General features: G+C 42.8%; 1 protein-coding gene across 1 annotated transcript; it reads left to right on the plus strand.

Annotated features, from left to right (window-relative positions):
* Nucleotides 1–32,103: 32,103 nt before the first annotated feature.
* Nucleotides 32,104–46,771, plus strand: IRX6 (iroquois homeobox 6). The gene is made up of 7 exons (XM_079987848.1): nt 32,104–32,191; nt 34,154–34,411; nt 36,038–36,153; nt 38,989–39,296; nt 40,614–41,240; nt 44,701–44,818; nt 46,036–46,771. The coding sequence occupies exons 1-6, from the start codon at nt 32,147–32,149 to the stop codon at nt 44,811–44,813; spliced, it is 1,467 nt and encodes a 488-aa protein (XP_079843974.1). The 5' UTR covers nt 32,104–32,146; the 3' UTR covers nt 44,814–44,818; nt 46,036–46,771.
* The last annotated feature ends 25,318 nt before the right edge of the window (nt 46,772–72,089 follow it).

Genomic DNA, 72,089 nt, shown 5'->3' on the forward strand with positions numbered 1-72,089 from the left:
TTATTTGTACCCCGCCCATCTGGCTGGGTTTCCCCAGCCACTCTGGGCGGCTTCCATAAAAACCAAAAATGCACTAAAATATCACAGATTAAAAACTTCCCTGAACAGGGCTGCCTTAAGATGTCTTCTGAATGTCAGGTAGTTATTTATCGCTTTGACATCTGATGGGAGGGCGTTCCACAGGGCAGGCGGCACAACCGAGAAGGCCCTCTGCCTGGTTCCCTGTAGCTTTGCTTCTCGCAATGAAGGAACCGCCAGAAGGCCCTCGGCGCTGGACCTCAGCGTCCAGGCAGAACGATGGGGGTGGAGACGCTCCTTCAGGTATACTGGGCTGAGGCCGTTTAGGGCTTTAAAGGTCAACACCAGCACTTTGAATTGTGCTCGGAAACGTACTGGGAGCCAATGTAGGTCTTTCAAGACCGGTGTTATGTGGTCTCGGTGGCCGCCCCCAGTCACCAGTCTAGCTGCCGCATTCTGGATTAGTTGTAGTTTCCGAGTCACCTTCAAAGGTAGCCCCACGTAGAGCGCATTGCAGTAGTCCAAGCGGGAGATAACTAGAGCATGCACCACTCTGGCGAGACAGTCCGCGGGCAGGTAGGGTCTCAGCCTGCGTACCAGGTGGAGTTGGTAGACAGCTGCCCTGGATACAGAATTGACCTGCGCCTCCATGGACAGCTGTGAGTCCAAAATGACTCCCAGGCTGCGCACCTGGTCCTTCAGGGGCACAGTTACCCTATTCAGGACTAGGGAGTCCTCCACACCAGCCCGCCCCCTGTCCCCCAAAAACAGTACTTCTGTCTTGTCAGGATTCAATCTCAATCCATTAGCCGCCATCCATCCTCCAACCGCCTCCAGGCACTCACACAGGACCTTCACCGCCTTCACTGGTTCTGATTTGAAAGAGAGGTAGAACTGGGTATCATCTGCATATTGATGGACACCCAGTCCAAACCCCCTGATGATCTCTCCCAGCGGCTTCATATAGATGTTAAAAAGCATAGGGGAGAGGACAGAACCCTGAGGCACCCCACAAGTGAGGGCCCAGGGGTCTGAACACTCATCCCCCACCACCACTTTCTGAACATGGCCCAGGAGGAAGGAGCGAAACCACTGTATAACAGTGCCCCCAGCTCCCAGCCCCTCTAGACGGTCCAGAAGGATGTTATGGTCGATTGTATCAAAGGCCGCTGAGAGATCCAGCAGAACTAGGAAACAACTCTCACCTTTGTCCCTAGCTCGCCAGAGATCATCAACCAGCGCGACCAAGGATCCAGGAGACAGGTGGTTGGTTTCACGTGTCCAAGCAGCCTGTCCACATCCTCGGGGGTAACGGATTGAAATTGATTCCATGCAACTTGACCAGACGGAGCTCTAGCACTCTCCCGCCCCGGCACTGCTCCCACGGTGGTGTCTAGCTCCTGCCGAATATGAGTGATTTTATGTGCAAAAAACTTTGCAAAATCGTTGCAGGAGATCTTGGGGTCTTTACAAGGCCCCGGTGGTAAAGGTGGTTCCGTTAAATTACGAACCACCTGAAAGAGTCTCCTGCTACTATTTTCTGCAGATGCAATAGAGGCGGTGAAGAAAGTCTTCTTCGCCGTCGCTATCGCCACTTGGTAGGCTCAACGTTGAGCTCTAACCTGTGTCCGGTCAGATTCGGAGTGAGTTTTTTGCCACCGACACTCTAGCCGTCTCAGCGATTGTTTCATCGCCCTCAGCTCCGAAGAAAACCACGGAGCTGTCCGGGCTCCATGCAATCGGAGAGGGCGCTTCGGATCCAGACAGTCAATAGCCCTGTTAACTCCGCATTCCAGCGGGCCACCAGGGAATCAGCTGAAAGGCCATCAACATGGGATAAAGAATCCCCTACCACTCTCTGGAAACCATTTGGATCCATTAAGTGGCAGGGGCGGACCATCCGAATAGGTCCCACCTCCCTGCAGAGGGGAAGGGTCGCGGAGAAGTCCAGTTGCACCAGGAAGTGATCTGACCATGGCACTTCTTTTGTTTCACTTTTACTTAGTGTCAGATCACCCATGTCACTAGAGGTGAACACCAGGTCTAAGGCATGTCCATGACTATGAGTTGGGCCAAACTTATTCAGGGACAGCCCCATGGAGGCCATGCTTTCCACGAAGTCCCGAGCAGCCCCTTGTAAGGTCGTGTCGTCATGGATGTTAAAATCTCCTAGGACAACCAAACTAGGTGTCTCCAGGAGAAAATCCGCCACGACCTGAAGCAGCTCAGACAGGGAATCCTTGGTGCAGCGGGGAGGTCGGTACACCAAAAGGAATCCTGTACTGCCACTATTGCCCAACTTCCAGAACATGCACTCAGAAAACTGGATCTTCCCAGTAGGACGCCTGGTGCAAGCTAGTGACTTCCTAAAAATCACTGCAACCCCCCCTCCCCGCCCACATGACCTGGGTTGCTGTGCGTAAGAGAAACCTGGTGGGCAAGCAGCGGCAAGGACAGGCCCATCTGCTTCCTCCAACCAGGTCTCTGTCACACATGCCAGGTCTAATCCTCCATCCACAATCAGGTCGTGGACGGCAGTGGTTTTATTCATCATTGACCTGGCATTGCACAGCAACACCTTCAGGTCATGTAGGTTTCCCCTGTTGATTCCAGTATCCATCTGGTCAAGGCCAGACCCGGGGGCAGGGATAGTCTTCAAACCACGACTAAACCTGCCTCCTTGGTAATGACATGGTCTGGTCTTAGCGTAACTCCGCCTCCTGCCCATGATCACCGAGATCGGATGTCCCAGTGCTTCCCCCCCTGTGGAACTTGTCCTAGCCATCGTGTTGGCTGGGGCCCCACTCCCAGGCAGCCCTGATCCCGCCCCTTAAAAACAAAACACAAACTATACAGAACCAGTAAAACAACAACAACAACAAAAACGATATTTAATAACGATATTGGAAAGCTGTTACATTCATATACAAGGAAACTCAGAAGGGAGGGACTAGAGGAAGTCAATTAATATGAACATAAGGTTGGATCTTTAAAGAATTAAACTTGTTTTTATTGTTTATTCGTTATGGTAGTGGGTAGGATGGTTTTCGTATTTTTTCTTTCTTTGATGTATCTTTTTGTCTTTGTCTTTGTTTGTTGTTTTGTTATGTGATATTTGTTATAACTGTGGAAAACCTATATATATATATATATATATATATATGTTTATATATATATATATATTAAACTAAGTGGCAGTGGCTCTCCAGTGTTTCAGGCAAGAGATCCTCTCAACTTTACTAGAGACACCAGGAATGGAAGGTGGGACCTTTTGCATGCAAGGCAGATGATCTGCCACTGAGCTACAACGCTTCCTTGATTTTTTTAAATCAAATAATAATAATAATAATGTTTATTTATTTATTTTGCAAAAATGATGCACCACTTGATTATTATTTTCATTTTAAAAAGCCTCAAAGGGGTACACAGGAAGAATAAAACAATGAAACTTTTTTTTTTTTAAAAAAATGAACCTGTATTTAAAGCAGTTTAAAAAAATAAATAGAATCAATAATAAGCTTTAAAAAGCAGGTAAAAATGCATGCTGATTTGGATAGGTTTGCCTAAGCAAATATGTTTTTAAGGTAAAGGTAAAGGGACCCCTGACCATTAGGTCCAGTTGTGACCGACTCTGGGCTTGCGGCACTCATCTCGCTTTACTGGCCGAGGGAGCCGGCGTACAGCTTCTGGGTCATGTGGCCAGCATGACTAAGCCGCTCCTGGCCAACCAGAGCAATGCACGGAAACGCCGTTTACCTTCCTGCCGGAGGGGTACCTATTTATCTACTTGCACTTTGACGTGCTTTCAAACTGCTAGGTTGGCAGGAGCGGGGACCGAGCAACAGGAGCTCACCCGTTGTGGGGATTCGAACCGCCGTCCTTCTGATCGGCAAGTCCTAGGCTCTGTGGTTTAGCCCACAGTGCCGCCCATGTCCCTAAAATATGTTTTTAGCAGGCACCAAAAAGTACAGTCAAGGCTGATATCAATAGGCAGGGAGTTCCAAAGTCTGGATGCTGAAACAGTACAAGATTGATTAATTGCCATTCTAACAGTTTCAAAATAAAATTGGTCCTGAAAAGTTGTTTTGTTTTTGTTTTTTAAAAAAGAAGAAGCAAGAAATACTGTACCCCCCAGAGGCATTCAAAAATGCAAACTGAAAGCTTCCCATGTGTGAGGCTATTACTTATTTCCTTGAAAAAAAGAGGAGGGGTTGCTTCCTTCAGTAATGCTCCAGTTTAGCGAGTCAAGGTGCTATTTTCTTTCCATGCTCTCATTAACCTTCACAAGTTAACTGTTCCAATTTCCTACTCTCTGTGTTTTTCTTTCCACTACTTTACATTTTACGTCCTTAGCTTTTTCAAACAAAAAAACGCCGCCCCGTTTCCCCCAGAGCTCACCTAGGGAGGCTCGGTGCTGTCAAGTGCAGTCACCTGGGAAGAGGAGAGGCTATTTGCAATCACAGTAGCCTCAGTGTTGAAAAGTGCAATTTCGATTCGGAGAAATTAACGCCAGCTCTTCAAAAGCTCCCTTTGTGGCCAGAAATTAATGGCTGGCTAAATATTTCTCTCTCTGCTTTAACCCCCTCACCCCCACCGCCAAGAATATACTATCCAATAAATGTTTACATTAGATTGAAAAAGGTACTTATTCTGTGCTGCAAATTAAAACACCAGCATGTTAGGCAAACCTGTTTTGACATTTAACAGCTCTATTAAAAAGGCCAAGAGGGCCAGGGTGGTCAGAACAAAAACTGCAAGGAATCCGCAAGGCTTGATTAACTGTTTGGCTGAGTATGTCACAGAGTAGGTCTTCTGCTGTAATACAGAGCCATGATACAGACTTAAGTTGCAAGCCTGTGCTCCTTGGGAGGGCAACCCAGGGGCCCTGGAAATCTCATATCCTTCTTCCACCACAGAGCAGGGCTGAAGCCTCTGACATCATGGCCCAACTGATGTCAGAGCTCTGATATCATCATGACTCAAACTGTTGGGAGCAGTTCAGGAGCATACTGAGTTTCTTGGGGAGGGGGGGGTCTAGAAAGGATCCTGCTTACCTGGTTTGCCCACAAGCAGGGAGAAATTTGGACATGCTAAGAAAGGTGTCTAAAATGTGTGTGTAGCACACACTATACAAAAGTATGTAAGCCTCCCCACCCCACCACTCCTCTCCCCACCTCTTCTTCCCCAACCTTACACTGTACTCAACACCAAGGTCTCACAACAAATGTAATGGATCTGTAAGAAAGACTGTACAACCTGAAAAAGGAGACAAGTCATGTACTTTTGTAAAACCAAGAAAATCTTTAATAAAAATAAATTTTAAAAAATAAAATAAAATGTGTGTGTAGGTAAACAGACAGAGAAACAGATTATCAATAATATCACTTTCTCATTTTACCAATCTTAAATTCAGTTCCCCAGATTCCCACATCAGCTTGTGATTTTATTAGTAGTATTAAAAAAAAAAAAAAATCACCAGCGTTTTAGTCCAAATTTCTCCTAATAGAATTATTGCATTGTAGAATCACCTAGTCCAACCCCCTGCAATGCAAAAATCACTATGAAATGCAGGTGGCCATCCAACCTCTGCTTGAAAACCTCTAATGAAGGAGACTCCACCACCTTCTGAGGTAGCCCATTCCACTGTCAAACTGCTCAGTAAGTTCTTCCTCCATGTTTAGTGAGAATCTCACATACAGATCTGTATGCAATTTTGCCTGATGTATATTTTTGAAATACTTTTGGGGGGGGGGGAATTGTATTAAAGATTTTCATGAACTACAGGAGAACATGCAAAGTATCCTTTGTTGTTGTTGTTGTTCCTCAGATTATAAAGTCTTTTGGTTACATTCAGTGTAAGACAATATGGTATTCAGAGGTCGGGGGAGAGGGTGGGTGGAAGAGGGTGGGTGATAAACTTATACACTATTTTTTTTGTTTTTCCAATTTGGTATACATGTGAGGTTTTTATGTCAGTGTCATTTGGGTAGGTTCTCTTTCCATACATTTGTTGGTTTACGTGGGCAGTGATATATACATTTTTGCAAAGCACACACACACACACATGTGCATTTTTGTGCATATATGCATTTTTTAATGCATTTCTTGGCTGGGGAAAATTCATTGCAAAATTGACTGAAGCGTGAATTTTGAGGAATGGATGTGTCTTGCTTTGTATATTGTTTCCCAATGTGCAAATCAGGTAGCTCTGCCTTTAAACATAAACTAAATCACATTTCTCTCCCTCGCCCAAAGGCATATCTAGGTGAACGTGACCTGTTCAGTTGCACCAGGTGCAGAGTTTCTGGGGTGCAGCAGCAGGCTCTGCAACTATGAAGTCCAACAGAAGGTGAGAGGCACCAGATTTTTGCATCACACATGGTCCACTGAAATTTGAGGTGCCAAGATCTGCCACTGGCCCACCCCACTGTGGGATCACAGCCTTGTGAGATTTTATTTGGCAGAGGAATAGCTCCGCTTCACACCTATCCACACCAGAGTCAATTACTTGTAAGTATTGAAGTCACCTTTTATTATAGCAGTTGAATGGTGCAAATTCAGCACCTAGGAAAGAGCAGGTGGTCTTACAGGACAGAGGAAAAGCAACAATAAGCATGCATTCTGACATGGGAAATATTCTGTCAGTTTTCCTGATTATAATGCTAGCACTTCTGTTTTATTTTCTAATGAAATGTGGTGTGACACAGCAACAAACTATATTGGACAACATTGCTGCTCCCCCTGCCCCATTTCTTCACCGGAGTGCTTCTGTTCCCATGATTTTCAATGTTTATGGGGTTGCAAACAGTTTTCTCCCTGCCTCCCAGACACAATCAACATGGAAATGAGAAGTCAGCTTCCACTACATTCCACCATAATTCTAGATGTTTATTGTACATCATGTGAAAGTTCAAATATAACATGGAAATTAACGGGGAAAGGCTGGGAGGAAATGAAATCAACTGCTGTGTGCATACAACCAAGGAAGCCAAGACTGCATTGGAGCTACGATGATGTTCCAACAGATTTCCCTTCCCCACTGCCAAGCAGAGGTAAAGAAGACACAGCTACTTGTGTGATTCTGAGAGGTATTGTCAGAGACCAGGATGAGGAGTACAGCTCCGATGAGGAATGGTAGGAGCCTCCCCCTCCCCCTGCTCCCGACCAGGATCCTGAAACTGCCCACCAGCCGTGCAGCAGTACAGATTTGGAACAGTGGTTTGCAGAGGGGCATGGTTCTGAAGACAAAAGTTGGGACAAACTGGGAGGTGAACAGCAAAGTGAAGAAGAACTGGAAGAGAGAGAGCTAACAGACTCTCTCTCACTGGAAAGTGTCCAGCCTATCAGTCCAAGGTCATGTAGAGCAGATAAGGTGGCTACACAAAGAGCATGATGATTGCAAGATCAGGTTGCAAGACATGGAAGTGACATGGGGGAGAGTGGGTGGAAACCTTAATTGGGAGCACCTTCATTCCAAGAATGGCGGCTTTGTTCTTTTGCTGTGATCATTAAAGACTGTTTAAATGGTAAGCGACTCTTTTCTCTTTGTCCTGCTTAACTACAACCGGGCGTGCGGGGGAGGAAGTCAAGTCCCCGAACCCTGACAGGAATGTCTCCTCTTGATGTGCTGTCTCTCCCTGGGTGAGATCATTGGACATGCCTCTTCCTCAGAACGTATCAACTCTATCACAGCAGGCTGTGCCCCAGAGACCTCTCCTATCCTCTACTGGCTGTCAGGTCTGGGGGTTCCCATCATGTTTGGGGGCTCTGGGGATCTTCATCAAGAAGGGTCTGTTGCATAGTCTCTTTCCTCCCTTTCCAAGCCCTCATCCTCAGCTGCCTCCCACTCCTCATCAGAATTTGAGGGCTCAAACTGACAACGCCCCAGGAGTGACCTTTGGTGAAGTGTGAATTAATGTGACTTTCACAAGACAATGTGAACCGAACCAAATTCTTCCTCCACACTCAGTCTGCCTTTTCCTAAAGGGGAAAAATATTGCCAAAAAATTAGTCTCAGCTAAGGCACTGAGAGTGGAAATGGACATACTAATAAATACATTTGCAAGTCTGCTTGTTTCAGAGGAACACATATTATCTGGCCAATGACATCATTGCAGAGGAAGCCTCGCTGTCTGCTGAGTAGTTGGGGAGGGGGAGACATTTCCTCTGTGGGAGGAGGGAAAAGCCTTTGGGGTTGTCCTTTTCCACTAATAACCATTGACAATGGACCATTATCCCGCTGTCCAGTGTGGCTTGTTGTGTCTTTCATGTGTATACTTAATAAGATTAGTTAGAAGAGTCTGGTGCGGTAGATCTTTAATGAGGCAAGATCATTAATTTTGAAGGTCTCATTTTATCTTTCAGCACTGAAATAGCATCGCCCACTGCTTTGGCACAGCACACACAGAGTGTAAAACAATGGGGTCAGTGTGCTGAGATTTTATTCGGTACCATTTTTCACGGAGTCCCCTCCCTTCCCACAAATATTGTGGATATTCTTTGCTCAATGAAAAAAAAAACTGGCCATAAGGCTGCACAGAGCAGGAGGACCAAGGCTTTTTTTTCAGCCGGCACTCACCAGAACTCAGTTCCAGCACCTCTCAGGTGGACACCATTGCCATTATAAGAGAACAAGGGAGGTGTTCATGGTGAGTTCCAGCACCTCTTTTTCTAGCAATATATAATGGTATGGAATGCTCTCTATCACACTGCTGCCACTGAGATTCTTTCAAACAAATTGTCCCCAAAATGACATAAAATATCTCAGTGTTTAGAGAAAAAGAGATGAGAACACACACACACACACTCTTGTTCAGAGGAACATCCCCTATGAAAATATCTCAATTTGCTTGACTTCATTAAAAAAAAAAAACAATGCACCTTTAATCACACATTTGTATGGTAAATATTAATCATATTGCTACCTGCAGGGTGTGTGGGATTTTTTTGTAATGCAATTTCCTTCCATCAAGTCTTTGCTGATATCTTAACTACAGGCATTATTTGCAATTCTATTACAATAAGTTACAATTTGAGCAACTGATCTCCCATAATAATTGAGGAATGGGTCTGGTTTCATATTGCTGAATCCTACCAAACTAATGAGATTGTTCCTTTCATAACTTTGGTTCCATCTTTTATTATTTCATATAAAAAAAAAACCTCTGGAAAGTCCTTATCCATTTTATGAAGAAGAATAAGAAGAAGAAGAAAACCACAGCAAACCTTTGCGAAATTCATTAAATAAGCATAAAAAATTCATTAAACAAGCGAATTGCATTCATGACAGCTGGGGATGCAAATGCCCTTTCAGCAATGTAAAACTCCATATTGGTTTAACCTTTCATGTTCTGTTATTTCCATGTGGAGATATATATATAAATACATATCTTTATTCAAGGAATGAAAATTAAGTTCTGATCCCTTTATCTCCAACCCAGGTGAGGTAGATTGGCCAATATAAACAGAAGCTGAGCCCCAAACATTCTTATGAGGTCTACATCCTACTAACAGTGGATGAGGTGATCAAGTTGTGTTAGGGCTGGGCCACATCAGATCACCGGTCAAGGTTCATGTGATTTTACGCACCTTCAAACCACTACCACACATACAGCCCTGCACATAGAAACATGGGTATCTTTTTAAAAATAACTTTGTGTATATGTATATATTTCTATGTGCAGTTTAACATTAGAGGTGTTCTACTGGATCAGGGCCCTGAGTGGCCCACCAAGTCCTGCGTCCTGTTCTGACAGTGGCCGGTGATGATGGTTAAATTTATTATCTGTCCTTCTGGTCCCAGAGTGGGTTATGATGATTTAGAATTCAAAACAAAAATAACAGTTTAAACAGATTACAGTCACAAGAATAGAGTGCACTCTGAAAACACACATTTCAGGTGTCAGAGGCTGGGGTAAAGACATAAAGAGGGCAAGCTTGCCTGTGGGGAACCTGAAAGCAGGACTTGAACATAACAGCAATTCTCCCGTCCTGCAGTTTCCAGCAACAGATATTCTGAAACATTACTGCCTCCACCTGTGTAGGTGAAGTTAGTAGCCACTGATAGTGGCTAGTTTACATAAGACAGTGTGAAACATTTATCAAAAAACACCAGTAAAATCATCAAGAATATAAATAAAATCAGCTTGCTTGCTTGCTTGCTTGCTTATTGACTGATTGATTAAAAAACAAGTCTGTGCAACAAAATTGCATGTGCAGATACTTACCAAAAGAAAGGAATTTATTTTTTTGTTATCATTTTTTTGTTATTCTTATTTATTAAATGTGCAGTCAGCTTTTCCATATAAATATGTTTACAGTTGCTCACAAGCAAATAACAAAAATGCAGATCAATATATTGTTGCAATATTAGTCAACAGCTAAATCATTTCATAACGTAACACAACAATCAAACAATAAGTTCAGTCATTATGAAACAAGTTATACAGCATTAAAATGGACCAATTAATGGCAAATATTTCAGTAGGCATTTTAAACTGTTCAGCAAAGGTGTCCAACTGATGCCCAGGGCAAGCCAAACTTCCGCAGGCAGAGAATCTCTTGGTGCAGAGGAACAGAGTAGCCACTTCATTTGCAGTAAGAGAAAACTTTAAAAAGTAAAACAGCTATCTAATGTAGCCCATTCAAAACCCTGTAGTAGTTGGAGGTCTGAACTTTTGAGAGGTTTTAAGAAAGTTGGGAAGGAAACCGATCCCTGTTGGACCAATCCCGTACCGTGTTTTTGCCATGTGGCAAAAACCTTTGTGGTTAGGCAGACTTTTTCAGATTAATAATATAATAATATGGTTTAGCTGTATGGGAAGGGTTTTAAGAGCATGCAGAACATCCCAGGATCAATTCCCAGCATCTCTGGCTAAAACCATCAGGCTACAGGAAAAAAACTCTGTCTCAGACACAGGAGAGTGATGACCATCTAGAATATGCTTGGCTTGATGGACTTGTGGTCTGACCTGATAATGTTGTGCTCTGTTTAACCAGTGGAGGATTCTAAAAGGCAAGTTTGCTTCAGTTACAGCAGGGATGGGGAACCTCAGGCCTGAAGGCCAAATGTGGCCCACTAGGACTCTCGACTTGGCCCTTGGAATGCTACCTTAGCTGCACCTCCTCTTCTTCCCAGACTGTGTCCTTCCCCAAGCCTGCTTGGCAACCTCCATGAGTGCTTTTGCATGGCTGGCCTATGTCTATGAACACTGAAGATGCTACCTGCTTGCCTGGTTGGAGGACAGAGAGGGGTGAGTGAATGTACATGGAAACTAGCCTATTGTGCAAAAGTAAAATTGATTGCCTTGCTCCACCCACTTTTGCCTCTGGCCACACCCACCACTGCAGCCCCCAGAAGGTTACCCAGAAAGGAATGTGGCCATTGGCCTGAAAAACTCAGGAGGTCTCAAAACACAACAGCAAACATGTGAGTTAACAAGACTTCCATCCACGCATATCACCAAGTAGCTTATTTCTGAAAGATATCTCCGTTGAAGTGCCTCTCTGATTGAGCAAGCCTGAAATGGTACTCGAAGGCATTTATCTTAACCATTATTAGATTTTGATTTAGGTCTCCCTAGACACTGCAGCCTGGCGATACGGCCCTGGGGCTCCTCCGAGAGCTTAAATATAGTTCATCTTTGGAGAATACCTTTTAACCCAAGGCAAGATTTTAAAAGCGGCTTTGTGTGTGTATGTGTGCATATATATATATATATATATATATATATATATAGCTTTCTACATTCCCTCCCACCACTACCAATTACTAATTTAACAGACAGAAATACAGCTATGATTTATTGATGGTTCCAATCCAATGGTAAATTTGCCTTAAGTATACACTGCAAGCATATACAGGAATCAAATGTGTAAGAACGCCCAATACTGTACCTAATGCCGCAAGCTTAAATGCACTTGCTAGGGCGTGAGCCTCACTGAGCACACTGGGACTTGCTTCTGAGTAAATATGATAGGATTGTGCTGCAAGGCTCTCAAGGGGGTGAGATTATTTATTTATTTATTTGAAACATTTTTAACCCGCCCTTCATCGCAAAGCGATACCAGGGTGCGGTAGGAAATAAATGAAAAGCACAAAATCTCAGTTCCAAGTCCAGAAAGAAATAAAAGCAGATATTAAAGCCAGAGTGATAACCAATACTAAAGCCCAGAAAAGCATTAATGTCTCATGATGTGCTAAAATATGTGGGTTTTCAACTGGGACGGATCATGTAGTATTCCAAATGGATTGTTGGATATTACCACAGTACTTTAATTGATTTAAGCTGTATATTTTTATAGTCATCATTTTAATTATGACAGCTATAGCATATGTGATCTTTCTTGTCTATTTTGTTGTTCCTAATATGGCTTGTAAACTGCCTTGTCCATAGTACTGCAGAAAGGCAGGATAGAAATTAAAAGTGAAATTACACTGACGCAGATTCACAAATTTAAAAATAATGGTGGGTGACAGTCATTGCTGGACATTATCCAGGAGGTGCAAATTAAGAAACAAATAGCTAGTCTCAAAACAAAAACAAAAAACTGTAGTCAGCACCCTTAACTACAGCTCCCAGAATTCTTTGTGGGAAACCAAGATCATTTAAAGTGATATCATGAGGCTTTAAATGTATGGGGTGGGCGTGGCCTGAAACTTTTTTAACATCTTGTTTTAAATTGTAGCAACCCACCTCACAACATTAGCATGAAGGGCAGGATAATAAACAACAACAACAACAACAACAACAACAACAATAATACTGTCAAGGTAATCAATGCTAGTATCAGGCAATAGACTCTGCATTTCTGTCCCGCAATACTGGCTGCTATAGGCTACAGTGGTACCTCAGGTTACGTACGCTTCAGGTTACATATGCTTCAGGTTACAGACTCTGCTAACCTAGAAATAGTGCTCCAGGTTAAGAACTTTGCTTCAGGATGAGAACAGAAATCGTGCTCTGGTGGCACGGCAGTAGCAGGAGGCCCCATTAGCTAAAGTGGTGCTTCAGGTTAAGAACAGTTTCAGGTTAAGAACAGACCTCCGGAATGAATTAAGCACTTAACCCGAGGTACCACTGTACTGCTTTTGTGTGATGTGGAGCCCACAGCTTCCTTCAGGAGCAAATAGACTGACCACAATTATTGGCAAGATGAGCCACTGGTGAATGACTTGCTCCTGTTTATATGAGCTCAGGATGTGGTCTGTGCCATTTGAGATGCAGGTTTCCAATTAGGGTAACATCAGCCAACTGCAAAAATGAAAGAGATGTGGATCGCTGTAAAACACACTAAGAATGCAGAATTGTGGGTAAGGTTTCTCCTGCTAGCTCCACACATCAGGGCCATCCCATTCTCTCACAAACCAGCTCATCCCACAAACCATACTGATCTGATCTCTCGTCAATGCGAAATCCAAAGCAGCTGCAAAGTATATGACGTGCCAACGCACATTCTTTCACTATCTCATTCCCCTTCCCCTCCCAAACATGGTTGCATTTAGTTCAACTCCACTTGGGAAGAACTAGCAGCGCAATCTTCAACACAGGCTTTACACAGATGGAAGTGAGGGTCACGGAGTTCAATGAGACTTGTACCCCAAATAAGGTGCATAGGATTGCAGTCTGAATTAGTCTGTGTTGTGCTTTGCCAGGAGTTGGGGGACAGGGTGGAGTTGTTAAAATTTTATACATGTGATCAACATCTTCAGGAGAGAGAGGTGGAGTTATGTATCCTCTGTATCACCGCATCCAACAGATGCCTTTATGTGAAGTGCAGCTACCGTGAAGGAAGCTGTTGCAACCAGAGGCATCACTGCAATGGTACAACTTTACCAGCTATCCTTCATAGGGAGCTGGGAAGGTGAGGGGGAACACACATGGGTATGGATCCCTGGGGTGTGCAGAACATCTCTCCACAGAGACATATAGGAATCCCCTGTGGAATCCTTGTCTCCTTGTCAACAGAATCTCAGCGTTCCCGCGAGCATACAGTGATACCTCTGGTTATGTACTTAATTCGTTCCAGAGGTCCGTTCTTAACCTGAAACTGCTCTTAACCTGAAGCACCACTTTAACTAATGGGGCCTTCTGCTGCCGCCGCGCTGCCGCAGCACAATTTCTGTTCTCATCTTGAAGCAAAGTTCTAAACCCGAGGTACTATTTCTGGGTTAGTGGAGTCTGTAACCTGAAGCGTATGTAACCTGGGGTACCACTGTACTAGCATCTCCCTCTTATTTCTCAGTGGCTTCTTTCTGGCTCCATTTCTGTCGGCGCTGACCAGATGAGTTTGCAATTAGAAAGAACGATAGTAAAGATTTTAACAGGGATCGGCACCAGAAAATTGGGACAATTCGTGGAAGATAAGGACAACTACAGCATATGTATTTAGATGTAAAAAGAAGACATTAGCTTCAGACCAACAGAGTAATCCATTGTCAGGTACCAAACTACAACTGCCTGATGAATTAAATCAAACACTTCAAAGTCATGGTGTTTTTTTTAAAAGATGTCACCAACTAGTAAGATCATATCATATGGTTTTAGAAAACCTCATAACCATCTTATTCCACATAACTGGTAAATGTGGGAAGCTAAAATGTCCTTTCTCAATAGATGACCCTCGGATACCTCAGTGGGAGTTTTGCCTTGGTTTCATTCTATTTCTTCTTCTTCTGTACACCACACACTACAAGGAAAGAAAAATACCACACAAAATTAAAGCGAACTCTTGCATAGAGTTAACATAAACACAAAAATATTGCCAGTGGGTATAAAGTTCTTGGCCACGCAAATACATTCCAATTATCCCAACGGGCCAATTAAGGAATGAGCTATTTAAAGCACACAATTCCTTCATTTCATTTCTCTCCTTGTTTGTTTCTTGATGCGCCAGATGTTGTTGCTGGTGCTGTGAAAATATCATAATAAGATCATAATTATAAGGTTTGCTGAATTGTAGAGCAAAGGCTCCACTTATTTACATGTAAATGTGTACACTGGTAATTGAAGCATTGCAAAGCTTCTTTCTGTCTTCCTGACTCCAGGAAAATGTGTATCTCACCAGCAGTTGGAAGTCAGTCTCTCTCTCTCTCTCTCTCTCTCTCTCTCTCTCACACACACACACACACACACACACACACACACGGTTCGATTCAGAAAGGAAAGCTGTGATTTCTTCAAGTCACTGCCCCTTCTATACTTCCACTCTCAGTCCAGCCCTGCTTGTACTTTTCAAGCTATGCTTTATGAAATATTAGAAGGGAAAAGATAAACACTTTTTTTCCTTCTAATTTGCTACTCACACTTCACCACTGTGGGAATGTTGAGGGTGGCAGGAGAGGATATGTTGTTTATTAATATCCTTCCTAACATGCACTAGCAAGTTTCTTCACTTAGCAGAGTGTATTATGCAGCAGAAAGCTGGTTGCAAACTCATGTGAGTTTCTTAAAACAACAAGCAATTCAATCTGACTTGTCCAGATTAAGATATGCTCTGCTATTCCTGTTAAGACCCCTTTGAATCCCTCCTAAAAGAATAAAGACGCCGCAGTCTTTTTCATAAGTAACAAAAAGTAGTTTTACTCATGATCAGGCAGAGCACAGTGTGATCCTTGAAGGCAGGCTTTGGGTTTAAAGTTGCAAACATGTACAAACAGGTTTACCCCATATGAGAGATGACCTGGGGAACTGCTTTGGCAGCCAGTAGTCCAGTCCAGGTGATGCAGGAAGCAGGCAGGACAAACAGGAAGGTCAAAAAGAGAAAGGTAGCTACGTGACTGGACCTTTTGTTAGGTCAGGTAAGGTCACGCCCACCTTTTAGTCACACGCAAGGAAGGATGCTCCAGGCCAGGAGGAACAGGAAGTTTTGACTGGCTGGACTAAATATTCCCTTGCATGTCCACTCTAGCAAAACAAGGTATGTTGTACTTGACTGCTCCCAGTGGATTACATCCCACAACCACAAGATCCCATGGCAAGGTACATGTGTTCAATAGAACACTTTCAATAGCATGAAAGCACCACTTAAAACTACCTACCTTATTTATGTTATTGTAAGTTGTTTTAAACTGTCTTTAACATTGTGTTTTAATTGTTGTGACCCACTCTGGGACCTTAGGGTGAAGGACAGGTAAATAATAGTAAAACAGTGGTACCTCGGGTTAAGTACTTAATTCGTTCCGGAGGTCCGTTCCTAACCTAAAACTGTTCTTAACCTGAAGCACTACTTTAGCTAATGGGGCCTCCTGCTGCCGCCACACCACCGGAGCACAATTTCTGTTCTCATCCTGAAGCAAAGTTCTTACCCTGAAGCACTATTTCTGGGTTAGCGGAGTCTGTAATCTGAAGCGTATGTAACCTGAATCCTCTGTAACCCAAGGTACCACTGTACTGTCTATCAAGCTCAGGCGGAAGAGCAGTAATCCAGGAGTAGAGCATGTCCTTTGCATGCAGATACATTCCAGGTTCAATACCTGACATCTCCAGAGAGGACAGAGAAATATGCTGGAGATGTGCAGCAGTGACCAATGGCCTGACTTGAAATAAAGCAGTTTCCTCTCCCCAGTTCTTTCCAGTTCTAGCTGCATATTTGGGGATAGGACTCTACCACTGAACTACCACCCTCCTTTTGTAAATTTCTGTGTAGTTGCAGCGTCATTTATGACATGCTAGCGAAGGAAGGAAGGAAGGAAGGAAGGAAGGAAGGAAGGAAGGGAGCTGCACACACTTAGAGAGGTTCTTTTGTCATTCAGTGTTTGGGAATAAGTTATTACCCACAGCATTCCCATAAATAAAACAGAATTTAATGTACTGTCCCACTGATAACAGAAGCTGACAATAGCCCTGTTAGTGTCTCTTCTATTTGGGGCGTGTGCCATAAAGTGATGGGCTTGAGGAAAGTGGGAGCTTTTTATATTTGGCTCAAGGAAGGAAATAATTATTGCCAAATTGTACTGCAAAGAGCATGATGGATTCTTCAAAAGCAAGCTAGAGGAGGAAGGGGAGTGAGAATGTAAGAGGAGCCCTGCTGGATCAATCTAGGGACCAACCTATGACCACAAGCACAACATGAATGATCACTCTTAAAATAGTACTAGATGGGTGAGATGGCTGTTGATGGGGTTACACTCCCTCTGAAGGCGTGGATATGTAAATTGGGGTACTCCTGGATCCTTTGCTGTCACTTGGGGCTCAGGTGGCCTCAGTGGTGCAGAGTGCCTTTCATCAGCTTCAGCTGGTGGCTCAGTTGCACCCCTATCTGGACAGGGATAGCCTAAGTTCTGTTGTTTCCCCCAAAATGGTGGTTCCTGGATAGATATTATTAGACTGAGAAGAAGTTAAGTGCAGGTTAGCTTGATTTATACTTTTGTTTTTCATTGGCAAATGTGGTGTAACCTGCTCCTTAATTCAAGAGGCATTAGGGTAGACTGTGACCAGGATTCCCTGGATGCTTGGTGACACACTTCATTCTCATGTCTCACATTCCATAATGAGTCTGTGAAATTAAGTTTTGAGCAGTAATCCTTATATTTGTTCATATATGAAATGATAGAGATTGCATGGAAATGCCTGAAGGAGTTCTCAGTGATTTGCTAAACAAATCACACACGCCTTGGTATTTTTCCTCCCAAAGATGGACTATGTTTGTGTACTGTCTTCAGTGCTTTCCCTCCAAAGCAATTCCTAATATTACATTATGTCAGGGATTGCCAATGTGGTGCCTTTGGGTGCTGGTGTGCCTCCTAGGGCCTCCTAAGATGCCTGCAAAAAATAAATAACCTTCAAAAATCCACCATACAAAAGTGACTGGTTCAGATCCTGCTTGAATGGGCTTAAAGTCTCCTACATTGAACAAAGCCCACCTTTCACTGGATGTCAGCACTGAGACCCACAGGCATCATCCATGCCAACCACCCACTCCTACAACAATGTACAGGCACAGTGGGAGACAGCTATAACCTTCAGATCCTGCTTGTGGCTTCCTGTAGGCATCTGGTTAGACATTGAGGGAAAGTGGGTTCAGAGTGAGATGTAGCTCTGATCCAGCAGGGCTCTTCTCATATTCTCATGTTCTCAAGTGAATTATTAGACATGCATTCTCAGATTGATCCCAGCCATGCACATTGCTAGTTTATGTTAATTGTAAAATTGTTTATGATGGATAGTAAAGGTAAAGGTACCCCTGCCCGTACGGGCCAGTCGTGTCTGACTCTAGGGTTGTGCGCCCATCTCACTTAAGAGGCCGGGGGCCAGCGCTGTCCGGAGACACTTCCGGGTCACGTGGCCAGCGTGACGAAGCTGCTTTGGCGAGCCAGCATCAGCGCAGCACACAGAAACGCCATTTACCTTCCCGCTATAAAGTGGTACCTATTTATCTACTTGCACTTAGGGGTGCTTTCGAACTGCTAGGTGGGCAGGAGCTGGGACCGAAAGACGGGAGCTCACCCCGCCACGGGGATTCGAACCGCTGACCATGCGATCGGCAAGCCCTAGGCACTGAGGTTTTACCCACAGCGCCACCCGCGTCCCACAATTATGATGGATATGTTTCCATAAATAAGCAACTAATGCATTATATTCCAGATTCATCTGGGAGAAGAAATGTATCTTCTATTTCCCACCTATCTAACATGCATTTTAAAAACCAGAGAATCGAGAAGGATTGGAGAAATAAATTCTAAATGGTGAATGCAAAAATATAAAAGCAGCAATAAATGGTTGATCTTCCACTTAGGATTTTCTGACATGCACCATTCTAAGAATCATGGTCTGAATGCCCTCACAATCTCTCTCTCTCTCTCTCTCTCTCTCTCTCTCTCTCTCTCTCTCCCTCTCTCTCTCTCATATCAAACAGCTGGTTATGAATCACCCTCCCACTATCTTTAAATGGATGATCAATAGAATATTTCCCCATAAAACATTTAGTTTGAAATCTGATTTTAAGTGCATTAGAGGGGTTTTTTGCACACCAAATGAGTGAATGTCATAATACATTGTCATCAAATATGAAGGAAATACAGCTCAGACAAATTGTCATATTTATTTATGAGTCCATAAAAACACATTGTGAAAGTCTTGGCACATTTTTTGGGGGAAGCCAGTTTGAACTTGGATGAAAAGTTAAAAGCCTTAAAGGCGATATGGCCCTGATTTATTATTGGAATGTTTTTAATTGCAGTTGCAACGAGTCACAGGTATAAAAGAGGTTCTGCTTTTAATGGCCGTGCCTCTTGTGAGGGTTTCCTGCTTCTTTAAAAATGATATACTTCCAAGATATTTCCCACCACTACCCTATTGATTTGGCAAGATTTACTGTAGATTAGTGTGCCTAGGGTGTGGAAACCCAAGTGGTCCCAGCTTCCCAAGAGAAGGGGCCTGTGGGAGATGCTCTATATATCCAGAAAGGTCCCACCTTCAGTGTAACGCATGTGTTGGAAAAACAACATGAGAGCAGTAAAGGATAACCCTTTTTTTTTTTTTTTTACTAAAATTTTTATTGGATTTTCACATTTTATAAACACACACACACAAAAAAGAAAAGACAAAGACAAAACATGTATAATTTCATATCCTTACTTTCTTAACCCCACTTCCTGACTTCCCCCCACCCCCCCTTCATACATCCTAATTCAAATAATTAGCTCAGCAAGTTCCTATCTCTCATCCTTTACATATTATTATTATTATTATTTAAAAATTAGTTCTTATTACTTGGCCAAATTTTACTTATCCAATTTTCTTATAAATGTTGAATCCTTTTCTAAGGTCGACCCAAATTCCCTTCCACAAATTTCCCCCTTTTTATATTAAATATAGGTCATAATAGCCAAACACAAAGGTCATACAAATTTTGAAATTCTGTTCTCCCCTCCCTCCCCACCCCGGTTTCTGTCCCTTCCCGAATAAATGTCCACAATGACAGTTCTTAGCCTGGATTCCTCACATCTGAGGCCTTCAAGTCTCTGTCAGTCTCTCTCTGCCGGTTTTGTTGGTAACATAAAGGATAATCCTTGGCTAAAAGAAAATCTGATTTCTTTGGGGATGTTTCCAAAATTCTCAACAAAACTTATCCCCAATTCTGGGAGCTTCATGTAAGCTGGTATTGCATCTGATGTGCAATGGCAGCAGATGTGTTGCGGGAACAAAGGCACACAGTTGTTGGGATATATCTAGTGATGTCACTGCATTCACAGAATGACTTCTGCTTGCTTGCACAACAGAACTTCCCCTCCCTTCCCATGTAACATCCCCCCAAATCTGTTCCAGAGTGTTGAGGAATCACACAGAGGAGATTTGAGAGGCTGTGGGGATGCACAGGGGGAGGAGAGAAATGGGAATTTCCATTGCACAAGTGGAAGTCGTCCCACAGGTGTGATGACTTTGTTGGATACAACCAGTACCCATGCTATTATTGTTTTTTTAGAAAAAGAGGTGCTGGAACTCACCATGAATGCCTCCATTTTTCTCTTATAATGGCAATAGCACCTACCTGAGAGGTGATGGAACTGAGTTCCGGTGAATTCTGACTGGGGAAAAAGCCCTGAATACAACCCAATGTATTCATTGCCACTTCTTGCCTGGCCCTCAACTGACTTTAGCTATCCAGAAATGGGATGTTGAGTTTTCAGCAGAAAGTTCATTAACAGCTACCATTCTAGGTGCTGTGGCAGAGAAATGGCAAAATCTGATGAGAAGAATTATTAGAAACAGCAAGGCTCATGAGACCATTATTTTAATCTATAGAAGGGTTAGCCAATGTAGAACATTCTTTTCTTTTTTTAATTGTATTTATTGCATTTTGAATAACATATAGGAGGATTGGGGGGGGGGGACCGTGGTCACAAAAGGGTACCCAAGTCCTTTACAGCCAGAGAAAGCATCATGAATTAGTCTTGCATAGCAAAGAATTTACCATGCTTACAGAAAGTTATGTGTTTGTCTATCATTACAGGTGTGGCAAATGAACTAATAAATTACCACTGTCACAGCCTGTGCTCATCCTAAAAGGTTTGTGCAATCTTATTGAGTTCCCATCTAAATTCAGCCTTTATTCTCACTGCATTTACAGGATCCAGACCAGAGGAACGCCACTACCATGTACCTCCTTTGTAAGTGAAATAAAACCATACCATTTTACAAAGCACTTTCCTGATGTTATTGGTCTACAACTCCCAATATCTTTTAGCACTGACCATATGGGCTGGGACTGATGGGACTTGAGGTGCAGGCCATCATACTGGCTACCCGATAAAGTGTTGACATTTTGACGGTGGTGTGCCACTCTGGCTGCCCCAACATGCTGTGGGTGTTGGAAGTGTCAGAACAAAGGCAGATCGAGGGGAGTGCAAACAGTTTGGTCACACCGGGCATGGAGCTTCTGGGGTGCTGTAGCAAGACCACAACTATGACATCCAATGGAAGGCTCGGGGTGTGCTGGATGTTGGTGTCACACAGGGTGCCACTGAAATGTGAGACACCAAGGTCTGCCACTGTGTTGGGATGCAACTGAGCTTGTATTAAGGCTGATGGGTTTTGCATGGGGAGAGAGAGAGAGTGTGTGTCTTTCCAACTTAACCTGTACTGACCCTCCTTCTGATGCTTTCAGGGTTGCTGACCTTATTGCCTCTTGCCGCTTCTTCTTGATCCCACCTTGGGAGAGGAGATGTCTTTCCTTTGTCTTGCCTGCAGAGATGAAAAAGAAAGCATGGCGCTTTGCATAGCCAATGTGGTTAGAAAAGGTTCTAGTTCTTTCTATCAAGCATGTCTTTCCTATAATAATCTTAGCTTCCTTATGTTCATACCCAAAGTCTCTGTGTGATTGCTTTCAGGATAAAAGCATGCTCCAGGCAGGGATTCGTAGTTAAGCTCAACTTCTGCTGATACACATAGACTCCAGGTGCTAACAGAGGGCATTGGATAAGGTGCAGAAAAGTACTAGTAAAATTATCAGAAGTAGAGAAATTCCCTGACAGAGGGCACAACCCTCTGCTGAATTGGAACAAATGTCAATCCGTGGAAAACTTTATCTTTTGGACCAGTCCTAAAATATCTCCTAATGCCTCTTACCTTTCACAAGGGGAGGCTTTGTGGCATGGCACCCACAGATCACAGGTTGCTGACATTGCTCAGACATTAATGGACTGCAACTCCCATAAAGCCTTGACCATTGCCAAGCTGGCCAGAAATGAAGGGAGTTGGAGTCCAGTGACATCTGCAGCAGGTCTTCTGCCCTTGCATTAAAAAGACAAAGAAATATTGTCTTTTGAAATATCTTCAGATTCATATTTCCAATTTGATCTTAGTACATCACCTCCTCCAAAACTGTGCCCTGGATTTCTCCTTGACTGAATACAGATTATTTCTCCTATTAAATCGAAATTGGTGTCATATACTACTTCAGTGAGTTACCTTGTCTCAGAGATTTGGCCTTCTTAGTTCTTCTCCACAATTAGAACACTTTATCACCATAATCACATGTGCCTTGTTGACATCCCATATATTCTTGGTGAGGTCTTCCCCACCCGCACAGTGCCTTTTCTAGCATAGATTTCATCAGCTGGCAATAGCTGTTGAGAGAAGGCAAAATAATCAGACAGGTTCCACAAATAAGCCATCTTATACTCCTGTTTGTCAAAACAATTAGTGTTTGTTGTGGGTTTATTCAGTTAGATCTGCAGTGACTGATCACTATAAATTATGTATTAAGGTCGTCCACATATACTTGTTTATTCATGCATAGACCTGAAGAATTTCCACCTTCTCCATGCAAAAATACACACAGAAACAAACAAAAATACTCTAAACCTGAATGCAAAAAAGCCCATTCTCTGGATCAAAAATTTACTTTGTTCTCTGCAGGAATTTTCACTCCAAGATTATATTCTTAAATTTCAGATCCTTTGAATCTTCTCTTCCATCTCTTGCTGCATAATTGCCCCTCCTGCCCCTCCCTTTAAAAAAAATAAAAGCCCACAGAATGACACTTTAAATGCTCAGTTTGAATTCAACCATTGTTTTATTTTCCCCTCCATTTTGGAAAGGTGCCGTTTAAAAAGCCTGTCTGTCAACACACTCAGTAAATTGCCTTTTAAATTAAAACTCATTGTCCAAACTAATTCTTGTCGATGCTGCAAACAAAATTAAAGATTGCATGTAGAATCTAAGCCATCGTTTAAAAAGAAAAGGAACATTCATTTCTAATAGCAGGGATTTCTCTCCCCTGCCCCCAGCAAAACTGTTGCAATGAAATACAAATTTGAAGTTTGTGGGAGTAATTTGTGCCTAAGTGTCTATTTAAACAGGAATTGTTTCAACCAACGTATAAGTAGTTTGGGGAAAATGGGGTTTCTGTGACCTCTAAAACCTGTTTGTTTGTTTGTTTGTTTGTTTGTTTGTTTGTTTGTTTTTGATGTCTTTCCTGAAAATAGTCCACAACATGTTTTGAAGGCATCTAGAAAATCAAAACTATTTCCCCATGAAATGGAGAGCAGAACCCAAGAAGCCATTAATGCAAGGTTTATGCCAATGTTTACAACTCACCAAGAAAGAGCTTGCAAGGATTTTTTGACAGGCAATTTCCATCCCCTCCAGCCTGCTATGTGAGACGAAAGGGATTCAGCATAAGCAGTTGTGGAATTGCAAAGCAAGAAAAGAAGACATGATTTCTGATCCTCTACATACACACACAATCAAAAGGGAGGGGTAGGCTGGGTGTTGTTTTAGTTAAAACAGGAAGAATTTGAGTAGTATTCTACAAAGTTGTGCAGGTTTTGTATAGAAACATAGTTTAAAACACCAGGTGCCAATGGGTTATTTAAAATGGTTACCATACTGCAACTGATGAAGCAGGCTCTAGTCAACAAAAGCTTATACACATATTTAGTCTTTTATGATGCAATAAGACTCTTGTTTCTTGCTGCAACAGAGTAACACAGCTGCCTCTCTGGAACTGACACTGCGGTACTCGCGCCAATGTATACACATAGATTATGGCGTGGTGGGGGGAATCGCTAAAGGGCAGTAAAAGAGAGTGCTTAATTGCAAAAGGCCATCGTATAAAGCAACCCACGGCGGCCGGACACCATCCAGGTAATTAATCCTTTTTTCACCCCTATACTTTTTAATTAAGGAATGTACTGATTTGCATTATCTAAACCACAAAATTGATTTTTCATTTTCTCGTCTGTGGAATGATGTCTTGGGTGTCAGGATTCTCATTTGTTTGTAAAGACCAGACCAAGAGAAATAAATTAATGTACTGTATTAAAAGCAGGGAGGTGGACAGAGACTTGCCAATGATTCAAGGCAGAGAGCCATTAACACAGACATATTCTTGAGGTTTGAACAACCTTTTCATTTCAGCTGTGCTCGGAGCATTCAGGAAGTGTGTCAAGAGCTTATATATTATATATTTTATTATATATGATATATCTAGATATATATACACAGATACAGTTGATGTACATTTTTAAATGGTCTGACGTATAAAAGCATACATAAAAATTGCTGAGCCAAATGATTTAGAACAAGTCATTTTATTTCACTATAATTAATGTACTCTTCCCACTAGGGATTTATGCAATTAAATAATTAGCCATAATGTCACCCAAGGGTGTTCTTAATGACTTTTCATATACATTTGTCTCTGTTAACAATAACTCAGCCTTATCAAGCTGATTTTTTCCAGGGGAAACCTTTATTTTCTTTGTCTCATTTTTTTTAAAGAAAAAAAAAGATTAGTCATTTTTCTACTTTTAAGTTTGATTTGAAGCTTATTTCCACTCTTTTCAAAGAGTGCAGATAGACCTTCGGGAGATCTAGTTGAGGCTTTCTATTTCTATTATTAAAGTACGTTAATAGCTATACAACATTATAGACCAACTTCTGCAAAAAGGGAAAAATCATTATTATTTTTAAAGGAAGTATCCATGGAATCAAAATGAAGTTTCAGCTGCTGTTTAAGTGTAATCAGAACTGCTCTTATGTCATAGACTCATAGAATTGTAGAGTTGTCAGTGTTTTAATATACTGACACGGACAGAAAAAGCAATGAAGACATTGTCACATGAGCATTTTATTATTATTAGAAAATCAACTACTATAACTCTCCTGATGGCTTCATTCCAATTCACAGGGCTTCAAAATTACTGTGCTCTGGGCTGTTTCACACATAACGGAACACAACAAATGTAGTGTTCATCTACTCACAATAAAAAAATGGACCTAACCCCTATTTTCTCTGGTGCTTGCCAATACAATGTGTGCATCTTCAAATGCTTATTAGCTGCATTCACACATTGCTGCATTTTGGTGTAGAGCAACAACAACAACAAAGTTTTAAAATGAAACACCTGAAAAGACCCTAAATCACATTGATAGAAATGTTGCTAAGATTAATTCAGAGAGAGAGAGAGAAGAAATATCATCTTTATGAAGGCTGAGTAATGTCCACAATTCATTATATTAGTTTTCAGACTAAAAATCAGATTCTTTTTCTTTTTAATGACCCAAGGGGAGAGGAAATTGCAAAGCTTTCAGTTGTGGACCCTAATGTGGCATAGTTTTGGACTAGGAATAGGGAAACATGAGTTCAAATCTCCACTCTGCTATGGCGTTCACTGAGTGACTATGGATCAGTCACTATTTCTTAGTCCACCCAGTTTCAGAAGCCTTCTTTAAAAAAAGAGACAGGACTTTTATTTTTACTTTGTCATGAAGATGGAGAAGGTCATGTTCATGAGCTCCTTGGGAGAAGAGCAAGGTTTATACATAGTTAACCCTCCATCTCTTTTTCTTTTCTTTTTTCTTTTCTTTTCTTTCTTTTTGCAAATGTCATGTGACCTTCATCACATCCACACCCCAGTTTGCTCATCATGAATCAAACACCTCCTTCACTCTCCGAATGCAGGACAGGAGCAGTTCATTTTCACTTTCCAAATTACAGAAAAGTTTAGCTTTTTGTTAGGTCTGTTCTATGTTTCATGTGGAAAAATGATGGGATACAAATATGATGAATCAACACCTTTTTTTATAAACCATTTTGCTGTGAAGCTCACTGGGGCACCTTGGACCAGTCACTGCCTCTCAGCCTAACCTACCTCACAGGGCTGTTGTGTGGGTAAAAAGGGGGAGGGGGACTAGCATTGGGAAGGCCTAGGGCTCATCAAAGTCATGAAGCTCAGCAGGGGATCTTGGGCCGGTGACCCTCTCTTGGCCTTGTCTACCTCGCAGGGTTGTCATCAGGATAAATGGGGGGGCAGAGAACCATGTACACCACCTTGTGCTCCTTGTAGAAAAAGTGGGGCTTTAAATTATAAATGCTGGTAACTTTGCCTCAGCTCCTACTGCTGAGAGATTGGAAGTCATCACCATAAGGCCTTCCCACCAGAATGAGTTTTACTGGAAAAACAGTAAGATAAGAGGAGCCTGTTGGATCAGCCCAATGACCCATCTAGCCCTTCATCCTATTATCCTATTATCATGTGACCAAGCAGATACCTGGAGGGTAGCAGGGGGGACCTACAGGGGGGTAGGTCCCCCCTGCTGCCCCCAGGTGGGGGGGACTCTAAAAAAACAGTTGCTGGCTACAAGGGAAGTTTAGAATAGCTTTGCAAGGGCATTTGAAATGCAATGGTTGATTTAGAACTTAATAACCACTGGCTGCAGAAGAGCCTGCTTTTTGTGTGGTGGGGGTGGGGAGGTTATAAAAGACCAGAAAGCGGAAGGGACTCCAAAGGCCCTCAGCACAGTGGGGAAGAGATCTAGCAGGCTCACAGTCCCCAGTTTGCAAAGTTTGCAACTGAGTGAGAGATGCATTAGCAGAGATTTCTACCTGACTGAGCGTATTCCATCCCCTGCAGAAACAGGTTGACTCTGTTTATTCCCCTTCTTTGGCTTGTGGGAGAAGCGGGAGGGAGGAGAGAGTCCTCTCCCGCTGCTGCTCTAATCTAGATCTAAAAGCTGTTTGATCAGATTTCCGGATTCACTCGCGGCTCTCTAGCGCCACCCTTAGAGAATGCGCGCAACTTCCATTGCTTTTCTGTTTGGTTTCTTGTGTCCCTCCACACACACGCGCGCGCACACTTGACTTTTAAGTTATTATATTTGCCTTCGCACATCAACCATTTCAGAGGGGGGAGGCTTTGTGCCTTATTAGCTGATCCAAAGGAACAGCAAGGCGTAGCAGGGAGAATCCAAAGAGGGAGAAAAGGCTGACTTCTTTTCCTCCTCTGCCGTTCAAAACCTGTTGCAAACGACTCTCTCTCCCTATTGGGGTGGGTTTGATCACACCCGAAGAATCGGAGGAACTGTGAACAGGCAAACGAGATCCGCTGCAGCGAGTCACAAAGGGGTGTGCAACCAGAACCTGGTGTGGTTGCAAAAAAGGGAATATCCGTGGCGTTGCTCGTTTTACAACGGAGAGGCTAGAAAAAGATAACAGACAAAATCCCTGCCCCTAACCACCGCCTCCCGCGACCCTTGATAACACACACTCCAGAATAACGCCTGGTTCGCTCTGGTTACGGGTATACGTGAAGAGTGAAAACTTCAGAATCACTCCTGATTACGAAGCTTACTCCGAAATAACTTGTGTTTTTCTTTGATACGCATACATTTAAAAGGCTCCTAAAGAACGCCTGGATTTTTGGATTTTTGTTTTGTTTTATACCTTCACATAGAGGCATAAAACAAATTAGCCTCCAATTAGCTTAAGGTACATAAGAAGAGAAGACTCCGGGATCACTCCGTGATTTTCTTTTACATAAACTTAGAGCGAGGGAAACTCTAATAAGAATTTTCTTAAATGCAAATAAAAACACACATATTCAGATACGTGCGCGTGTGAGTATTAAATGCGCGCACCCCTACACAAACACAGGTACGCCAGAGAGAGAAGGCGGGGGACGAGGAATGTCCCCTTCGGTGCCAAGATCTCACATCGGTGGCCAACGGGCAGCGTCGTATCAAGTTGAATGGTTCAACGAGGGCCTTCCCATTTGTTAATTGAGGCAATTACACCCCAGTGGCAATGGGCAGCCTGGTCTCTGGGCAGCCATCAATCATTCTCTCCTTGATCTGTCAGTGCCTCCTCTCTGCGGCTCTCCGCCGCCTCCCCTGGTGCTTCGCCGGGTTCCTGCTTATGCGAGGCCGTTTCCAGATTCTGGTGGGGAGGGTGCCTTAGGAGCCCCGGATTTACACTGGTCGGGATGCTCGGGAAAAGGAGGGCTGGTCCGGTGGGATCTAGGAGGGAGGGCGAGAGCAGAATAGAGGAGGAAGTCTCGTCTCTTCCCTCAACGCCCCAGCTAGGTCCTACTTTTCTGTTTCTGTCTGCCCCCACCCCCGGGGGAGGAAAAAAATAATAATGGGGGGGGGGGACGAGCTGTTTACAGAAGGGTTTCAACTAATCATTTATCATACGGTCACAGACTCGTACAGAGAAGGGTTTCTTTTCTGCCCTATTTTGAATTTTGGGATTTCTTGGGGACTAGCAAAAGGCAGATAACTTTATTGAAAGTTCTTAAAACCCCGTGTGTGTTTGTGTCTGTTGGAAACATTGTTGGGGCTTTGGCGTCCTTTTTTAACCTGGCAAGAGAATATAAGTATTTTGAAGGCGCATAATCTGACCCAGAAAGGGCAAAGAATATTTCGAGGTGAGCGAGAAGTGTCCCACATGTTAAGATATGGGAGGCAGTATTTGTTAGTGACGGAGTCCATAAACTGAGGAGGGGGCTTGCCCCCTTCCCCCCTCTGGCGCCACCCATGGTGAGTCCCCATGTTAGAAGGTGAAAGGTGCCAGGGTGAAATTGAGAGGTCCCTTCTAAAACTCTGTCTGGGTATAGGCAGGCAGCTAACAACTAAGACCAGTCTCGAACTTCAGCTCCCATCGCCTGTGGTCACTGACCACGCTGGCTGGGGGTCCAACAGTATATGGAGGGCCACAGGTGAGCCATACCTGAAACACACATGCCAAAGCACCAACTATTGTTTTATTCGTATTCCAAAGTGGGCATTGGTGAACTGAGTCGATCAATTAACTGTAAAACAGATTAATCCATTGGATTAATTATCGAAAGGCATGGCAGTTCCGATTCTCCCAGTTCCCATCCCCTCTCAAACACGCTGATCCAATGCATGCTTACTCAGGAGTAAGTGCCCTCCGGCCCCTCCCATTGAATTCAGTTGCACTTACTCCCAAGTAAGCGTGCATAAGGTTCCATGACGTCCTATAGCTCAACCCGGTAGAATGCATGTCCACCCAGGAGGAAGATCCATTGAGTGGAACTTCGCTGACCATGCATCGCACCCCGCGGATGCTCCGGATCCAGGAAGTCTGGTGCCACTCTAGAATCACCTGCTGCGCCATTTCCCTGTTTGGAAGCCTAGCTCATAAAACCTGGATCCCTTGGTTAGGGAAGACGAGTCAGTGATGAGAGCGGGGGAGAGAAATAAGTTGAAATCATTTGTGCACTGACGGCCGACAACGGGGGAATAATTTCTTTTATAGTAATATAATCATCACACGCCAATAAAGGTTGCGTCTTTTTACAGCCAGGTTAAATACGCATCTTCCAGGCGGTCGACGGATTGATCCAAAAGATCATAAAGTGCGTGTGGGTTGCCTGAGGGTGGAGGAGAGAGCCTCGTTTGGAAAGGCTGCAGCAATACAAAGTTTCTGGCTGGAGGGACTACTGAAGCCCTCCATTAACTTTAGGATAGAGCAATTCCTGTGCATATCTGTTCAGAGGTAAGCCCAATTGAGTACAATGAGTACCAGGCAAGTTTGCGTATGTTTTAAGACTTTTTTGTTATTGTGTGTGTTTAGATGGGGGGGGGGGCGTGTTAAGGAGGTAGGAGGAGAAAACCTTAAGAGTGGAGGTTTAAAAAGGAGATAGGATAGTAATTATTGCGCCATCAATATACAGGTCTTTATAAAGAGCAACCCGCGCAAAAAAGGGGCTTCTCCCTCTCGCGGTTTATCAATCATATTTCGACCGGAAGAGGAGAAGGGGACGGGTAGGCGTGGGATGACTATGAACAAAGATAGTTTCACCGTGATCCTCTATTATTACAGTCTGAGCCCTTCTCCTTTATTTAGCTATGCGTCCAGCAGAGAAAGGAGTGCTTGTGCAAAGGGGATTCCTACGCCCCCACTGTAGGGCCTACAGGGTGGCAACGGCTGGCGACGAAGTTACTAAGGATTCTGGGTGCATATGAGGTGGCCATGGGGTTGGGGACAGGTAAGGGATTTATGGGGTTATACTGACTGGGGAAATGGTCTTCCTGATCTGTCATTGGACCAATGAGCGCATCCCATGCTGATTTGCGGAGTGGAAAGGAGGAAAGAAAATCAGGTCGCGATCCTGCAGGCATTTTAGCTGGCGCTAAAGCCCATTTAACTCAACTGAGTTGAACACGCCTAGGACTGAGATTAGGATTGGACCTCATAGTACGGGTATAGAGTGGTAAACAGCAGCTCCCGAGATTTCATTTGTTCCTGTGGGGTGAGTGGGGGAGCCCCCTAGGGGAAGCAAGTGTGTTTCTCTAGGTGGTGGTGAAGGAAACGTGGTGTTTCTTCCCGCTGGTGGCGATGACGCTGCAGTGGAGGAACGTAAAGGTGAATTCTGTCCTTTTGTGTTCTCAAATCTGGATTTGGGTTGTGTGAAAAGAGAGGGGGGAGGGGAGAGGTATGGGAAAGCAAACAAACGAACAGCAACAACAGGAACTAGCGATTTATAGAGGGAGATATTTAACCCTCTACCAGCAGGGACGGACAAGAATGAAGCTGCCCGTTTGTTTCACAGCAGAGGGATGATGAAGTCCTTTCCTGCGGTGATATATAGCAATTGTAATAGTAGCAATAGTTAATAATAATAATAATAATAATAATAATAATAATATATTCCAAAAGAAACCAAGCAAATAAACTAAGCTGAGGGAGGGAGAGGTTGTGTGAGCATGCATGTCTAATATTGTTGTTGTTTTGTTTTTGTTTTTTGCGGGGGGATCCCATGAATCCGTTTCCAACACAAACGGGTAGCAAAAGAGCGAGTAAGCTTCAGAGTGCACCAGAACTCTTCCTCGGGCTGGGTGGCGCAAACGGGAGCTGGGAGTAAAGGAAACCGCGGGGAAGCTGGTTTGTCATGGAAGTCATCGCTTCTGCCTTGGTCGACAACAATGCACTTTTGTTGTATAGGCAGAAAGGGGCGTGGTTAGGGGCGGGCCTGAAGGGCGCCTGCACTTTCGAATTGACCACACCACTGCTTGTCATTACCCTCTGCAAAAAAAGAAAAGCAAAAAGAGGCAAGGTTAGGGCTCTGCCTTTAAATTTGACGTGCACAGAGGCCCCGTTCACGGAATAAATAACAACAACAACAATGCCAGATACAAGCAAGGGCGCCTTTTAAGATGCTCAGCGCGAGGCTCAGGATTGGCACGAAGAACTCGGGATTACTTATGACGTCACTCGGCTCCGCTGGCTGGGGAGCGGCGCGCGAAAGGACTCGAACGGGAACAGAAAAACAATGCACAAGCGAACTCTTCCACGGCTTGCCAGCTTTGACGTTTCCTTCCCACCCACCCACTCCGGGCACCCCTCCACCACCACCATCATCACCAATTTCTTTCCAACATCCTCCTCTCCGCTCCCCCCCCCGCCTCTCCAACGAAACTCGTCCTCTGTTGAGCTGTTCTCCCCCTCCATAGATTCTATCTATCTACCCATCTATAAATGATCTATATCTATATTTATAGCCCTCCCTCTCTTTCCAAGAAGCATCAGGATGAGGAGGGGGCGGGCGGGGAGCTCCGGCGGAGGCTGCGAGCCTCTTTTCCGCAGATGCCCGCTTGCAATCATTTATAATTCACGTGTGTAGAGAGGGCGGGCGGGGCGCGGGGGGGGGGGAAGTGTTGCGAAGAGAAGAAATAAAAAATAATCCATCGCAATCCTGCTCGTAATTGATCGTCATCAAGAGGCAGCGTGGGGATGGGGGTGTGAAAAGGTGGGTCGGGAGGGAAGGAGGGGGAGGACTCAGTGGCGAAGGATTTGGGGAGGGGGGGAGAAAGGGGGGGTCACCCAAACCTCCGTTCAAAAAAAGAAAACCCACCCCAAACAAAACTGGAAAGCAACGATGTCTTTTTCACAGCTTGGATATCCTTACAACACGTCTTCTCAGGTAAGTCCAAACACCCACCACCACTTTTTTTTTATTTTTACTGTGGGGGGAGAACCGGGTCTGTGGCGTGGCGTGCAATGTCAGGTATCTTTTCAAAGCCTCCTTTGCATTTATCTAGTTTTAATCATTTTTGTTTGTTTGTTTGTTTCAAATGAATATCTGGAGGAGATGCTGCGTCGCCGCCTCCCACCTTCCTTTGATCTGTGTGATGGGTGTCTACGTGCGCGTGTTTGAATGAATGGGAAATATGGTGAACCGGCATACTGCTCGTACCCAAGTTTACTCAGGAGTAAGACAGGTTGTTTGCAATGGGACTCAATCCCAAAGAAAGATGCAGAGGATCGCAGCAAGAATTTGTTTCCTCATGACTACCTGTTCAGTTTTAAGTGGTGGCAAGTTTAGGCGGAAGAGGGGGGGGGTGTTCCTGAAGTTCAGTTGATCTGCAAATCTCTTATTGATTTTCCACTGAAGGCGATCCGTGTATGTGTTGTTTGGGTACAGGTATTTATAGGACTGGCACAGTTTGGGTGTGCTCCCCCTCCTCTCAGATCCAATAAATATTGACATACGGTTCTTTGAGTGAGAAAATAACTTGGAAATAAAGTTTTGCCAAGGCGACCAAAGCTGTTCTAAGATACTGACTTGGAAGATACTGACTTGGAAGGAAAGTCCAATCAATTCCAATGGAACTTATTGACTCGTCGCAGTTTTCTCACGCGAAGAGGCATTCCTACACATACCTGGGTGAGAAGTCAGTCCCGTTTTGGAAGGGGGCGATTGCTACTGAGCCCACACGCTTTCTAGTCCAATTTAGATTTGGATTTCGGATTCTGCTTATTCCGGTGTAATCCACGAGAGTCAGCCCCCCCCCCCCAATTATTTGTTTTTTTTTTATCTGAGGGGTAGGCGGGGGTAGAGACCTGGGAGGGCGAGGTGTGTATGTGAGAGAAAGAATAACAGCGCATGCAGCCAATTAATTCAGTGTCATTTACTCTATTGTGTCATACGGTGTAATGCAAATTGCAAAAGTATACTATGACTTGATCTAGAATTCAGGAACCTACCTTACAGCGAGTCAGACTATCGGTCCATCCAGTTCAGTATTGTCTACACTGACTGGCAGCCGTTCTCCAGGCTTTCAGGTGGGGGTGTATCTCCCAGGCTTATCTTATATAGACTTTAAAGAGAGAAAAAAATCGGTCTTTTAATTGACTGGTATCCGCTGCTCTCTCATGGGAGCAACCTTTCTGCTTCCCCTTGCTTTCCAAGCCTTCCTGCCTGACTTCGGTCCCAGGTGCCTCATCCCCGCCGACTTCGTGCCTCTGCGGATGAAGCTGGAAGGCTCCCATAGTGTTACACCTGCCCAGCCTCCCCTCCCCGCTACCTGCATCCCCCCCCCATATAATTTAAGGGAAGGTGGTATCTTTTAAGAGTCTCATCCGGCTTGCCACGATGGTACCTTCCCTCTCTCTCCCTTTCCACTAAGATTTCCAAGCCACTCGGAACAGGAATTCTAAGCAAAATATTACATTCGCTTTAGCTGTAAATTGGGGTTGGTTTAGGAGACTCTGTACTTCTGGCGTCCCGCTTTGGAGAGCCTCCTCCGGACCCCTGGATCTCCACAGCCCCATTGACCGGCTGGATCCTACTCGGAAGGAAGCACCATCCGTTTCTTCAGGGCTAACAAGGGTTTCTCCCCCACAGTGGCGTAGCGTGGGGGGTGCAGGGGGGGGGGGGCCGGCCGCATCGGGCGCAACATCTGGGGTTAGGGCAAATCCACGGGTTAGGGGGCGCAAATTACTTGCCTTGCCCCGGGTGCTGACAACCCACGCTACGCCACTGCTCCCCCAGCACCCGCTCCAAATGTGCTTTGCAATTAACGTGAAATTGTTTCTCGACTTTCTTTCTTGCGTTTTTCTAATTATTCCTCTCTCTCTCTCTCCCTTTCTCTCTGAACTCCAGTTTTTCGTCTCAGCCACCTCTAGTACCACTTGCTGTGACTCAGGGACCCGATCCGTCTCCGATGTGTCCTCGGGATCTTCTTCCCAAACGGCCACCCTCTGCTGCCCCTCTTACGAGAACAGGCTGTTGGCCGGCTCCAGGACGGACCTCAATGCGGCGCTGGGGATGTACGGCTCGCCCTACGCAGCTGCGGCCGGCCAAAGTTACGCCAATTACCTCCCGTACGGAGCGGATCCGTCCACACTGTACACCACGCTGGTGAGTGAAGCGAAGGCACAGGCCTTCCGCTCCCCTATGACTTTCGCGCTACAATTTGGTTACTAAGAGGAAACGGGGGCGCTAGTCCCTGTTGACCTGGTAATGCACCTAATCGTATTAGCAGTTTTGCAGCTGGGCGGAAGGGAATCAGAATGCGATGATTACATTACAAGGCGATGATGTTTACTCGGAAGTAAAATCCTGCGCTGTTTCTTGATGTTTGGTTCCCTTCTGAGTCTCTTTCCTAGCGTACAATTCTTATTAGGAAATTATAAAGCCCCACTAAGATCCGTGCTACTTACTTCCGAGTAGACATATTGGGATTTGGGGAGGTCCGTGTAGACCTGTTGGGTATTGAGAAACCTTAGGCACTCCAAGGTAGGAGTAGGCCCGCCCCACTGAATACAACTGGGTCATAGGTTTGGGATCCTTTTCGCAGGGCTCGGGGATATGCATAATTTTATTCTGAGCAAACATGCATAGACTTGAGCCGCCGGACAGTGGTCCCTGTCCACACTCACCTGGAAGAGCGCGCGGGGAATTTAACTGGGATCTGCACAAAATCAAAGCGGCGTGGAAAGGAGGACTTGCGGTTGTGCACAGATTCGGGTCCCCAAATTCCAGAAGAGCAATTCTTATACTCGAAGCAGAAACCTCTCCTCCACTTTCCATCGATGATTTGCGACTGTAAGCTCACTGAAGGCCGGAACCTATTGTTTTGTCTTGTTTCTTAATTGTAATGCGTTGCTCCCAAAACGATGTCAAGATAATGTAAAAATAAAATAAAATAAAGAGCTCCATCCCTGTACCTCCTTCATCATACACAAAGGGGTCTCTGCCCCGAGGTGGCTTGCAGTTATTACACTGATCCGGAGAGGAGACCAAAAAGAGGGAGACTAAAAAAGAGGGAGACAATTCTATTGTCATCTCAGAAGTAATTCCTTGTGAGTCCAATGGAGCGTACACATTGGCAAATGTCATTATAATTACACCCTAAGGTCGTTTTCTAAAACTAGCATGCTTCAGAAACTTAATATTTATGATAAGTTCATTAAAAAAACCTATCCCCCTTTTCTAGCCGATCCACCCATCCTTGACTTCCAAGCGAAACAAAATTTAGGAATTTTTAGTTAAAAAGCAGCAAGGTGGGACAGCTCTGCGTTAAAGTTGGTAGGATTTTAGCAATGCAGCTCCCTGTTTATTTGAAAACAGGTCCCATTTGTTTAACGGCAATTGCTGCTCAGTAAATGTGTTTTAGGACTGCAGTTTCAGGATCGCACCATGGAGGTGAAAACCCAACATGGGAATTTTGTATGCGTATAGTCAACCCTGGCCTCAACGCAAAGGGGAAGAAATAGCAACTTCGGGAATCGTCCCCAAATAGTCCTGTACTCAGCTGGGGCTTACTCCCATGAAAGCCTGAACAGCCTAAACGCTCTCATTAGTCCAAAAGGTACTTAATCCGGATTAAGGAATCCAGAGTAGCGGGTCCGATTTCACACAGTCATTGCTATTGGTTAGTTGGGGCATCTCGGCCCGGAGTAGGGTGGACTGGAAAGGAAGGAAAAAAACATGCGGGATCTCCCTTCGTACTCAGCCTTAAAACACTTTTAATGCGTTTTCTAGAACTCCCAGTACGACATCAAGGACGGCTCCTCCGCTTTGCACGCGGGGATTGCACAGCCCACGGCCGCCGCCTACTACACCTACGAGCATTCCTTTGGGCAGTACCAATACGACAGGTAACAAGCGCTTTGATCAGCCGAGCGGGAGCTCTTTAGATCTGCCCGCGACTGTTGGGAGCTACAGCAGCAGCAAACCTCCGACATTCTCCCTCCCCCGCCCTACCAATTGACTCGTCTCTCTGTGTGTTAATCCCGGGCGATCTGGGGAGCAGCCATCAGGAATAGCACGACTCCATTCGAAGGTTTGCTTTTGCAGTGCCGCCTGGAATACTAGGCGTGCTTTGCAAAGCGCAAAGGAGCCCCTTCCAATGCCTTTCAAGCGACTCCTCTGTACCTGATACTGAGTGGGATCCATTGGCCCATGTAGCTCAGCGTTCCTCACAATGACACATAGCAGCTCTCCAGGATTTCAAACAAGGAACCTTCTCACATGGCCAGAGTTGACTCTGGGGCCTTCTGCATACATTGCAGAGGGTGGTGATCCTATGGATATTCATTTACTGTCTGCATTTATATAGCTGTCCCGTAACAGAACTTTTGTGAGGGGCTCCCACAGCAATAAAATAATAGGCTAACATTAACATACAGTATAAAACAATAAAAACTAGAGCAAATCAACTGAGGGAGAAACTCTGGGAATCATACCTCTGTGAGGGGAATAGAGGTTTCCTCCTAACAACCCTCAGCAGCTACAGTTCCCAGAATTCTTTGGGGGAAGCCATGACTTTTCAAAGTGGGATCTTAATACTTTAAATGTGTGTGTGAATGTGGCCTGTCTAGAGTGAAAGGCAAGAGCTCTCCAGGAGATAGAAGCCCTTCTTGAGGATGCCTGAGACTAATCTGGGACTGTCTCCATGCAAAACTTGTCCTTCTTTTGTCACTGACCTTTGTAAGCTAGTTACTCTGCTGTCAGTACAACCTTTCATCTGGCCTAGCAATATATACATGCAAAAGAGGGCAGGTCAGCACCAAGACCTGTATTTTTTCATAATAATCACTATTATAATTATTAAGCAATATAGCATTGGGGTTTGCCTAAATCTTTTTATTTGGTTCAGGCCAATGGCATCCTGTTCTCACAGTGGCCAACCAGATGCCTGTGGGAAACAGTCAAGCAGGACCTGAGCAGGAGACCACTCTCCCTCCTGTGGTTTCCAGCAGTGGGTATTCAGATGCAATACTGCCTCTGACTGTGGAGGCAAAACACAGCCATTCTGGCTGGTAGCCATTGGTATCCTCCATAAATTCATCTTTCATAGCCATCAGAAATCCTCTTTCATAGCCATCCAAGTTGGTGCCCATCACTGCCTCCTGGGGCGATTCCATAGTTTAACTAGGTGCTATGTGAAGAATTTATTTACTATGTGAAGTAATTATTTTTATCTGTGATGAATCTTCCAGCATTGTTCTAGTGTTATGAGACAGGGAGGAAAACTTTTCTCTACCCACTTTCTCCATGTCATGCATAATTTTATAAAACTGCAACCCAGATGAGGCTCCTGCAATCCTCCAGATGTTGTTGGATCCCAACTTCCATCAGCCAGTGTGGCCAGTGATTAGGGATGATGATAATAAATATATTATTTATACCCTGCTCATCTGGCTGGGTTTCCCCAGCCACTCTGGGCAGCTTCCAACCGAATATTAAAAACAATACAGCATCAAACATTAAAAACTTCCCTAAATGGGGCTGCCTTCAATTGTCTTTTAATGATGGGAGCTGGAGTCCAACAACATATGGGGGATGCACAATTCCCCATAATTTCCCTACTTTCTGCTGGTAGACCTCTTCTGTCTTAAACTTCCCACAGCACTGAGAAGCCACAATGAGGAAAAGTATGGCCTGCTGCTTTTCTGTTTGTTATATAGCTTTTGGGTGATGTGTGTGAGTGTTGTTAGGCTGAAGTCCTATATTCACTTACAAGAGAGTAAGCCCCATTGAACTTAGAGGGATTTACCTCTGAGTAAATAGGTACCACTCCAGCAGGAAAGTAAATGGCGTTTTCATGAACTGCTCTGGTTCGCCAGAATGACCTGGAAGCTGTACGCCGGCTCCCTCGGCCAATAAAGCGAGATGAGTGCTGCAACCCCAGAGTCAGCAACGACTGGACCTAATGGCCAGGGGTCCCTTTACCTTTAAACATGCATAACATGGCATTGCCAATAGGGCTCTGAAGAGGAAGTAGTTTCTATCTCACACTATCCTGTACTTTTCTTTTTTAAAAACGTAAATAGAAGAAAGTACTCACCACCTGCAAGATGCAAATGACTAGAATATTCAATTAAAATATATTTGAGTAACATTTCTCATTCTTGCCATCTTTTAGACCTGATGATAGCAAAAGGTGTAGAAATGCAATCCTTTGCAGGCACGCTCAGAAGTCCTATTGAGTTTAGTAGAACATGCTCCCCTGTAAGGGTGTATAGAATTCTATCTAAACACTCTTATTGGGGAGTAAGCTTCATTGTATTCAGTGGATCAAACTTGTGAGTAAATTTGCCTAGAATCACCAACAAATGACCTCCACAATTGGAGACATTATGCTGTTAGTTGCTGGAAACTGCAGGGGGGAAGATGCTCTTGTGCTCAGGTCTTGTTTGTGGGTATCCCGTAGGAATCTGGTTGGCATTGTGAGAACAGGATGCTGGACTAGATGGGCCACTAGTCTCATCCAGCAGGTGTGTCTTGTGTTCTTAAGCCTATGAATGGGCTGTAGTTATCTTCTCATTGGCCAATGCCTCTATAGATATGGAAATTATTTCCCATTTACACAGAAGTTGTGTTCATTTTGACACTGTTGCGATTTGTGGTTCCATTCTGCCTGAAAAGTAGCATATGCACCTCCATACTGGCTCAGAAAATCATGCTCAGCATCTCTATCTCTCTCCCAGATATGGAACAGTGGATTTTAGCAGCTCAGCCAGACGCAAGAATGCCACCCGAGAGACCACTAGCACTTTGAAGACGTGGCTGTATGAGCACCGGAAAAACCCCTACCCTACCAAAGGAGAGAAGATCATGCTGGCCATCATCACCAAGATGACCCTCACTCAGGTCTCTACCTGGTTTGCCAATGCTCGGAGAAGGCTCAAGAAAGAGAATAAGATGACCTGGTCTCCAAAAAACAAAGCAGGAGAAGAGAGGCGAGAGGATGGGAGAAGGAATGGTGAAGACTGTGGCAGTGAAAATGAAAGCAAAGGTAAGCTTGGAAGTGGACTTGCTGGATGCCTCTTGGTCTAATCTACTTTACAGAGTGGTTGTGAAGATATAATGGATTCTTTGGAAGAAAACATAAAATAAAGTAATTATTATATTGTATTTCCTGGAGCCATCTGGTTGACCACTGTGGAGTGCAGGGGGCTGGTCTTGATAGACCGGGGTGGAGAACTTTTGGGCCTCCAGATGTTGCTGGACTGCAGAATCCATCAACCCCAGATGGCAGGATCAAGACTGATGGGAGTTGTAGTCCAGCAACATCTTGAGGGACACAGATATTCTCCAACTCTGAGATACTGTAGATCTTTGATCTGATCTCTCAAGGCTCCTCTTATGTTCAGTTTTTGATGCCCTGCTGGATCACACCAAATGTCTATCAAGTGGTCTACCAGATGCCTCCAATAAGCCCACAGCGCCCCACCTGTGCTCAGTGGTGTACTGTCTCTGCTTTGAATACAGAATCCAGTCATCACAATGAATGGCCGTTGGTAGAACTGTATTATTATTTTTCATAAACCATCTTAAAAGCTATCTAAGGTAATGGCCAAGACCACATCCCTGTAGCAGGAAGTGCCATAAATTTAGTTATATGTAGTGTGACTAAATACACACAAACACAAACACACACACACACACACACACACACAGAGAGAGAGAGAGAGAGAGAGAGAGAGAGAGAGAGAGAGAATTTTGTCGAATGTCTAATTAAATATCAGATATGAAGGGAATGCCTTATTTGCTTCTAATCCTTGGTATTTAGCTAGAGGTTGTCTGAATGTGAAAGTACTAAACTATCACTGTCTGTAAATGAGAAGTGCAAAGTTCTGATCTCCTTGCATTTTGGCATGGTAGTTCAGGGCTGGCCGGCCCAATACATTTTGCCGCTTGAGGCAAAACTAGTCAATTGTGCCCCCCTGCCACTTCTCTTCTTCCCTTCCCCCACCGCTACCACCTCCTCCTCCTTTTCCACCTGAGGGGATTGGAGGTGGCATAGAAAAGCCCTGGCATGCTGAAGCTGGTGGTGGAGAAAAAAGGCCAGAGTGGAGAAGGCAGTGCTAGTGGTGGCCCCATTCTTCTCAAATGGCAGCCATGAGTGAAAAACTCAAGAGGCAATAAGTGGTCTTCTCCTTGGGATCCCGGATCCACCACCCCTACCAGTTGTCCCCAGCCAGCCACCTGAGGTGACTACCTCATTGAGGCTAGTGTGTGGCCTGGCCTTGCAGTTACTCAACCTTCTTGTGGGTTGTTGTTGTTGTTTACACATATCCTTTCTGCCCCTGCTTTTCGTTCCAAAATACAGATCCCAAAAGATGCAAAGAAGAAAAGGAATTGCAGTTGAGCGATCTGGAGGACTTGGACGAGGAGGAGGCTGAAATCAAGCTGGAGGCTGAGCCGAAGCATCCGCACCAAGAAGGCCCCGGTGTGGGCAGCACCTTGGCCGAGACAGAAAAAAACAACTGCAACCTTAGCCTGCCCAGCCACTTTCAGGCCTTCCCCTGTGCCAAAGCTGACTCGGCACTTACGGGGGACTTCCTTGGCCACAAGGGAGGAGCCACCTTGGTGGGTGGCCTTGGAAATCATGGCCAACCCTACGAAGCCCCTGAGAAGCCCAGGATCTGGTCTTTAGCTCACACAGCGGGGGCCAATGTGATTGTGGGACCCATGAGCCATCCTGCTCAAAGGACAGAGAGCCCTGACTGTTTGGTGCTAAGGGGAAGGCCCCCTGGGGCTGTGGGACAATGCGGTGAGGAGAGGCCCCTGGGCAGCCTTGTGAGAACACAGTCTATTCATGACAAGGCCTTGGAGGAGCTGGCTCAACCGACCAAGATCTTTAAGAATTCGACCTTCAACCTGCAGTCCATCTCTTTAAACTATGCTTCCTATCCCATGCTGGGTGAGACCTGTCAGTATTCAACAGGAACTGAAGGTAGCCAGCTTCTTGAGATTCCCCCCTTTCTTTCCATATCCAGAAGCACTGCTTGATTTTAGTGAACGGAAGTTTATGTGGTGTGAAAAGCTCTGCCATGGTTTTCTAGGTCCAGGACCACATAATGCACAGCCATTTTTCATGTAGTTACTGGATGAATCCATCTGTTTCTCAAAGAACTTCTAGGAAGTAATGATCTTTCCATGTAGTAGAGTGTAGTAGAGTGTCACAACATGACAAGGAAAAGTCAATGTGCAATAAGTTCACCACTTATTTTAAAATACGTTAGTGGCAAAAATCAAATGTATGTCCAGCAAGAGAACAATATGGTGAAGCTGCTAAGTATCATATAGTTAGGTTTTGACTGAATGGTGAAAATGGACCTCTGTACATGCTCAGAGCCATGTCCTCACTGGTGATCCAACCTACAGGTACAGGGGAAAATAGCCCCTTTCCTTGAAAAGATTAAGATTTGATCTGAAATGATTTTTTGTGGCAGGGGAGAGGTAGAAATTTCAATCTGGAATCTTCAGCATAAGCCTTAAAACCTGAAGGATTCTTTGTATGTCTTGCTGATTAAAGTTAGCACAGCAAGGTTCAGCATTTGATTAGTGCATTCAATAAATCATAATAGAATTGTAGAGTTGGAAGGAACCCTGAGGGTCATCTAGTCTAACCCTCTGCCCACAGCTGTCCCTGGGTGGCCTTCAACCACTAACTTTCTGGTTAATAGCTGGACCCATTGTGCCACCCACTGTTGTGTGGTAACCAAGGCTCAACCCTTCAGATGAATTCCAATTTCTATCAGCCCCAGCCAATGTGTCCGGTGGTCCCTGAAGATGGGAGCTGTAGTCCAACAACATATGGAGGGCAAAACATTGGCTGCTTGTGCCCTAAAGACTAAAGATACATGAATGCAACCTCATTTTGAATGTTACTCCCCACCCCTCACTCCCACCCTATGTTTGCTTCCCTGGGAGTATGGCTTACTGAACACACTGGAACTTATTTCTGAGTCAACTTCTGAAACTAGAACGTGAGGATCTCAGGTTGAATTAAGTGCCACCTAGGGTCAAAATAAGCTGTCAGAAAACTGTCCTTCCTTTTAATATTTTTTTAGAGGTTGTTGTGTGTTTCTTCTGTGCTATGTATTGCTGTGGTGTTGCTGAAGTGCACCATTTGACTTCATGGAGACCTTCACCATCATAAGCGCATACAGGAATGCAGAATAATAATAATAATAATAATAATAATAATAATAATAATAATAATACTCCACCCGCACTCTGAACGGTTTACAGCATATATAAAAAATAATAAAACATCAAACATTAAAATCCTACCAATACAGGGCTGCCTTCAGATGTCTTCTAAAAATTGTGTCCTTCTTTATCTCCTTGACATCTGAAGGGAGAGTATTCCACAGGAAGGGTGCCACTGACAAGCAGGGCCTTCTGGTTCCCTGTAACTTTGCTTCTCATAGTGAGGGAGCTGCCAGAAGACCCTCAGAGGAGGACCTCAGTGTCTGGACAGAACAATGGAGGTGGAGATGCTGCTTCAGGTATACTGGGCCAAGGCCATTTAGGGCTTTGAGGGTTAGCACCAACACTTTGAATTGTCCATCTAGCTCACTATTGTCTACACTGACTAGATGCAGTTTTCCAGGGTTTCAGACCAGGGTCTCTCCCAGCCCTGCTTGGAAATGTCAAGGATTGAACCTGGGATCTTCTGGTTGCTCTACCACTGAGCTACAGCCCTCACTCTGTGCAAATGAATACTTCTGACAGACAAATGAGAGGTGTTAGCAAAGCAAAGCAAGCTTCAGGAACACACTTATAAATAAGCAAACAGAACCTACAATAAAATCTTGCAATGCATCCTGAGCTCTTACCAGGAGAGCTTCTGTTCAGGTTTCCTGCCAGCCATCCCTTCCTCTAGATACCATAAGTTGTAAAGGGGCTGAAGCAAGAACCTTTTCTTCTGCAATTTGTTTTCTTTTCCAACTGACGCTCTACATTCTGTAGGTACGAATCATGTTCAGTCTTTGTAAGGCTATATTATGGAGCTTTTGTCCATTTTTTTTTTTAAAAAAAAACCCTTTAAAAATGTTTTTTTTTTTTGTATTTTTGAAAAACTTCAGGTTTCCCCAAATAGGTGATCATAGACACTCCTGCCTCACTTTTTGCATTATTTCAGTTGGCACTTAGCACTTGTTCATTACTGTAGTGATTATCCCTTTCCCCTTCTGAAATTTGTAGCATGGACATTCCTATAAGGACAGTGTTATGCTGAAACTTAGAGAGTTTCCTTAAATCTTGAACAGCACGTATGGAAATGACAAACAAGGAATGGGTTTTTTTTTTCCTTGCAGTGTTCCCTGAATTGTTACAGAGACATTTTACGGTATTAGATGATGGACCAAGTTATGGCTGGAAATACTGGCAAATATTGGAGAGACATGTCATTGTTATATCAAATTACAGAATTGCAGTATTGGAAGGGACCTACAAGGGCCATATAGCCAACCCTGTGCAATGCAGGTATCACAGCTAAAGAATCCCTGAGAGATGGCCACCCACCCTGTATTTTGAAACCTCTTTACGGAGAGTCCACTACCATCTGTGGTAATCTGTTCCACCGTAGAACAGCTCTTACCACCAGAAAGTTCTTCCTACGGTTTAGGTAGAATCTCCTTTCCCTATATAGCTCAGGAGCATGTTACTTGAGATCCATTGGTTTGGGTCCTACCTTCTGGAGCAGCAGAAGACAATCTTGCTCTATCTTCCACGTGAAAGTGAATTTACCATTTCTTCTGCCACTGCAGCTCTGATAATATCATCTGATTATCTCTGATGGCTGCATCTCTCAGTTGACAGAGCTGGGATGATACAATCTCATACAGTGTAGAGATGCAGCAAAATCTGCCACACACACCTGACATGGAGGCCACAGGTTCTGAAACGAAGGTCTGACAAGGGGGGAAATGGCTAAGTTGCATTCAAATATCTCAATGCTGGAGTTCTGACACCTGCTTAAGAAAGGTGATGGTGGGGCAGAGGTGGCAGTTTTCACCAGCTTCACTGCAGTTCCCCATGCCCACCAAGAATATAATTGCTCTGGAGGGTTGGGAGAACCAACTGGAGCAGCATGTGGTCCATTAGCACAGGGATGGAGTACCAATTGCCCTTTAAATATTGTTGGACTCACACTCCCATTTGCCTCAGCCAACATGGCAAATGGTGAGAGATGATGGAAGTCCAAAAATTCCAGGCTCCTGTTTTTTGCAGCAATGCCTCCACTAGACCATTTGGATCCAGCATATTGATTATGGAGTCATTTGCAGTCAAAATCTGGGAATGTTGGAGAGAGTGGGGAAAGTTGTCCACTGACTCTGATCAAGTATGGTGGTTTTTTAAAAAACAACAACACCCCAAACAAACATTTTCTTTTGTTAAAACAGGGTTTGGGAGAAACATGAGAGGCACTCAAGGTTCCCTAGACCTAAGCGAAGTCTGTCTCAGTCAGCATAAAGACAAACTGAGAACAGCTTTCAGGCCAGTGCTGAAGAGGTGAGAAAGGTGAGTGTTGGAAGAGTTTATACTGTAAACTGTGATTGCTGAGAAATGCCTCAGTTTAGGATTTCCACCTTCCCCAAAGGTACCTTATCTGTAATTCATTGAGACATAGAAAGTTGCCTTAAACTGAGCCAGACCACTGATCCACATAGCTCAGTATTGTCTACACTGACTGACTGCAGCTCTCAAGGGTTTCAGACAGGGGTCTCTCTCAGCCCTACCAGGAGATGCTGGGGATTGAACCTGGGGTCTTCTGCATTGAACCTGGGGTCTTCCCTAAAAATAAAAAACCCAGATGGACTCAGAAGAGTGGCAGCTAGTCTGTTAGGCATATAGGAAACTGCCTAGTACTTCAGTTCAAAGATATACTCTATCATCTGTCTATCATCTATATCTATCTATCTATATCTATCTATCTATCTATCTACATCTATCTATCATCTATCTATATCTATCTATCTATCTATCATCTATCTATCTATCTATCTATCTATCTATCTATCTATCTATCTATCATCTATCTATCATCTATCTATCTATATCTATCTATCTATCTATCATCTATCTATATCATCTATCTATCTATCTATCTATCTATCTATCTATCTATCATCTATCTATCTATATCTATCATCTATCTATCTATCTATCTATCTATCATCTATCATCATCTATCTATCTATCATCTATCTATCTATATCTATCTATCTATCATCTATCTATCTATCTATCTATCTATCTATCTATCTATCTATCTATCATCTATCTATATCATCTATCTATCTATCTATCATCTATCTATCTATATCTATCATCTATCTATTTATCTAATCTATCTATCTATCTATCTATCTATCTATCTATCTATCATCTATTTTTCTGTCATCTATCTATATCTATCTATCATCTATCATCTATCTATCTATCATCTATCTATCTATCTATCTATCTATCTATCTATCTATCTATCTTTCTATATCATCTATCTATCTATCATCTATCATCTATCTATCATCTATCTGTCTGTCTGTCTGTCTATCTATCTATCTATCTATCTATCTATCTACCTCTTCCTTGGATAGAAAACTCTATTATCTGATTCCAATTTTGTACTTTTATGTTGGTGTAACCTGCCCTGGGTAGTTCAGAAATCTAATTGATATGAAGAATATTTTTCACTCAATGCCAGGTGATGTGCTGATCTCTTTTCTCTTTCTCAGGCTCATGAAATCCAGCATGCTGGTGAAACATCTCAAGAAGATTTGGAACTTGCAGGCTTTCAGAAGGAACACCCGTCATTCCCAATGCAAATTCGCTTTCTCTCTTTCTCTCTGTGTGTATGTATGTGTGTTTCTTCTCCCTCTCTCTTTCTCTCCACACCCTCCAAAGCATGAACTGCAGCTACAGCTTCTCATGGTAATGGAAGAGAAGAGATGATATTATATATGCACAACTTTCAAGGGACACCAGAGGAAGTCCAACCAGGAAAGCAGCTGTAGGGTCTTGCCTGTGCTACATTATATGAACACATCCCACACACTGAATTTTGCCACCAGATATATAATTGGACTAGTAATGTCTAGTAAGTTTCAAAAAAAAAAGTTTCAAAAATGCATCCTGATTTTTGGGGAGGCTTTGACTTCTGTAATAGACCTACATTGTCTTCTGTGAGAGGCAAGCTGTCAACATGGTTGCTGAGAGATTGCTCAATCTTCCTCTGTTCCTCAAAAATCTATGTGGGATATGGGGGTTCTTCTTTCTTCCTCCATCCTTTCAAAAACAAACAAAAATGACACTTTTAAAAACCCCTTTGTCTTTTTTATTTTTTAAATAAGAGGTATTTGTCAGCCATGTTGTCTTGTACTCTGAAGGGTATTCTTTGGTAGTGCAAAATGCAAGTCTGTTATTTTCTGTCCTTGTACAAAGATATCACGGGAAAGTATTTTTTAAAGTCTCTAATTAAAAACCAAACAAATGAATGTTGTCAAAACAGAAGTGTGACCTTGAAAAGGCCGTGTGTGTGCGTGTGAGAGAGAGAGCAATACCAAGCTGTCATGCACTTTATTTATTTCTCATCTATTTATTTATTGCACTTCTCAACCACCCTTCATCCAAATAAACCCCAGGGCAATTTGCAAACAGATCAATAAAATGCAGATAAAAATATAAACTATCAATTCTGGTGCAGATGTGGCAGCTAGGTTGTTTGTGGCAGCAAACTACCACCAGAATAAAGCAGCCAACTAGCAAAATTTGTACCAGTTACCAATCTGCTGCTGGTGTTGGTACTAACATAAAAATCCCTATATAGCTCAGGAGCATGTTACTTGAGAGACTGCTTTATCTTTTATACATCCTTTATACATGCAATAGTATGTATAGTATGTATAGTATGCTTCTCCTGCAAGTTCCAAAGGTCTCAGAAACCTGCTCTGCAGGAACTCAGATTACAGTTTTTAGTGTGGCTGCCTCTGTTCTGTGGAAGAGCATTCCTGTTGACATACAACAGGGATCCACTATTTGCACTTTCTGGAAACAATTGAAGACATTTTTGTATCCACGGGCTTTCCCAGATGGATAAATTGGTGTTTACCACAAGGGCCTGCTTGTTAGGGTTTTGGTCTTCTTTTAAATGTATTGGTTGTTTTTGTGTTTTTAACCACTTTTAATTATTTTGTATGCAAATCACTTTGAGGCAGAGGTTTAGAAAATGATTGATAAACCAGTGATGATAATGATAACAATGTATCAGCAATTGAAAACAGGGTAGAAATACAACAGCCTGCATAATGCAAACCAATTTCTGAAATCTTGGAGAGTCTAATCAGCGACACCAAAAGCTTGGATGAAGAAGTGTGCTCTTACATGGCACCAGAAGCCCATTGATGCAATAGCTACGTTCACCTCTAGGTAAAGGTAAAGGGGATCCCTGATCGTTAAGTCCAGTTGTGGACGACTCTGGGGTTGCAGAGCAGGCAATTCTGTGGCCTGGCTGCCACTAGAAAAGGCTCTGTTTCACGTTGCCATACAGCAAACAATCCCTGCCCATGGGGCAAGAGACACTGTCATGTGTCAAAGAGACTGTTGGAATAAGAGCTGGGAGACAAGGGTTGAAATCCTAATTCAGTCATGAAGCTCACTGGGTGACCTTGGGCCAGTCTTGGGCTGGATTGTTGTGAGGATAAAAGGGGGAGAGGGGGCACCATATACTCCTTGAGCTCCTTGTAGGGAAAGTGGTATGATTGCAAGAACCTCAAGGCCCTGGTTGCCTGGTATAAGGGAGTCAGCAGCTGCTGGAGTCCCAGGATGTTAATGGTTTTGTATGCCAACATGAATAGCTTAGTTTTGGCCCAGTAATGTTTCTCTTCATTAACAAACTTGGGGGCTAACGCACACCACATAAAATAGGTGTGACATGATCCTCCACAGATGCTGTAAGATAGCACCCTACTATCTACAGTGTGCACAAGCTGAAGTTTCCAAACTCTCTCAAAGGGTAACCCCACATACAGTGCGTTACAGTAACCCAGGCACAAAGTTAACAGAGCATGTAGAACTGTAGCTAGACTATATATATGGAAATTGCTATAGCTGACAAACCAGCCAGCACTGGTAAAAGGCAATCCTAGCCACTGAAGCCATTTGAATGTGATCCCATATAGAACAGGCCAATTATTAAATTCCCAGACATTAGAACCTCCTGCCAACAGTTCCTCCATCTTGTCAGGATTCAACTCATGTAGGAAAAAGAGTGACTGTCCATCTGATCTGGTAATGCCGACTTTGGTCTCTCCCATTATTGACACTGGAAATGATTGTAGTTGCTGGAGATTTGCTTATTTTGTTACATTTTTCTCCCATCCTCTGCATATATACTTCTTCCATCTGCATGTTATCCTCTCAACAACCTTGTGAACCAGGTCAGGCTGAGAGAGTGACTTGCCTAATCTCAACCAGTGAGTTTAAGGGAGAGTTGAAACAGGGTCTCCGTGTTGCTTGTCTAACACTGTATAATGTTTAGAATTCAACTGCTATACTGCATTACACTGCATGGAAAGCATGTGCTCTGTCACTGCACTATGAGGTCCTTTCTTCTTTCCTGTCCTTTAGAATTATAGGGACAACAGACTAAGAGTTCATAATGTGCATAGGTCACAGAGTAGGACAAGAAACCTGGTCTGACACTGGATTTCAGGACCTTGGACAGCTGGTTGGTCCTACAATCTTTACTTGGGTCTGGGCACAGGAGATCCCACTCCTTTGAATATGTGTCTGGCTTGTTGAAAGAGACCATGGCACTTCCTTCCGGGAGAGAATAACCATGTTCTGGAGCAGGCAAAGTAGGCCTTTGTTAGTGGGTCATCATCCCTAATTCAGTGAAAAGAGCAACACTGCACTGGACAAGGATGAGACAGAAAGGAGCAAACCCTTCTGCATTCTTCAGTTTTAATTAAAAGTGTCACAAAACACTTTCTCGACAGACTAATAACCCACACAGAGGCCTAGGGAAGAATGTGGCTTTGTTCCATCCACGCACCCATCCCCCAGTCACTGGAAGCCATGCCCATAATTTAATCACTGTGCTAATTAGGAGGTCATCTGTAGATCAACCCAATACCAGCTTTCCCCCAAGTTCAACAGGGTCAACATTTTACATTAAGTCATTTGTGATCAATAAAGCCCAATGGATTCTGCTTCCATAAATCAGTGCAATCAATCCAGGATATTGAGTCAAGATTGATTTATGGATTCGAGGCAAAAAAGGGGCAGTAACTTAGGGGTGAAGGGAGGTGTGGGGTTTGGGAGGCTATACGGTCTATGGCCCAAACTCATATTATTGTGGACTGATTAACACATGCTTACAATCACTTGGTTATCCAAACTTGAATTAAGAAAATTAGAAGAGCCTTGTTGGACCAGACCAAAGGCCTATCTTGTCCATCATTCTCCTCTCATAGTGGGCAACCAGATGCCTATGAGAAGCCTGTAAGCAAGTCATGATCACAACAATGGCCCAATCATGATATCCAGCAACCATATTTTCTCTGGATTTTCTATGGATAATACAGTACTTGTGACTAGTAGCTGAATGAGTGAACAATCTCCACTGAAAAGCATGTAGTTTGGGGTGATATGGAGTGATGCTAGGACTATGACAAAGTCATTCTGCTAGGCAAACCCTCTGCTGATTCTGCAGTGATTGTGAGGAACATGCCTGAGTGAACCTATCCTAGGATTGAGAGGGATTTGCCCTGGAATCATAAACCCATTACACTTGAAGGAAGACCCACAGATTTCAGTGAAAGGTCTCTAAATTTCAGGCACACTAGTTGATTTGCAGGGTTGTTGCCCACGAGTCACACCGGGCTTTGCCTCCTGTGATAAATACATTCTGAGGGAAATTGTGGGGGGGTCACATTGGAAAGCAAAGTTTAAAAGACTGCAATAGAATTGCTGTTCATCAACCTAACCACTCTTTTTTTTTTTATTAATTTTTTAGAAAAAAATTCTTTTACAGATTTAAATAACACATTCACATCAACCATAATGCCAAATTCTTTTGGACTTCCCCCCGCTTCCTCCACAATCCTCATATTTTTATATTTATTTCACATTTCCTTTATAATTGTATTGCCAGTTAATTAATCTTTACAACTCTTATCCCTCCCACAACCTAACCACTCTTGATCCTTTTCTTTGTGGTTCCTACTCTGGCAAAACTTTCATATGCAAACAATTCAATAAGTTAAAAAAGAGTATAGACTTATTTTACCTCCTTCAGTTGGCAAAAACTCAATTCATAATGGTCATACAGTTATCCTTTGGAACTAGTTAACACTTGACTTCCGGTCGGCGCCAGCGCTTAATGGCGGTCCTCCCTTCGAGCTCTGGAGGAGGACTGCTTCACGAGTTTGGGTCTGACCGCTACGGCGAAGCGGGGACCCTCAAAAATCACAGGTGCGGAAGCCTGTGAGCAAGGAGACTCGGTGGGCACCATTTGCGCCCCCCTTTACTGCAAAAGAGCCTTTTTAAAGGCTCCGGAGCGGCATCGGGTGTGCGCTGTGCTGAGAGTCGCTACCCAGCCCGTGGAGTGAAGCCGCGTCACCATGAGCGGAGAGCGCCGATTCCTTCCTGAAATTTGGAACTGAAGTTGAATACCCGTAAGTAGGACTGAGAGGCTTACTGGGATTTACAAAATACCCTTGAAATTTGGCCGAAAATGGGAAAGGTAAAAATAAAGGAAGTCTGCCTTCCCCGGACTGCATGACAGCTAAAGCAACAAAATTATAAAGCTGAAATTGGATGAAAAATCAATCTGAAAATTGTTTAACCTGGACATTAAACTTGAACCCCCCCCCCCCCAGCAAGCAGAAGCAAGGGGGAAGTGAGATGGACTTTGTTTAACCTGCATGGGAAAAAAGTAAAGGAAAAAGTTTTTCTGCCATTTTAGACTCTTGGAACGGACTGCCTGAGTAAGGCACCGAGGTGAACTGTCATTTCAGATTTGCTACAAAGTTGGGACTCTATTTGTTACAAGTTTGGGACTTTACAGTAACCATTGACTGACAGCTTGGATATATTTGAAGATTGTTGCTAATAAGTTTTTTTTTTTGGGGGGGGGACTCTCTGTTTCTTTGTTTCTCTGCTTGTTGGATACTTTGGATTACCCCCTCTAGAGGGCTGAGGGGAAACAGTTGCAAACAGGCTGTAAAGAATAAAACAGTGGATTTTTCCATTCAAAAGCTGCTCCTGTGGGAACGACCTTGGGACATGAGTGGCCCAACAGATGAGATAACAACAAGAGCTAAGAGCAAAATTGCACAAAAGAAAAGGGGCTCAATATCAAGTATACTGCCGGCAGGTGCAGCTGGGCAGGAAAAAGCTACAAACATATCTATGGATCCAGTGACACAAGCACTAGTTAAAATAAGTGAATATTTAGAAGCCCTGACAAAGCAGAGCACAGAAAATACTAAACAGCTGACAGAACTTTCAACAAAATTAGATTTGAATACTAAAAGCATTACATCTAATACAGAGAGTATAAATAAATTGATTGAAGAAAGTTCCACAACTCGAAAAATTGCTGAAGAAGCTAAAATTACTGCAGAAACGACCCAGGAAAAATTAATACCAGTATGTAAAAAGTTGAATGAACATGAGGCGACCATGTCTTTGTGGGAATTACAGAGGAAGGAGAGAAACTTGAGATTGAGACTAGTCCCTGAAAGTGAAAAGGACAACTTGGTGGACTTTCTCACAAAAGAGTTTTCGGAATTTTGGCAGGTAAACCTGGAGGAAGAAGAATTTAAGATAACAGCTGCCTTCAGACTGGGTAGGAGGCAAAATAGAAAGATACCAAGGGATTGTCTGATAACTTTAAGATCTAAAGAGGAAAGAGATAAAATATTAAATCTACATTACCAAAAGACTTTAGAAACTGAAGACGCTTACGTGCAAATTTACAAGGACATCCCCAAATACATTCTGGAGGCAAGAACTCACTACAAGGACTTGGTTTACCTGCTGAAAAAGAACAATTTACCTTTCAGGTGGGAGTTCCCACAAGGTTTGTCCTTTAATTACAAAGGAAAGAAAGTAAAAATAAGAACAGTGCAAGATAAAGAACAATTCTTGGAAAGAAACGAGGAGGACCTTCAGAAGCGAGTGGCGGAACAGACATCAGAAGCAGATATCCTGAATTTAACATTTGGATTTAAACCACCGACAGAGGAAGAACAGCTGCAGGGAGCAGCTGGAGGAGTAACTAATTAAATAACAAGATGTCTCTGCAACTTCTAAGTTGGAACTGTAATGGACTGAACCTTCCCAGAAAAAGGCGTGAGGTTTTTCATATTTTGAAAAGAGAACAATTGGATCTGATTTGTCTACAAGAAACCCACGTGACTAGGGCACATAGAAAATTGCTTATAAATAAAAGATTAGGACAGGAATTTATTTCATCAGACAAAGTAAAGAAAAGAGGAGTGGTGATCTATGCAAAGGAAAAGCTGGCTCCAAAGCTGATTTTTAAAGATGAACAAGGAAGATTCCTGGCAATTGAAATACAGATCCAAGGGGAAAAATATCTGACACTTGGAATCTATGCACCGAATGAAGGGAAGGCAGAATTTTTTAAGAAGTTGCATGAGACTCTAATGGATTATCTGGATTATAATGTAATTATGATGGGAGATATGAATGGTGTGGTTTCTACAAATATGGACAAAGCACAAAGACAGGTGGTCTCTAAAGATGGGAGATTACCAAAGACTTTCTTCGAAATGACTGAAAATATGGACTTGATTGATATCTGGAGAACAAGGAACCCTCTTGAGAGAGAGGGAACCTTCTTCTCCGAAGCAAAAATGACATGGACAAGAATTGATCAAATATGGGTTACTAGTGGGATGGCTCCAAAGATAAAAAAAAGTAGAAATCTGCTCAAAGACTTGCTCCGACCATAATGCTTTAAAGATGGAGATGAAATTGACAACAGCTAGTTCCTTCAGATGGAGAATGAATGACACCCTATTTAGAGACGATGAGATCCTTAAAAAGGCCCAAAAATCTCTGAAAGACTACTTTGAGATAAATCTGAAGACAGAGGTGGAGAAAAGAGTAATTTGGGACACAAGTAAGGCCGTGATGCGAGGTTTCCTAATACAACAGAATTCCTTAAAGAGGAAAAAACAAAATGAGAAGAAAGATAAGATTTTGGAAAAGATAAAAGAAGGTGAAAATAAATTGAGGTCAAAACCAAAGTTTCATGAGATTTTGAGAGAAATCAAATTTTACCAGTTGCAGTATATGGAATTGATGAATCAAGAGATAGAATGGAAAATTAAACAAATGAGACAAAGGACATTTGAATCAGCAGACAAATGTGGGAAACTTCTAGCATGGCAATTGAAGAAGAGACAAAAATTGAACACAGTCACAAACTTGGAGGTGGAAGGAAAGAACATCTATAAACCAAATGAGATTAGTAATTGTTTTCAGAGTTATTTCAGGAGACTGTATGCATGAGGGCCGGAGAAAGAAGGAGAAATAGATGATTTTCTTATGAAATATGGATTACAAAAAATTTCACAACAAAGTAAAATGGTCTTGAATGAGAAAATAACAGAACAAGAAATAGAGGGTGCCATTCAAAATATGCAATTGGGGAAATCTCCAGGACCAGATGGATTGACTTCCAGATATTATAAAGCTTTGAAGGAATGGTTAGTACAACCACTGAAGGAGGTCTGTAACGAAATTTTAGAGGGGAAAAAGGCACCTGAATCGTGGAAAGAAGCATTTATTATGCTTATACCAAAAACTGAGACTGAAAAGAACCAGATTAAGAACTACCGCCCTATATCATTACTTAATGTGGATTACAAAATATTTGCTGACATTTTAGCAAAAAGACTGAAGAAGGTGTTGGTGGAAGAGATTCATAAGGACCAGGCTGGCTTTCTCCCAGGGAGACATTTGTCAAACAATGTGAGAAATATAATAGACATTATGGAATTGCTAGAAGTTAACATTAATACAAAGGCAGTATTAATATTTGTGGATGCGGAGAAAGCCTTTGACAATATTTCTTGGAGTTTTATGAAGAAGAATCTCCACGGGATGGGGGTAGGTCAAGGTTTTGAAAATGGTATAGGTGCAATATATTCTGAACAAAAAGCAAAGCTAATTGTAAATAATATGGTTACTGAAGAACTTTCTATAGAAAAAGGGACACGACAGGGGTGCCCAATATCCCCACTACTTTTTATATCTGTCATGGAGGTTTTGTTAAATATGATCAGGGGGGACCAGCTGGTTAAAGGAATTCAGGTCGGAGCTAAACAATATAAATTGAGGGCCTTTGCAGATGATTTAGTATTGACTTTACAAGAGCCAGACACTAGTACGAAAAGAGTTTTAGAATTAATCCAAATCTTTGGTCAGGTAGCAGGATTCAAGCTGAATAAGCAAAAAACTAAAGTCTTGGAGAAAAATTTAACAACAGTAGAAAAAGAGAAGTTCCAAAATGAGACAGGATTAATGGTGGCTAAGAAAGTGAAATATTTAGGGATCAATATGACATCTAAGAATGTGAATTTATTTAAAGACAACTATGATAAATGTTGGACAGAAGTAAAGAAAGATCTAGAGATATGGTCAAATTTGAAACTTTCCTTGTTAGGCCGAATTGCTGTTATTAAGATGAATGTATTGCCTAGAATGTTATTTCTGTTTCAGACTTTACAGGTTGTAGACAAAATGGACTGTTTCAAGAAGTGGCAGAAAGATATATCTAAATTTGTCTGGCAGGGCAAAAAGCCCAGAATAAAATTTAAGATATTAACTGATGCAAAAGACAGAGGGGGGTTTGCCCTGCCGGACTTAAGACTTTATTATGAATCGGCAGCTTTCTGCTGGTTGAAAGATTGGCTACTTCTTGAGAATACGGACATTTTGGATTTGGAAGGGTTTGATAATAGATTCGGTTGGCATGCATATATATGGTATGACAAGGTTAAAATTCATAAAGGATTTAAAAACCATATCGTTAGGAAAGCATTGTACAATGTTTGGATTCGATATAAGGATTTGTTGGAAAATAAAACTCCTAGGTGGCTGTCACCAATGGAAGCTAAGGGGGTGAAAAAACTTAATATGGAATCTAAATGGCCAAGATATGGTGAAATTTTAGAGCAAGATAGTGGGAAAATTAAATTACAGAGTTTTGAGAAATTGAAGTCTAAAGTAAGAGATTGGCTTCATTATTATCAAATAATGGAGGTGTTTAAACAAGACAGGAAAATTGGCTTCCAGTTGGAGAGATCAAAACTAGAAACAGAACTGTTAGAACCCAATACTAAGAATCTATGAAGAATGTATAACCTGCTGTTGAAGTGGAATACATTAGATGAGACAGTTAAATCAGCTATGATTAAGTGGGCACAAGACTTTGGATATGACATTATGTTCGCTGACTGGGAACAGTTATGGACCACCGGTATAAAATTCACGGCATGCAATGCCTTAAGAGAAAATATTATGAAAATGATTTACAGGTGGTACATGACCCCAGTCAAGCTTGCAAAAATTTATCATTTGCCCAACAACAAATGCTGGAAATGTAATACGACCGAAGGTACTTTCTACCACCTTTGGTGGACTTGCCCGAGGATTAAGGCCTTCTGGGAAATGATTTATAATGAAATTAAGAAGGTACTTAAATGTACTTTTCATAAGAAACCAGAGGCATTTCTCCTGGGCATGGTCGGCCAATTGGTGTCAAGGAAGGATAGAACGTTTTTTATGTACGCTACTACAGCAGCAAGGATCCTCTTAGCAAAGTATTGGAAGACACAAGAACTACCCACGCTGGAAGAATGGCAAGCGAAGGTGATTGACTATATGGGACTGGCGGAGATGACTGGCAGAATCCGTGACCAAGAAAAAGAGACGGTGGAAGAAGATTGGAGGAAATTTAAAGTATATCTTAAGAACTGCTGCAAAATTAATGAGGGCTAAAATGTCAAGGGAAAGGAAATTATAGAATTACAGCTGTAACCGATTAAACATGGGAATGAAATTAAAATAAGAAATTAAATTAAAAATGAAATTAATGGGAATGAAATTAAAATAAGAAAATGTTATTATTTGATTGACCTGAGGAGTTGTTGGGGAAAAAAAAAGTTTAAAACAGGATGCAGAAAAGGGGAGGTAAGGGGAAGTCCGGGAAGCAAGGTTAATGAAAAAGAGGGTTTGAAATTATACATGTTTATATGTTTTTGTATGTTTTTCTGTGTGTGTTGTTTTGTTTATAATTTGTGTTGGAAAATCAATAAAAAAATTATTATAAAAAAAAGGAACTAGTTAACACTTGAGCCATATTCAAGCATTCAGTACCTGTGGGTACCAAATGCATGTAGGAGCTGGTGGGAATGCATAGGCTAGTCCTCCACCCTCAACAATGCCATGTGTGCTGGCAACATGTACCAGCTGGTGCATGAATGGCTCAGTCTGTAGTCACTGCAGTGTAGATAGACTTCCCTCCACAGGGACAGGAACCTTAGTTGGCTAGTGTTGCTACCCTCTTGGAGGAAGCCCCATGTTGGTTGAAGTGTCTTTTATGTTTCTGGGAAGATGTTGCTGGCATGCATGTAGTTAGCAAAGGGGAAGGACTAGCGCAGAGTCTGTGAATGCCTGTATGTGACTTGGTATGTAGAGAACTTAATTTTTCACCAATGTATTACTCAGCATTTTGTGGCTCATTGTGAACAAGCTGAATCCACAGGTTTGCCCTGTGAAGTCAGGTGAAAGGATTGCCTCTGACCATGTGATCTTGCATACATCCCTCCACCATCTAGGGTGTGGTGGATTAGGTTCAAGGACAGGGCCTTTGCTGTGAAACTTGCTGCCCCAGAAGACCTGACTCATTTATTCCCTCTCTGCTATCTGGTGACATGCTAAAATGGCTCAGCACTGAAAAAGGAAGATGTGGCTTAGCCCATGGTAAGTGCAAGCATTGGCTTGCATGAGTGAAAACAGTCATCACAGATCATCAACCACCACTGACAGAGCATTCACAGCATCCGGCATCACCTCAAGCATGACCCTCTTTAACAGAGGCAGCTCACTGGTCCTGCAAGAACTCATTGAGTGGAACAAATGCAGGCATGTGTGAATCACTTCTTCCCAAGAGCAAAATGTAAGAGTTTATAAGAGTGACTGTTCTTGTGAATACCTTTTGGATGATTGAGGGCTGCTACAAGAGACCATTTGGTTATGTGTGCCATATGTGCACATTTGATGTGCATGATGCACATTCCCTAATATAAATCTAGCTCAATCTTTGGTCATATATATATATGAATATGATATCTTCCTGTCTGTTATCCTGTCCTTTTCTTGCATCCTTCTTGGGTAAGCCCAGGAGATCAAGGAAGAAGCAGCACAAGCTGGCGGGGTGACCTGCAGCTTAGAGGCAAAGAAATTAAGCTGTGAAAAGATAAACATTATTTCAAGTCGGATTTGAAGGATTAGTGCTTGTAATAAAGAGTATTAGGCCCATTCAGGGGCTTTTGCAAGGCAGTTTTCTTGGTTTCTCCTCCCCTTCCCTTTCCAGAAGAGACTCCAGGTACATCCCTGTATTCAATCGAGCTGCTCTTTCGGTTCCTACAAATCATTTAGCGAGGAGCTGGAAACTACTGCCGGTAGATGTAGGTCTCTCAGGACCAAGACCAGTGGTATCCACCAGGCTAAGATCGTTATTTCAGTGTACGTGATCCCTGATTGGCTGGGATCTTTCAATGGGAAATTTAAAAAAAGGAAAACATAGCCACCAAAGCAGGTCAAGAGGTACTAAAGTAACTTTGGACTGATGAATGCAGGAAGAGAGAGTTTGGTGAAGGGGGTAGCTTTTTGTCATGGCTCGCTCTGTAGAACCACAACTGCACAATCCAAGGATTTGGTTTTGTAGGACAAAACAAACATAAATTCAAAGCAATTATTCTCTAGAAAGATTCAAATCATGCATACATATTTAAAGAACATTTGATGGTATGTGAGAGGCTGAAGCAGAAATGGGGCTCAGCTGCATGACCCCACAATTCTCTCATGTGTTTTCTCAATGCCTTGGGGTTGTCTGAATTCCACCCCCCCAACCAGGCTACTTTGTATAGTGTTGACTTGGTCAATGCATTCATTAAAATAGTTCTTGTCCACTCTTGCCCAGATGTATTAAAGAGTACAACTTATATCTGGGCATTTTTGGTGGTGGATAACAAGTTCCTCAAAGTGCTGAGAGCACTGGCACTGCAAACATGTTTATCCTGTCTAGCTAAGGCAGTGCCTGTGTTGAAGAACATCCTGCTTCTATTCTGCATGGTTTTGATTTGAATTGCTCATGCATCCAGTTTGCAGGTCTGCTCCTTATAAAAAAAAAACAAAACCCTCTTGCAGGTACTACTATGCTCAGAATTAGTACTGGGAAAAGGTTTTGCCCCAAACCTTTCAGAATCAAGAGGCTCATTTACTTTCAGTTTGGGGGATGGGGCAGGTCATGACAATGGGATAAATAGTTGGCTCTGAGCCTGCAATACTATACAAATTTACCTAGAAGTCAATTCTATTGAACCCTGTGAGACTTGTGTCTTATGACTGCACTGTTGGAATAATCACTGATAGGCTAAGATCACCCCATGTTTGGTAGGAGAAACATTGGCCACATTCTGGTAGGCTTCATTTGCCCATAGAAATGTCAGCAGATAGCTTGTTGTGAATGGCTAGATAGTGTTATGATGTCATCCCAACCAGTATGCGATCCATGACTGACTGGAATAACTCACTAAGTTAAAGAAAGACAATATATGGTCCACAAATCAGCTGGGGAAAAACAAATAGTGGGTACCCCAAAATTGGTGGTGCCCAAGATTTCTGAGTACTTATGTAAAGGTAGGATTAATAGCACTGAGTGGGACAGTCCCCTCAAAATTGGTATTTCCAAGCAAAATATTATCCCAAAGTACATTTTACTCATCACTATATTACACTATGAAGAAGCAAAAGGAAGAAGGACCCTTAACAAAGAATGGTGGACACGAACAATACTAGCCATTTTCCCCATGTGCAAAAAAGTGCAATAGCTGAAGTTAATCCAAGGATTCAGTCTAGACACATTTTGTGGTGTTGCAAATGGAACTGACATTTCCTTATTTTTAAATAAGTGGAGTGTGTGTGTGTGTAATTTGATGTAATTACAACATATCAACATAAATGATCATAAATTCAAATTTGAAAACAAAACCACATCTAACTAATTATCACAAGAGCAGCAGAGGTCAACTGCAGTCCAGTGGAATGGTTTAGAAGATCCTAATCTGGATTGTTGTTTCAGACCAACTGAATCTTTCTTCATTCTGTAATAATTTCACAAACATGTATGTACACACACACACACACACACCTGCTTAATGTAAATATTATGCATTGTCATGAACTGTCAGAGCTGGAACTAAAAAATCTTAGCTGTGTGTGCATTTGTTCTGGGTGCAATGGAGGTTGGTGCATTTGGATGAATGGGGCACTGCCCTAACAGCCTCAATCTGCCCTCCGTCAGCCACCACCTGCCCGCCTTCTTACTTAAATCTAGGCCAGAAGGTAGCACTGGACTGTCAGCTTCCTCCTCTTTAGTCTTGTGTTGGCATTAGAGGAGGGACAAAGAAAGACGCTGAACTTGGTAAGCTCTGCTTTTCATTGACTTTGGCTCTACTTACCATTGGCCATACCACCCATCACCCAACTGGTCCCAATGGGCGGCAACCACCACCATCTGGGTGGTGAGACAATAGAGATTAAGTTTTATTATCTTCCAGAACAATCAAGTCCTCTCTGGTTCTGGACCCAGGTTGGCCACTGGGCTCTCCTGGACAGGAAGGGCTTTGAAGGTCCCCCTGTTTGGTCTGGGATTTGGCCTAGGCAATAAGGTCTTCCTGGTTCTGCTATGTTCCTCGGTTCAGATTCTCTTGTTCAGCTCCTGATGCTTGGTTTTAGGCTTTTGCTCACCTCTTTCAGCTGTCCAGTACTGGCTGGGGCTGATTAGAATTGTAGTACAAAATGTGTAGAGGGCACCAGGTTGCTGAAGCCTGACTTTGTCTTTAGTGACTAAAGACAGAGGTAGAAACAAGGTACCCCTCTTTCAAAGGGTGAGTAGTTGCCAGTGAAGGGCATGGTCTAGGACAGTGATGGCCAAACTTGGCCCTCCAGCTGTTTTTGGACTACAACTCCCATCATCCCTAGCTAACAGGACCAGTGGTCAGGGATGATGGGAATTGTAGTCCCAAAACGGCTGGAGGGCCATCACTGGTCTAGGAGGAGGATGTATGAATGGGGTGTAGTGTAAGGGGACTTCCCAGGCCAGATGGAGAGGCTTGGAGGGCCACATTTGGCCCTCATGCCTATCATCTCCCACCTCTTGGCTCCCCTCAGCTTTTGTGGCATGCCATGCAGTGTTAAAAGTTTTGTTTTGATCAACCTTTCCAAATTGCTGCTACTGCTTGGTACAATTCCAACCCAACCAATTTACATTAGGAAGATTAAATCAGAAAACGCTGATTGCAAGACACCCTTAAGAATGCAGCCGGTGTGGTTTTAAGCGCCAGGAACTGAATTAAGGTGACCTATCAGGAGTCTTTTAAGATTTGTATTTATTCCCCCACCCACCCCACTCCTTTCAATTCTCTTTTTATTAAAGGTCAAGCGAGCCTTGCTGCAGATTATCCAGCTATCTCAGACCTCCCTGCAATCTGTCATACCGGCAAGATATGTATCGCAAATCTCTCAAAATATAATCTTTCGGAATCATATTCTGAATACTGTTTTGATTAAAAATCAGACTGATGCGGAACTAATATGAAAAGGACTAGGCGTGTAGCAAGGGGAGGTCTTCAGATTTAATAATCAAAATAAACTAATGGGTTCAGCCAGATTGGTCTTTTCCAAAGGAAAGACACTCTCCACACATTCATTAAGTACAATGATTAAAATTTGTCAGAAGATCTTGGCAATAGATATATAAAAGACAGAGCGTTGTAGATGCTTATGCCCCCCCCCCGGGACTTGTTTACTCTAAAAACAATGGTTTAGAAGAGGGGGTTGTTTTTTTCAGAACAAAAGAAAGTTATAAGGACCGATCCTGCCACATACATGATGATCTTTTAAGGAAGGAATGGGAAACATGTGCTCCAGCCAAGTTGCTGAACCACAATTCCCATCATCCCTGACCATTGGCCAAGATGGCTGAGTCTGAGGTGGAGAATCTGGCCCAATAAATGTGACTGTTTAGGCTGCAGTCCTATCCCTATAACCATGGGAGTGAGACCACCAAATGTAATGAGGCTTACTTTTGAGTAGATGTTAGTTAACAAATCACTTGTCCCTTAACCCATCAACTGGTGCATCAATTAAAATATTAAATGCATTTGTGCATTACTGAATCTTCAACTGAGCTGACTTTTTGAAAGGTAACATTGAATCAGAGAGCTTTTTGAGGAATACCCCCCATTATGATTTTAAGCTTTTGGAGCTGATTCCCCTGCTTTTCCCATACATCTGGGTTTCCCAATTGGGCAAAATTCCCCCCTGATGCCATTTTTACACCCAAAGACCTGGGCATGTCATGAATTTTCCTGATGTATTGCAAGCCTACCAATTTAGTCCAGCATCCTGTTTTCACAGTCACCAAACAGATGCCAATGGGAAGCTCAGAAGCAGGACACAAGCCCAGTCCTCACTTGTGATTCCCAATGACTTGTATTCAGAGACATGCTAACTACTATGCTAAGTACTATTTCCATATAATACATTATTATTTATCATATAATATAATAATAAATAATAAACAATTATTAGAAGGGAAAATTCATGCCTGATTACCATAACACACCAAAGGCAAAATAGCCCAGAAAACAAAATTACTGTCCTCTTCTTTGGAGGGAATTCCATTTGGAGGAAGGAGAAAAAGGCAGGGGGATAGACAAGTCTCTTATACTGGAGGAGCACCATGTATGTCAGCTTGAGTTCCTTAGAGGAAAGTTGGGATATACCGGTAAATGCAACAAGCAATCAAACAATAGTAACAATATGTTAATGGTTGCAGCGTATTGCTTTATATTTTGTCACCAAAAGCCAGTTTCAGTATCTCTCTCTCTCTCTCTCTCTCTCTCTCTCTCTCTCTCTCTCTCTTCTGGAAGATACATAGGCTCAGTCTTTGGCCTCCAGGGAAAGAAAATTATTAATTTAAGGGATAGTAACTGAGTGTGCCTCTCTGTGTGTCCTTCTCATCAAAGTTGGCATACTAGTCTATTTCCAGTTAATCTCAGAAGCCAGTTAGGACAGAGAGGTAGAGATAGCTCTTGTGACTTTATGGTTTTTTATGTAGTTCAGAACCAGCTCCTTGAAATGAACCTAGCAGCAATAGAGGTTTGTTTTTTTTGTTTTTTTTTTTTTTGGTGTAATGTGCTCTCAGTGAAAGACTCCAGCCTGCACCATATTGGTGCCCAATGCATAGTGTTGGACTCCAGCTCTCATAATCCCTGACCATTAACTGTGCTGGCTGGGCCTAATGACAACTGTAGTCCATAACAACTGAGAGACATAAGGTTGGGGAAGGCTGAACCTACTCCATCAGGTTGTTCACAGTGTTTTGCACATATTTCCAAAGAGCTATCAAGGGCAGCCCTGGAAAAAGAGCACTGGTGTAGTCTCATCTAAAAGTGATGGCAGTTACTGGTTTTGAGAGAACAAAGGCTAGAGATTTCTCACCAAATGATTGAGGCAAAACCAATAACAGCAATTTCCTGGCCTCTGTGAGATGTGACCATATTGCTTGTCAAGGGTTCTCATGCAGCAAGGGTATCTTATCTTCCCAGATGTCAAGAGCTCCGGATGCAATGCTTATGCATTTTAAGAGGGGAGGGGAGGAAAAAGAGCTCCCAGATTAGATAGAAATGTACAAGGTTCTGGATTGTCAATTCCCATTGTTCTCCAATTAGCAAACATACATACATTTTCCCCCAGATTATTTCCACCTGTTGCTCCCCCCCCTCTCTTTTTGTATCTCATGAGATCGGCGGAACTGGGAACTCTCGATGGATGCCAACTGGGTTAGGAAGAAGGTTTTTTAAACATACACACACGCAAACACAAAGTTGAAATGCTAATGGAGTTCAATGCGGATTAGTATAGTCCATCTGCACAGTTGATTACACCCGGTCAAAGAGAGTGAAGGGAAGGAATGTGTGCACTGCATTGTATGGGATCATGTCTAGTCTCTCTTGGTATTTCTGGGACAGCTGATGCCACCCTCTCTTCATATAATGAAAGCTGCTAATGATTTTTTGTTGAAATTAATTGGAACATCCAGCAGAGCCCCTGGCACTCAAGCTATCCATGAAAAGCTGGCTTTGTACACTGGAGACTAGATGATTCCTCCACTCACCCCCTCCAAGAGTTCCAATGCCCTTCTAGTGACCCAGGCGGCCTGTGGGATGATACTGGGGGAGTTCCACAGCCACAGCTGATGAGGAGCAGCGAGGTGTGAGTGGCTTCCTTGACTTACATTTCCAATGTCATACTGGGGGAAAAGAAAACGAACCATTGCTTATTTTGTCTTTTTAATTTTTTTTTTAAAGTAGGTGCTGGAGTGCAAGCCTACAGTTTTGGTCTTTGAAGTAGACACTCTGCTTCCAAGATCCCAAGGAACTCAAATGTACATGGAGTGGAGACAGACATTCTAAAGGTGAAGACAGATGTAACATTCCAAAAGAGAAGTCACAACACTTTGCAAACACAGTCTAAATTAGCCTTTCTCAACCTGCTGGTCCCCAGATGTTGTTGAACTGCAACTCCCATCCCCCCTTGCTAGCAAGGCCAGAGCTCAGGGATGATGGGAGTTGTAGTCCAACAACATCTGGGGACCCACAGGTTGAGAACTGCTGGTCTAAATTATTTGAATATTAATATGAGGTTCTTGTATTAATATACAAACCCATGGATATCTTGGGTCCAAGAAACCTTAAAGACTACCTGAGCCCTATATTCCAGCTTGATCTCTAAGATCACCTGAAGTCTCCCTGTTCATTGTCCTCCATGATTCAGAAACCAGGCTAGATTCAACTAGAGGTTGGGCATTTAGTGTTGATGGGTTCATGCTGTGAAGATTCATCCTTGCAGCAGAGATTCATCCTTGCTGCCAACCTGTCTTTTGGCCCAGAGGCCGACAACCAAGGTCTGTTAACCCTGATCCCAGGTGTCATTTCAGGACTCCAGCATCTGCTCGTGGGCTCTTTCTAAGATTGTTTTTACCTGATTTATCTAAAAACAAACTGCAAGCCTGAACAAGGTGGATAACATCCCAGGAAAATTGAATGATTTGTTTAATCTGGATTTCTCTCCCTACCCCCACTCTCCCACCAATCTATTAAGAAGGATCACTTCTTCTTTTTTTAGCCCGAATCTCAAAAGCTGGATTTTTGTGATGAACAGGAAACATCCTTGCACTCTTCTGCTTTCCTGCAAGCTGTCACCTTGACTTTCTTAACTGTGATGTGGTGATGTTCAGCTTTTCACTAGCTTCTAGAAGGAACAACAGCACTCAGAGCAGAGAGATAGAGAGAGAGAGATGCATGCAAATTTACATATTTGAGTAAATTACCTTGGTGAGGGTCTCACTGGCATTGTACTCTGCAGCTTGCTTTGCAGCCCTTTTGCTCGGTTTCTGCTCCTGCCAACCTAGCACACCAGAAAGCGCAAGTAGATAAATAGGTACCGCTCCGGCGGGAATGTAAACAGTGTTTCCGTGCGCTGCTCTGGTTTTGGTGTTCTGTTGCACCAGAAGCAACAGAACACCAAAAGTCATGCTGGCCACATGACCCAGACTGCAGATAAACACCGGCTCCCTCGGCCGGTAAAGTGAGATGAGCGCCACCACCCCAGAGTCGTTCGTGACTGGACTTAACTGTGAGGGGTCCTTTACCATTACCTTTTAGTATAGAAAATTAAAGCTTTTTAAAAGAATAGAAGGCCAGGAGATCCAAAATCCAGTGTAAAAGTCCTGGGCCTTAAGCCCCCTGACCAAGGTTCCTGGGCAGAGGCATACCTCATCAGCAGAGACAGAAATCCAGTTTCATTTTGCATTTGATACATTCCAGGATCAGCACCATACCCTGTCTTTCTGAGACTTCCCCTTTACCCAGGGAGCCTCAGCCACCCATCAGAATTCCTTGAGCATCCACATCTATTGGAACTTAACCTGCTACATGAACCTTTTGTCTGAACTCTTACGTAAAAAAAACCTTGCCTCACTCAGGGCAATTAGGCGGCAAGTATCTAAACAGGAAATGAGAGAGATTTTCCTCATTTCCTTTCAATTACAGGGATAATGTAATCTCTCCCTCTATATACCCTTTAAAGAACCTTGGCTAAAAGGATAATGAATGCTAATAGGTAGAATTTGATAAAAGAATCAGATGTTGGACACCTACAAGTCAAACAGGAAGGCTTGAGGATGCATTAGGCATTAGGTCTTTGCTGATGTACCAACAGATAATTGCTATGTTGTGTTTAAATATCTTCAGTCTTCTAAGCAGCTGCCTGAGGCCAGTCATTATATTTATTATTCATTATATTATATGTAAAAATTAGCGCAAATAGTGTGTGCTGGGTCACTGAGGTGCCACAAACCTCTCTCCCCATACTTATTGTGTAAGAGTCATTTCAACCATAATGATTAGTGGGGGGAACAGGTGAAGCACCATTATTTTGTGTTTCCTGCTTCCTGCATGTATGCATTATCTCCAGAGAGGGATTTTCAGATTTTCTATGGGGAGCATCAGTTTGCACACTACTCTTTGGAAGTAGATGAGAATATTCTTCTTTGAAAGTAATGGAGAAGCGTAAGGGAACATGAAACTGAAAGCAACTGCACTTCTTGTGCAGTTGATTTGAGGTAGAAAATTGGATGTGCAATTGATTTGAGTTTCCTGTTCCCCAGCTTAAGTCAATTGCACTTCCTGTTTCCCCCATTTGGTGCTGTGTCTCCAAATCTGGCTCTCAGTGTTTTTGTCCATAGACAAGCAGCAGATCATGTGGTTAAACTCTTCCAAGTGTGTACTGCTCTAGGCTGCAGGTGGCTGCATGTGTGTAACAACCACCCAAAAACTGCCTCCCCCCAAAGAAAAAAAAATCAGGATGCTGGTAAGAAGAAGGCTATGATGGAACTCTTTGGTTTGGAATATTCGATTGCTTTCAGAAGTGAGGCCCATACTTCATATTTTGAATTGAAACAACCCCACATGCTCTCTGGAGTAGTGCAGTCTAGGTACAGTTTTATTAAGCAATTTCTTATCTCTTCACTTGGAACATGGACAAGACACGAGTATGGAAGAGTTTGACAAAAGGCCAGCTGGGAACATTAAACTAATACATCCTTAGAGGTCAGAAAAGCCTTGATCCCTGTGGACTTCTGATGCAGCACTTTTGGGGGTCTCAGGTGCCTCTGAGGTTTGACTGGCCTTTACCAGAGGGTGAGCCTTAAGAATGGCAAGCCCTGATATATGGAACTCCTTCCCAATACAGGTTTGGCATGAGCCATCCCTGCTCATTTTTTATAAGTTTTTTTTTAAAAAAATAACTGGGTCATTCAGACACGACTTTCAAACCTGAGATTGTTTGCCAACCAGCTCTTAATGATGTGCTTGATGTTTTTATTGCAGTAGTGCATTTTAAAGACTGTATAACCCTGGTGATATTTTATAATGAAAGCTTATCAACATTTAAAATATATTTTAAAATAATACCAACAGTGCAACCCTATCCAAATCCATTCATGTTTATTATAGGATCCCGATACAACTTTACTATTTCCTTGCAGTTTTCATCACTGTTTATACTCTATTCATTTTGTTTTTAACATCAGATACCAGTACATCAGATACTCTATTGCATGTGTGTTTTCTCCAAGGATGCCTATCCCTGGTACTTGTCTGGGAAAGGGAGGAGGGATACATCGTACAAGACAATATGCAGTACCAAAACTACTGAGTGAGAAAGAAAAGAATAATAATAATAATAATAATAATAATAATAATAAGCCAACAGAAAACTGTAAGGACATCCCTGTGGAAGGGAAGCAGGCTCATCTCCTTTGCTTTTGTTTTTTTAATAACCAATAAAATAAAATAAAATAAAGCCACAACTGTTTTACGGTTTCTTTCCATTGATTTCTCCCACCTGCTTTTTCTTCTAGGAATTCTTTTCTTGCCTTCCTACCTGGGAAGGCCAATTTATTTTGCCTACTGCTGGAGTGTTAGCTGGGGACTTTGGGGATGAGGGATCTGCTAGCTTTCAGACATGCGAGGGTGGGGATTTTTGGCTGCATGTGCCTGTTAAAGTAAATAATTAGGGCTTGGAAAGAGGGAGGGAGGGGAAGTGGGGCGAGAGAGGAGGCGGCAAAAAAACACTAGTCAGTGTGCTTTCCAGTTGATCCAGTCTCTACACATTGGCCTCCCATATTTCTAGCATACTCTTGCCCACACCATATATACAAACTGAACATAGGGTGGAGGGGCTCACGACATTAACACTCCAGCAGATCCTCCTTAAATATGGTAAAGGAAGGTTCAGGGAAGAGAAGGCGTGGATAAGATAATCAAGGGGAGGGCTATCAAGCATGTATCAAGTAACCACACTCAGGATCGAGAATCAATCTAGATCGAAAGCAGCATGTTGAGGACAAGCATGAATGATTCCAGACTGAGAAAAACTACATTATTGTGCTATGAACGGGTTAATACATAGGCAGCCAAACTCTATAGTTACACCCACAATCAGGATGCTGTTCCAATTGCTATATGTCAAAAAGGATATTCTTTAATTGGACATGCTGGAGAAAAGGGACATAGAAATGGGCTGCAGAGGACTTTCCCTACAAGAAAAAGTTGTGGCATTTGGGCTTGTAATTTAGGTAAGAAGGTGACCAACACGGGCTGGTGTGTTTGTGTGTGTGTGTGTGTTGAGAAAGTGACATTGTCTCATAAGGGAGACATTCAATGAAACTGGTCAACAAACTAGACAACCCTATGATAGGAAGCGCCTTATACCAAATCAGTCTATTGGTTCATCTAGCTCAGGACTGCCTGAAACTGATTAGCAATGGGTACCCGCAGTTTCAGGGAGGGATCTTTCCTAGCCTTGCCTGGGGATTGAACCTGGGACTTTTTGCATACAAAGTGTGCACTCTACCATGCCCAATCATAAAAAGTTGCATTATAGTATGTCCATTGGCTCATTTTGCTTGCACTGATTTGCTGTTTTTCAGACTGTACATAAAAGCTCAATTTCATTATCATGTCAAGTGACTCATGCCCCAACACATAGGACCTTTCCAGCACTTTAGAAGTAGGGGGAGAATGTGGCTCTGTGGTAGAGCATCTGCTTTGCATGCAGAAGGCCCCAGGTTCAATCCCCAGTGTCTCCAGGTAGGGCTAGGAATGTTCCTTGTCTGAAACCCCTGAGAAAGCCTCTGCCAGTCAGGATTGCCAGTACTTAACTATGTTGACCAGTGGTCATTATTTTGACATTATTTTTCAGCCATCAGCAAATGGACTGAGATCCATCCATTCAAAAGAACGGCAGCAAAATGGATTTACAAGTGTTGGTTTGTTCAAACAACAGTCTATTAAAATAACCTCTGGACATCCTGGCACAAATGCATGTTTACAAGGATGATGTATTTAGTTTTAATCAGGCCTTACAAGGATGTTCCCAAGTCAATTTTAAAAAGATTACTTCTAGTCTAGTCACATTTTAAGTGTTTGTGACATTATGCAAATAGAGTCCACACAAAACAAAATCAGATGGCCAGATAATTGACCATTAATCTTTGATAAAAAAATTCATATATAAAAAAAATTACAGGGCTTGGAAATCAGCTTAGTACGCAGTCTCCTGGGCCTTCTCTGAGTCAAATAACTCTTGTACATCCTAAGCGGATCTCTGATTGCTGTAAGTTGAAAAATAACAATTGCTTTTAAACAAACCCATAAAGAAATTGAAATCAATTGGGTCGCACCTGGTGTAATTTAGAGCTGAATTTCGTCCACTGTGTGGTCAGATTTTTTATTATTATTAAAAAGATCCAAAACAAAACAAACAAGCCAAGGCATGTGCAGAAACAATGAACTCTGATTTGATGTACTACACGGTAATCTTCCTTCTAAGCCAGTCAAAACACAGCAGGTTGATGACAGAGCTTGGATTGAAATCCAATTTATTCATAAAGATACAGTGCTGTTTTAAACAAACTGTTCTTTTATGGAAATGATGATCTCTGATTGGCTGACAGAAACAAAGGTCTCTTTCATAAGCCAATAAAAACATGGAGAAGGACATCCAGAGTGCTGTGAGTTGCTGTTACTGTGCCCACAAGCATCCATCAGACCAGGAGTGCAATCCAACTCCTATTTAAGTCACAAATGAAGCTCCCATTGATTGGTTTGGAGCAGGATCATACCTGAAATGGGCATCTCTCCATCCATCCTTTAGCACAATAAGCAAAGCTATCATGCACTGAAATCTCTGATTCTGTATTGCTAAGATCTGAAAAGCAACGAGCCTGTTTTCAGAGTTGTTTTCCTTAAATGTCTCTGTGCTAGATGACCAATATTTGTGAAAACAGGCAGAATCTCACCAGCCAGCCAACTATATTTATTCAGCATCAGCTCTGCCAGCTCTTTCTGAGGCATGTTTTCTGAACCACGGTGGAAATGCCAGCATTTAAAAATCTCGTGGGCCTGTCATCATTAGTTCATTTTAGAGTCACTGCAAAATAACTGTTAATCACCATAAACCTAAACAACAAGTCCTTTTCGGAATTTTCAGCAAAAGGCTTCTGACGCTACTAATAACGTAATGGCAAGGCGTCAGAATGCTCCCCCAGCATAACAAGCATCAGCACATAGCTTAATAAATCATTAGTCTACCCACAAGCAAATAAATATGTCTGAAAACCAAAGAGAGGAAAACAACATACGGCATGTGACATCAACAACTTTGAGGCTCCTTGCTTGTAGCATTAGAACTGAACTAGCATGCTAATATGACATTTACAAATAATACCTAACCGCAGCCTAATTAACTTATTGTGTGCATGCTAAAGCAGCATACATATTGTATTAGAAGGTGGGGGTGGGGGTTGTTATTTGTTCTGTTGCATGGGAACTTAATATATTTGCATATTTAACAAATCGTTACAGGGAAGGGATTTATTTTTAAAAATGCAGAGACCGTCACTGTGCAGTAAGCACATTTCAAAGACACAACATTGTGTGTGTGTGTGTGTGTGTGTGTGTGTGTAGTGCCTTTCTGTAGCTGACTGGCTTGAAGAAGGCTGAGTTGTTGTTGCGGCTACTTTATAGAAAACCAATATGAATGAAAAGTCTGGTGTTACTGTGATATGCAGAAGGATCTGCTAGTAGAGTAGTCAAATTCTACTCTCTCAGACAGCACTGAAATGCTGAGAGTGGGGTGTAGCTCCATGGTAAAGCATCTGCTTTGCATTCAGAAGTCTCAAGTTAAATACCATCCCCAACTAGGACTGGGAATGTCCCCTGATGACAACAACAACAAAAACATTTTATTACAGTCGTAGACCAGCATAATGTCCCCTGACTGAAACCCTGGAGAGCCACTGTGAGTTGCCAACAGCATTGAGCTAGGTGTGCCCATGGTCTGATTTGGTCATGCAACTTCCTACATCTCTAGGATCCCGGCCACATTTGATTCCCCCTTCCTCCACTGCTAAAAAGAATTTAAAGAATAATGAGCATGTACTGATGATTACTATTATTTAAGTGCCATTAATGGGCATGGCATTTTAAAGAGGACAGGTCTCTCTGCCCAAAGAGGCTTGCAAACTCAAATCTGACAAAAGGCAGACAACAACAGAAGGAACATCAAGGGAGGGAGGTGAGAAGTAAGCCACCTGTATCTATTTTAAGGCACCGGCCAAAAGCCTTCTTTTTTACCTGGGCATTTGACCCATAATTTGAATGGTTTTAAGTACTTGTGGTCTCTTTCAGTGGGGTCTGTAAGACCTGTGTTTTATTTGTATAGATGTGGGGTTTTGTTTTTGTTTTAACTGGTTGTGTTTTCCCACCCACAAAAAATATGAACCTAAATGTAGCTAGCCTTTGAAATTCACACTTCTCCTAACTTTGCAATGCAGTTCTCCCGCCAAAATATGTGTACAAAATGTGTACATTAAGAGAAAGTTCATTTATTAGTTATTATGTCAAACAAAACTGCATGCTATTTGGGCACAAATCTTTCAAATGTTTTTAAATTACCTGTGTTTTAAACCACCCCCTCCCAATAATTTATATTTTTTAACCACTTAGATGTTTTCTTACAATCAAGCAGTATACAAATGTTGTTAAAGAAATAAGTGCTTACAAAAATGCATATATGGGCAGGGAATGCACCGAAATGTGTATATTGGGGGTGAGGATGCACACTAAAATGCTGATGAATTTTTATAAGGACATTTTTTTTTAATGGAAACTGATGTTGAAAAGTAGAAAACTGAATTTTGAAAAAAAAAATCAGAAACCAAAAGGGATAGATCCACCCATCCTTAAGCAGTCTACAAGCCATTTGTCCCAACATGCCAGAGACAGTGCTTATTTTTCAGTACTTATCCCTGTTTGGGTTTTTGGAGATGCTT

The sequence above is a fragment of the Podarcis cretensis genome (assembly GCF_951804945.1).
Source record: "Podarcis cretensis genome assembly, chromosome: 8".
Classification (NCBI taxonomy): Eukaryota; Metazoa; Chordata; class Lepidosauria; order Squamata; family Lacertidae; genus Podarcis; species Podarcis cretensis.

Excerpts from the sequence above, each read along its gene's own strand:
- IRX6 (XM_079987848.1), top strand. The coding sequence starts at position 32,147 with ATGTCTTTTTCACAGCTTGGATATCCTTACAACACGTCTTCTCAG. Across the intron at positions 34,412-36,037 it reads CCACACTGTACACCACGCTG|AACTCCCAGTACGACATCAA; the intron begins GTGAGTGAAGCG and ends TGCGTTTTCTAG. Across the intron at positions 36,154-38,988 it reads GGGCAGTACCAATACGACAG|ATATGGAACAGTGGATTTTA; the intron begins GTAACAAGCGCT and ends TCTCTCTCCCAG.